This window comes from Meriones unguiculatus, chromosome 6 (assembly GCF_030254825.1).
Source record: "Meriones unguiculatus strain TT.TT164.6M chromosome 6, Bangor_MerUng_6.1, whole genome shotgun sequence".
Taxonomy (NCBI): domain Eukaryota; kingdom Metazoa; phylum Chordata; class Mammalia; order Rodentia; family Muridae; genus Meriones; species Meriones unguiculatus.
Window position 1 is genome coordinate 116,240,982 of NC_083354.1, and position 72,089 is coordinate 116,313,070.

At 41.4% G+C, this 72,089-nt stretch overlaps 1 protein-coding gene across 1 annotated transcript; it reads left to right on the top strand.

Moving 5' to 3' along the window:
• Positions 1-27,900: 27,900 nt before the first annotated feature.
• Positions 27,901-31,917, top strand: Npbwr1 (neuropeptides B and W receptor 1). The gene is made up of 2 exons (XM_060385911.1): positions 27,901-28,067; positions 28,366-31,917. The coding sequence occupies exon 2, from the start codon at positions 28,538-28,540 to the stop codon at positions 29,528-29,530; it is 993 nt and encodes a 330-aa protein (XP_060241894.1). The 5' UTR covers positions 27,901-28,067; positions 28,366-28,537; the 3' UTR covers positions 29,531-31,917.
• Positions 31,918-72,089: the final 40,172 nt, after the last annotated feature.

Consider the following 72,089-nt stretch of genomic DNA (forward strand, 5'->3'; position numbering starts at 1 on the left):
CTCTCAGGGTTGATATCAGGGTTGGAAATTACTTTTCTCTTTTAGAAGAATGCAGGTTACATTCTAGCACCATGAATATTGTTCGTCAGTAGATGTGAAGACTATAGATAGGCATCATCTCAACTTCTCCATGACCTATGAGCTGTGTAGGCATTGTCTTCAACAAATAGGGCTTTACTTAGCTGAAAGTTTTTATCATCAGCTCTAGGAGTTTCCTGGTAGAATTTTTAGTGCCATTTATGTATTCCATAATATCACATATCTGGAGATACTTTGATTTCTTCCCTTCCTATTTGTAGCCCACTGATATTTTTCAGTTGTCTTATTGCACTAGCTAAGACTATATAGGTAGAGTGATAGTGGACAACCTTGTCTCTTGTTTCTGATTTTAGTGGAAATGCCTTGAGTTTCTCTCCATTTAGGTTGATATTGGAGCTATGGGTCAGCTAGTAAATTGCCTTCATTATGTATAGGTGTATCTTTTTTTAAAAAAATTTCTTTATTAATTACACTTTATTCACTTTGTATCCCCCCTGTGGTTCCCTCCTTCCTCCCGTCCCAATCCCTTCCTTCCTCTACCCTCTGCATGCATGCCCCTCCCCAAGTCCACTGATATTGTGGTACATCTATCAGGTAATGGTGGGATCTGGAAAAGATCATCATGAGTGAGCTATCCCAGAAGCAGAAAGGTGTGTCCTTTTTATCCCTAATCTCTGCAGGATTTTTATCATGAAGGAGTGTTGGATTTTGCAAAGGCCTATTCTTTATTTAACAAATGATCATGTGGTTTCTGTCTTTTCATCTGTTTATATGTTGGAGTACATTTATCAGTTTACATGTGTTGAACTACCCCTGCATCTCTGGATTGAAGCATACTTGATCATGGCAGATGATCTTACTGATGTGGTTTTAGATTTGATTCGCAAATTTTTGCAAATATGTTTATAAAGGATATTGCTCTGTAATTCTCTTTCTTTGTTGGGTCTTTATGTGGTGCAGGTATCAGGGTAATTATGCCCTCAAATAATTCAGAATTCATAAGTGTTTCTTTTGTCTTTATTTTGTAGAATGATTTGAGAATTATTGGTATTATTTATTTATTTATTATATTAATACTTTTTTAGTTACTTTTTTATTTTTTATATTAATCACAAGTTATTTACTTTGTATCCCAGTTGTAACCCCCTCCCTAATTTCCTCCCAATCCCACTCTCCCTCCCTCGTCTTCTCCCTGCCCCTTTCCAAGTCCACTAACAGGGGAGGACCTCCTCCCCTCCATCTGACCCTAGCTTGTCAAGTCTCATCAGGATTGGCTGCAATGTCCTCTTCTGTGGCCTAGCCAGGCTGCTCTTCCCTCGTGGGAGGGAAGTGGAAGAGCTTGCTACTGAGTTCATGTCAGAAATAGTCCCTGTTCCCGTTATTAGAGAACCATTTGGACACTGAGCTACCATGGGCTATATCCGAACAGGGGTTCTAGGTTATATCTATACATGGTCCTTGGTTGGAGAAACAGTCTCATGAAAGACCCCTGTGCCCTGGTATATTTGGTCCTTGTGGAACTCCTGTACTCTCCAGGTCTTACTAACACCTCCTTCTTTCATATGATTCCCTGAACTCTGCCGATGGTTTGGTTATGAGTCTTAGTATCTGCTTTGATACACTGCTAGGTAGAGTCTTTCAGAGGCCATCTGTGGTAGGCTCCTGCCCTGTTATTTGTTTTCTCCTATTTCCAATGTCCATCCCATTTGTCTTTCTAAGTGAGGATTGGTCATCTTACCCCGAGTCCTCTTTCTTGTTTATCTTCTTTAGGTGTATAGATTTCAAATATTTTTTTATTTTTAAATAATTTTATACATTTACTTGTATCCCAGCTGTAGCCCACTCCCTCTTTCCCTCCCAATCCTCCGCTCCCTCCCTCATCTCCTCCCTGCCCCCTTCCCAGTCCACTGAGAGGGGTGTCCTCCTCTCCTTCTGTCTGGCTCTAGCTTATCAGGTATCTTCAGGATGGTTGCAGTGTCCTTATCTGTGGCCTAGCAAGGCTGCTCCTCCCTCAGGGAAGAGGGGAAGCTCATGAGTTCATGTCAGAAACAGTTCCCGTCCCCCCTACTAGAGAACCCACTTGGTTACTGAGCTACCATGGGCTATGTCTGAGCAGGGGTTATATCCACACATGGTCCTTGGTTGGATAAATAGTCTCATAGAAGACCCCTGTGCTCAGATATATTTGGACCTTGTGGGACTCCCTGTCCCCTCTAGGATATACTAATTCCTTCTTCCTTCATATGCATACACTCTGCCAAAGGCTTGGTTATGGGTCTCAGCATCTGCTTTGATACACTGCTAGGTAGAGTCTTTCAGGTGCCTTCTGTGGTAGGCTACTCTCCTGTTAGTTGTTTTCTCCTATTTCCAATGTCCATCCCCTTTGTCTTTCTAGATGAGGATTGATCATCTTACCCCTGTACCTCTTTCTTGTTTATCTTCTTTAGTTGTATATATTTTATTATATTTATCCTATCTTATAGGTCTATATAAGTGAGTATGTACCATGTGTGTCTTTCTGCTTTTGGGATACCTCACTCAGGATGATTTTTTCTAGATCCCACCATTTACCTGCAAAATTCATGATTTCCTTGTTTTTAATTGCTCAGTATTCCATTGCGTAAAAGTTATTTTTTTAAAATGACTGGTATATTTCTGGATTAAAACTATCTGGCCCTGGATCTCTTTTGGTTGGGAGACTTTTAATGTCTGCTTCTACATCACTAGGGGTTATAGGTCTGTTTAAACTCTGTATCTTATCTTTATTTAATTTTGACAGGTGCTATATAGCTATATGTAAATGTTATATTAGCTATTTGTTTTAGATTTTTTTCCAGTTTGGTAGAGTTTTTTTTTAAATTTCTATTTATTAATTATTTATGCAATTTATTCACTTTGTATCCCAGCAGTTACCCCCTCCCTTGTCTCCCCCCAGCCCCACCCTCCCCCTCTCTTCTTCCCCTATGCCTCTACCCTAGTCCACTGATAGGGGAGGTCCTCCTCTCCCACTATCTGACCCTAGCCTATCAGGTCACATCAGGACTGACTGCATTGTCTTCCTCTGTGGCCTGGCAAGGAAATAGAGGTTTTTAAAGCATGTCCTCATGATTCATTGGATTTCCTTGGTGTGTATGGTTATGTCCCATTCATCTCTTATTTTACTAATTTGGATTTTCTCTCTCTGACTTTTAGCTAATTTGACTAAGGTATTGTTGGTCTTATTAACTTAATCAGAGAACAACCATGTTGTTTAATTTATTTTTTTTGGAATGTATTTGTGTTTCTCTCTCTCTCTCTCTCTCTCTCTCTCTCTCTCTCTCTCTGTGTGTGTGTGTGTGTGTGTGTGTGTGTGTGTGTGTTATTGACATCAGCCCTGGATTTGCTTATTTCTTGCCACCTAATGCTTTTAGATGTTATCTTTTATCTTTTCTCGGGTTGTAGATATGTTACTAATATGAACTCTCCATTTTTTAAAATGTCAGTACTTAGTGCTAAGAGCTTGCCTCTAAGAACCACTTTCATTTTGACCTATACGTTTGGGATACTGTCTTTTTATTTTCATTCAATTCTAAAAAGTTTTTAACTTCTTACTTAACCTGTTTTTCATTCACTATTGAGTTGTTCTGTCTCCATGAATTTATGGACTTTCTATTGCTGTAGATCTGTGGTCATCAGGGAGGTTATTTCAGTTATGCAAGGTGTTGTTTTAATTTTATATTATCTATTGAAACCTTGTGCCCAAGTATGTGGTTAATTTAGAAGAAAATTTCGAGGTGATGAGAGGTGTATATTCTTTTGGTTTTGGGGGTGAAATGTTACTTTTTTCTGTTTGGTTTATGGCAACACTTAGCTCCAGTGTTTCTCTGTTCAGTTTTTGGCTGGATAATCCATCCATTGTTGAGAATGGAGTATTCAAGTCCCCCGTTATAAGTGTGTGATGGTGAATATTATCTAAACTACAGTAGTGTTTCTTTTATGAACTTGGTGTCCTTGTATTTGATGCATAGATTTTAAGAATCAGATATTCTTTGGTAGATTTTTTTCCCTTAATGTGTATGTATATCCTTCCTCATTTCTTCCGATTACTGTTGGTTTGAAATCTTTTTTTTTTGTCAGATGTTAAATGACTACCCTTGCTTACATCTTAGGACTACTTGCTTAGAACATCTGTATCCACCCTTTTACCCTAAGTAAAATATCCTTGCTATTAAGGTATGTTTCTTGGATACAGTAAAAGGATGGATACTGTTTCCATAGCCACTCTGTTAGTCTGTATCTTTTTATAGGCAAATTGATATTATTGATGTAGAGAGGTATCAGTAAGAAGTGTTTAGGTTGGTTAAGTTTTTTTTCTAGAGCCTTCCGTGGTTGGATTTGTAGATAGATATTTTTTGAATTTGATTTTGTCATGGAATTCCTTCTCAATCTATTGTGTTAAAAATTTTGTCAGGTATACTATCCTTGGCTGGCATTTGTGGTCTCTTAGAATCTGTAGCATATGCCCAAACCCTTCTGGCTTTTAGAGTCTCCACTGAATAATTAGGTGTTATTCTAATAGATCTGCTTTGATATGTTGTTTGGTCTTTTTCCCTTGCAGTTTTTAATATTCTTGCTTTGTTCTTTATGTCAAATGTTTTAATTATTATATGTCATGGGGAATTTATTTTCTGATCTAGTCTATTTGGTGTTCTGTATGCCTCTTGTATGTTGATAGGCATCTATTTAGGCTAGAGAGATTTTCTTCTATGATTTTGCTGAACATATATATATATAATTTTTGACCTAGGTTTCTTCTCCTTTCTCTGTTCTATTTATTTGTTAAGTTTGGTCTTTTCATAAAGTGTCTCAGATTTCCTGGATATTTTGAGTCTGTATTTATTTTTTTTAAATTTGACTGAGGTATCTATTTTTTTTTCTATCTTTTCTTCAATACCTGATATTCTCTCTCCAATCTCTTATGGTGATGCTTGCATCTGAGGTTCCTGTTTGACTTACTAAATTTTTCATTTCTAGTTCTTCGCTTTTACATCTTGGAGTGCTATCTTCATTTCAGCCCACTGTTTGTATTTTCATTAATCGATGTATTTGTGTCCTTTAAGGGCCTCCAACACATTCATAGAAGTATGAAGTCTTTACTGTGTGCATCCACTATTTTATGTATCTTAGATTCTACTGTAGTAAGGTTGCTGGGCCGTAGTGGAGACATATTGTCCTAGTTGTTATTGTGTTTTTACACTGGGTTCTGGGCATCTGGGTTTGGGATGATTGTAATTCTAGGTGTTGGTATCTGCCTTTGTTTTTGTTGGGTGGGTGTTGTATTGATTAGTTTCTGCTCTCCTTTCTGGTGGTGGAAAATGTGGTGGCTGTGCTTTGCTGGATGCTTCTGAGATCCTCCCAGATCTGGCCACTGTGGGTTCTGTGTTAAATGTGTTTCTAGCCCCAGGTCCCGCCTCTGAGAAAAAGGTATCGGACGGGTCTGATGCTCTTTGGGTGGATGACACCTAAATGAACATCTGTACAAAGTCCCAATTTATTTCTAATATCAGAGATCAGACCTCTACTCTTGCCTGATGCGTCTAAAACAAAAAGGGGGAACTGTGGAGAGCTGCGGAATGCTATGCCTTAAAGATGGAGCTGGTTTCCGCCTTCCACCTTCCCGATGGTGAGTGCTCTCTGTCACGAACAACTCCACATTTGGCTAAGGCCGAGGATCTGGCTTGCTTCCATGTATGTGGACCTATCTGCATTGCCCCCGTGGCACGCCTGGGTTGGCTACCCAGAGGCTATTTAAGCTGTGGGCTGGCTTTCCCCGGGGTCCGAGGATTGTTCAATGTTCCTGAATAAACTGCATTGAAAAAAATAAATAAATAAAAAAAAAATAAAACCAAAAAAAAAAAAAATGTGTTTCTAGGTACTGACGTTTAGGAGAGAGGGTGGGTAGAAGCGTGACTTAAGAAGAAAACATGTTCCACCAGAATCTACAGAGTCCCCAGGGAATGGGGGAAGGGGGAGGGGAAAAGATAGTCTGTTACAGAGCTGAGCATGAATCTGTGGGATTAGATTTGGAGGAGAGAAGAGAGCGTCAATATAGCCTACTTGTTTCCCTGGCTGGCAGACCTGTCAGGTTTCCAGGGATACCTGTAGGATTTGGCATCTGAGACAAATGGAGAAAGGCTGTAGGAGATCTGTGTGATCAGCTAAGACAGAAACAGAGAGTAGTGGGAGGCAGCTGCTGGTGGTCTGCTTCAGAGCTGAGGATGAGACTTGGAGATTGGACTTGGAGAGGAGAGAGACAGAATATTGCCTGTCTGCTTCCCTAGCTTGTGTCAAAGATCTAGTTTTTAAAGTAGAAGCATATGAAGAGGGCAGAAATAATAAATAATATTATGTAGTAAAACCAATCATGATAAAATGAAGCATAAAGCATAGTAGATTAAATATTTTCTCAGATGAATTATCTGATATTAATGTTTCAACCCCTGATTTGCCAACTAGTTTTTTAAAAGTAAATTTAGAAATTAAGTAAGGGAGGTATCAGAACCATACTTACAGACTGAATTACTGTACTACTCAACGTATTCTCCTGTTCATTTATGTAGCATGGAGCTTAAATCAGAAGAAACAATAGCCTATTTTTTATTTTGCACATCCTTTTTTCTTTTTTTTCTAAATTGTGTTTTAGATATTGTCCTTGTTACTTCTCATAGTTTACTCTTGGGAAAAGCAGAGAATTAGCTTAGTGATTTAGGTAGATAACACAAAATATTTTATATGTTTTTTTTTTCTTACATTTGCACCTAGGACTATCTCAATTTTGAGTTAGAATTATTTTAAAGCAAAAGAGAGAAAGGGAGGAAAAAGAATGGAAGATCTAAGAGAGTCTATTAATTTTTCTCAGTTAAGTCTTGAGTGGCTGCTCTTCACGAGGCTCTTGGAAATGCTGGAGAATAAAAAGCACACAGAGGCTCTTTTCAAGGTTTTCTGTTCCTTCTTTGAGATCTCAGTGTTCTCCTGCAGTAGTCTGTCTAGAACAACCAGACACTGACCTCCAGGGCCCTCACCCACAATCTTCTTTGCTGTGGTGGGCTTTCCTGGTTTTTCTGATAGAAACCAGCAGCAGGCCAGAGGATAGGATGCAAGTGGTGCTGTTTTCTCATGGGCTTGGTCCTGTGGAGCAGATCCAATGCAGCCCCTACCATAATATATGATCTTGCTTATTAGATAATGTTCACTCCTCCTGCTCTGAGGTTGATTCAGTGGAAGCATTTCTTTCTTTTTCTCTCCCTTCTTCCTTCCTTCTCTCTCTCTCTCCCTTTCTTTTCTTTCTTTCTTTCTTTCTTTCTTTCTTTCTTTCTTTCTTTCTTTCTTTCTTTCTTTCTTTCTTTTATAAACTAGTGATCTAGCTCAGGCTGTTCTGGAGCTCACAACATAAACCAGACTTTCCTCATAGAGATCTACCTGCCTCTGCCTCCTGAGTGCTGGGATCAAAGGTATGGGCCATTATGCCTGGATTATAGCGCATTCTTGCAATTTCTTTAGGTGTTACCTACCTCAGTGGTTTTAAAGATTCCTGAAGTACACAGTTTCAGGATACAATGTGGTTGTCATGGGATGGGAGATACTGTATAGTATTTCAACAAAATCTCTGACAGATGTTGAGTGCATCAGTTGATTAAATTTGAAGTTCAAAGGCCTACCTTCCTTAGTAACAAAGAGTAAGAGTTGACTACAAAGGGAAAATTCTAGTTCCTTAGAATTTTATCTTACTATAAATATATGTACTAGATTTTCTAATTAGTGGAAATAAGCACTTGTTACTGCAACTACCCAGTACCAGAATATCACTCAGTGTACTTACTAACAAATACTCTGCAAGAGTGTACACTGTAACTTAAAATAAAAATGTATTTATAATAGGAAAATCCTGAAAATTAAATTTCATTAGAGTCTTCTGCTCAAAGATTGTGTTATCCTTCTTTGGCCTGAAACTGAAAGAGGTGATTACAACATAGCCCATAGTCCCCTGTAAAGGCCCCTCCTGATATATATCACAAATGAACGTAAAGCAATGTGGAATCAAGAAGGTTAATATTGTAGCTGCCATTTTAGCAGCACCATCAACTGTTAGAACATTTCCAGCAACATTTGCCAGGGAGCTAGAAATGTTTGTGTCTGGAACAATGTTCGACAAACTGAATGATTTTATTGAGTCTAAATTTAATGCTTCATTTCATAATTCCAAGAATTTCCTCTTGTGGAGATTACATAAAGCATCTTTGGTGTCATACATTGTTCCTTGGTGTTTTATATAAATAACTCGAAGGAGCAGCAGCTCAGGGAGGAATTAGGAGGTGAGGGGCATTGCCATGCTCTATGGTCCCTTCTAGCCACTCCATGACCCCAGTCAAATGACCTATGTCTTTGCCTTCTGAGGATTTCATATGTTTGGGATCAATGAACCAATTCAGAGAGCCCCCGGCATTTCACAAGCATTCGATACATGTAAGTTTTCTTTCCTCAAACAGGGTTTTCTGGTGGGCTATCTCCAAGCATGCTCTATTTTCTCCTAAACATAACAGATGGTAAAAAGAAGTATTCAGTGGAGACATTTGCCAAGGATGTATGAAATTTTTTTTTTTTAGTTTTTAAGATTTTTAAAATTTATTATTTTTTTATATTAATCACAGGTTATTTACTTTGTATCCCAGCCATAGCCCCCTCCTTCATTCCCTCCCAATCCCACCCTCCCTCCCTCATCTTCTCCCTGCCCCTTTCTAAGTCCACTAATAGGGGAGGACCTCCTCCCCTTCCATCTGACCCTAGCTTATCAAGTCTCTTCAGGACTGGCTATATGTCCACTTCTGTGGCCTAGCAAGTCTGCTCCTCCATCGGGGGCGAGGGGGATGTCTATTTCTGACATGAACTTAACACATGTATGAATTTTTGACTATTTCTTTACCATTAAGTACTATTGAGATAAATCAGTCTTTGGAAAGAAAGAAGCCAAACAACTCTGACTCACATTCCTAGGATGACTATGGAGATGAAGGTGCTATAGTCCTCGGCTTGCAGGCTGTTTCTCTATTCAGCTCGCTGAGAAGTACTTTAGTTTCCCAGGATGTTCTTACATACTGCTAAGTTGGTATATCCTGTAAGTACCAGTGTTTACTTACTGAGCCAGGGTTATCTGATTATCACAGGGAATGTCATCTATCAGGGCTGGGTCAGATGGGTCACAGCAAGAAAGGAGCTGAGACAAGTTTATTGCAAACAATCAGACTTTTTGTTTTGTTTTTCTGCATGTTCTTTTTAATTATTTTTCTTCACAATTTATCATTTGTATGTCCCGATTGAAGCCCCTCCCTTAATTCCCCAGTCCCACACTTCCTCCTTCTTCCCCTCATCCCCTTCCCCTAGTCCACTGAAAGAGGGAGTTCTCCAGTATTGCCATCTGCCCATAGCTTAAATCTCACCAGGACTGCTTGGATTCTCTTCCTCTGTGGCCTGGCAAGGTTGCATCATCAGAGATGAGTGATCAGAGATCAGTCAACCGAGTTCATGATAGAGGCAGCTCCTGATCCCCTTACTCAGAGATCCGTATGGAGACTCAGATGGCAATCGCCACATCTGAGCAGGGGGTCTAGATCCTCTCCATTCGTGGTCCTCTATTTGTGCATCAGTCTCTGCAGGACCTCCTGGGCTCAGATCTTTAAGTTTTGTTGGTCTCCTTGTGGGGCTCCTGTCCCTTCCATGTCCCTCTAATCCCACCACAAGACTCCTTGCACTCTGCCCAAAGTTTGGCCCTGAGTCTCAGCATCTGCTTTGATCCCCTGATGGGTGACTTTTTTCAGAGGACACTCTTTAGTAGGCTCCCATCATGTTTCCTCTCTTCCATCGCTTCTGGTATCTATCCTTTTTGTCATTCTGAATGAGATTTAAGTATTCTCCCTAGGGTCCTCTTTAGTATTTAGCTTCTTTAGGTCTATAGATGGCTGTCCTAAATTATATAGCTAATATCTGCTTATTAGTGAGTGTTTATCATGTGTGTTTTTCTGTTTCTAGGTTATCTCACTCAGGATGATCTCTTCTAGTTCCATCCATTTGCCTGCAAATTTCATGATTTCCTTGTTTTTTAACAGATGAGTAGTATTCCATTGTGTAGATGTGTAGACTACAATTTCTGTATCTATTCCTCCACTGAGGGACAATTAGGTTGTTTCCAGATTTTAGCTGTTAAAAAGAAAGGTGTTATGAACATAGTTGAGCAAATGTCCTTGTTGTATGGTTCAATGTAATCCACCATATAAATAAACTGAAGGAGAAAAACTACATGATCATCTCCTTAGATGCTGAAAAAGCATTTGACAAAATCCAACATCCATTCATGTTTGAAGTCTTGGAGAGATCAGGGATAAAAGGTGCATACCTAAACATAGTAAAGACAATATACAGCAAGCCTATAGCCAACATCAAACTAAACAGAGAGAAACTTAAATCAATCCCACTGAAATCAGGGACAAGGCAAGGCTGCTCACTCTCTCCATATCTCTTCAACATAGTTCTTGATGTCCTTATTGCTAGAGCAATAAGACAATTAAAGGAGATTAATTAAAGGGGATTCAGTTTGGAAAGAAAGAAGTCAAAGTATCAATATTTTCAGATGATATGATAATATTTATAAACAACCTGAAAATTCTACCAGGGAACTCCTACAGTGATAAACACCTTCAGCAAAATGTCTGGATAAAAATTAACTAAAAAAAATCAGTTGCCCTCCTGTATATAAAAGACAAATGGGCTGAGAAAGAAATTAAGGAAACAATATCCTTCACAATAGCCATAAAAGACCTAAAGTACCTTGGTGTAACTCTAACCAAGCAAATCAAAGACTTGTATGAAAAAAACCTTCAAGTCTCTGAAGAAAGAAATAGAAGATATCAGAAGATGGAAATATCTTCCATGCTCATGGCTTAGCAGGATTAACATAGTAAAAATGATCATCTTACCAAAAGCAATCTACAGATTCAATGCAATTCCCATCAAATTACCAACATAATTCCTTACAGACCTTGAAAGAAAAATTCTCTCTCTCTCTTTTTTTTTAAAACTTCATATTGAACAACAAGAAACCCAGAATAACTAAAACAATCCTCTACAATAAAAGATCTTCTGGAGGTATCTCCATCCCTGCTCTCAAGCTGTATTATAGAGCAGCAGTAACAATCAGACTTTTTATATCCATATTGGAAACATAATATAATGGTGGTTGCCAGGAGGAATACAATTGTAGTTTCCAGGATACAATGACATTTGGAAGCCATACAGGGTATGCAAGATTAATGTCTAAGACTAATTATTCTGCCTGGCCTCTATGTGCTTCACTGACCTCCAAGGAATGCAGAGACACAGAGAGAACTTAGATGCTCCACTGCCTAAAGGAGTGCCCTCAGTTTCTCAGGACCTGAAAGAAACAGCTCAGGAGCCATGTACTCTAACCTGAAAAATCTATGATGCATGGCTCTCATAGCAGCTAGAGCAAGCCAACTCCGTGATTTTCTGCAATGTCTGAAGGTAGGTGCTCAATGCTCTACAGGTAGTAGCTAAAGTGCCCTGCATCAACCCCTCTCCTTTCTCCTTCCCTCCTTTCCTCCCTTCCCCAGACATGTACATGCTAAGCTGCTGTTCTGTCACTGAGCTGCATCCTGACTTGGTCTGGTTTCCAGATTCTGTGCAATACTCTGAAGGGCAAAGGTTATCTAAAGAGAGCCCACTCTGTGAGACAGCAGCAGAACTCTCCGACCGTAGCTGGAAGAGGAAATGTAGGCTAGAAAAATAAAATGTGAGTACAAAGCTGCCATGGAGATGCAGTGGTTATTATGCCACACACGGACTCCTCCTGTTCTCAGTAATGTATTCTAAGTATTGAATCTACAGGAATTATCAATAGTACCTCTATTTTGCCATAACAAAAAATGGATAAATGATAATAGCCTTTACTCTTTTATTAAAGCTTTGTGACCTTTAAGCTACAGAAACTTGGAGCATACATAAATTGCCAGCCAGGCGAGCTGACTTGGAGCCAGAGTTAAGCTGTAAAAATGGACAATTTTAAGGGCAACCACAAATGTGACTCAGCTGGTTAAGAAAGGTGATGGAGAAGCCATGAATAACGATGTGCCACTGAATGCTGACACCTCTCTGTGTGCACCCCACGAGCAGCATATAAACTGTGATTTAGGAGTAATCAGATGCAGCGTGGGCAGTAAATGCTTCTTCATTAGCAGGCCTGGACCTGGAAATGAACAGGTATTGTCTGGGATGAAACAATGCTGAAATTCTTCAAATGACAACTGTTCCCCATGACATCCTTTGATATGAGTTTGGGGCTTCTTTGATTATTAAATGCTGACTGAGTGTCTATGATGTGCCTGTCACTAAGAGCAGATAGGTGACATCTTCACTCTCTTCTTGCACCACTCAGTCAGCTTAGAATCAAGCATCAGATAGGACTAAGAAAGATTGTGTATATGAGACCAACTGTTGGGAAGATGTGTGAGGAGTTAACTGTGGTTGATTGGCTAAAGTATTTGCATTTGTTTTTTTCCCAAGTGATGCGATCAAGTGGATAGATTTTAATCAATGAGAAGTGTGGTTAAATTTCAGTTTGATAGTGAAAGTGATGAAAGTGATGAAAGTGCAAAAACAATGGCAGGAAGATCAAGGCAGCTGTTGTCTGGACTAGACGAGATAAGGGCCCGAGAAAAACTGCCTAGCCGGAATAAAAAGAAGGATGTGGGCTCAAAAGGGACTCAGAGATGACATTGAACAGTTGTGACTGGAAATGAGTGTCACAGGCAAGGCTTAAATCCATGTGTTCTGTGGATGTCAGTTACCCTTGCACAGTTTTATGGACTCAGAAGCAAAGTACCCTTAGGGCCTGCTTCCTGGCTGCAGGCAGGCATCCATATACATATGAGCAATCCTACATGGACTCAGCAAGTTGGACTTACATATACATATGTAAATATAAGAGACTTAATTAAGCATTGCATTTTAGAAGAAGTAGTGAGAGAGCAGGGAGCAGGTTGCAATGATAGAGACTGAAGGCCTGAGTAACTTTCAAGAGACCCCACTCATGCAAGCCCATGTCCAAGGACTTGAAGAACTCAGAGTATGATGATGTCCCATGCAAGCTGGTGCCATTTACAAAAAAATGTATGGCCAATTTGAAGGATGGGAAGAGTGGCAAGGAAAGATGAGTGAGGGATACTTGTATATGCAAAGGAAGGTATCAATGGGTACCTAGACAGAAGGACATGAACTATGAGGAGAGATCTGGGCTCCGCTGCAGTCATGGTGGAGATGCCATCAACACCAAGAGGCAGCTGTGCGAAATCTTGGAATCAAGATTTGCTTGGACTCAACATGGCCCAGACAGACCATAACAACTTCAGGGAAATACCAGGCTGTGTTTTGAGGAAAAGATGCAAGCAAGTTCTCCAGTGTTTAGTGAAACTGCTTTTCAGACTTTGTAGAAGTACTAGAGCTCTTAGAGATCAGCACTGTATTATAAGGCCCCACGTTGTCTTTACTATTACTCTAAGTAATTCTAATTTAAATATCCCATCAGAAAGGGATAACATATTCTCAGCAGCCAAAAGGGATCATGCTTCATCTACCTAATATGATTTGGAATAGAAACACCTTCTTTCTCTTCAAAACTATGGAACTACATGGTTAATTCGTAATGTTCCATTTTTATTCCTAGAGACACGTTTTTGTCTCTTATTCCTGCATTGTGACATGGTCAAAAAGTTTGTCAGGGGCCATTTTACAAAATTTTGTAAATTTATATGGTACATATATTGCCTTTTCAGTCATTTGTGCGTTTACTGAGTACAGTTCTCAAGCAAGATATACAACCAATCTGGCCTGAAAGCATGACTTATTTTTAATATTAAAGTTCACACTTTAAAGTTTAATTGACTATAACAAAGTCATGAGCCATAATGAGGGAAATAATATTTAAAGTATACTCAAATGAGAATGAAGTTTCTAACCATTTTTGTACTAAAATATTTATTTTGACATTCTAAGAGAGATGCTCCACGTTAAACCTTGAGATGACACTCTTATTCCAGAGCCAAACATGTGCTCTTTTTTTGTTTTTCTACAAAGGCAATGAATATCATGTCCCAGAAGGACTGCATGAAAGTGCCCTTTGACTGCACCCCCGAATTTAGAGGTGAGACCTTATTTGCTGTTTGTTGGGGCTTGTTCCCTCACACAGTTATCTTCTCAAGTGAAGACTGTGCTCATAAGGACAGGAAAGACGAAATAAAAGTGTAGCAGCTGAACATCACTGAGAAACAAAACCACGGAATAATAGAAGCCATGTCCAAAATCATCCTCTCCATACCTAGCCCTCCCTATTTCTATATACTTATTTGCAAAACTGTAGCTAGCATTTAACAAACCCTGAAGTTAAAAGCTAGTGCTCTTGTATGCATGCTGTATTAGTTACTTTTCTCATTGCTGTAATAATATGTGTAGCAAGGCAAAGGAAAATAGCAGGGCTTATTGTGGCTTATAGTTGAAGGCAGCCGGAGGTGGGGAAGGCCTAACGAATGGACCGTGAGACAGCTGGATGCACTGAGTCTGAAGGCAAGAAGCAGAGAGGGGATGTCTGTGCTCCAGTCAGGTTTTCCTTTTTGTTCGGTACAGGACCCCACCCATCAAATAGTGCCATCTGTAGTTAGTGTTGTTTTTCAACCTCAACACACTCAATGTAGAAACTCTCTCACAGCCACCTGGAGGTTTGTCTCCTAGGTGATTCTAGAGCCTGTCACGTTGACAGTTAATATTTACCATTACACATGAATAGTAGATGAACGCTGGTGTCTAAAGGAGCCCAGGATGTAGGTAAAGCATACTTCTGTGTGTCTGTGAAGCTATTTCTAAGGTGTGTGGGAAGCAAGCGGTAACAATCTGCCCCAAATGTGAAAAGCACCACCCACTTTGCTGTGTGCTCAGATAAAATGAAGAAGACGGAGGGGGAAGAAGAGGAGGAGGAGGAAGCGTGAAGAGAACGAAGAGGAGAAGGAAGAGGAGGAGGAAAAGAAGGAGGAAGAGAAGAAGAGAAACCTGATTTCTGTTCCCTCACTACCTCTTTTAAACTTGTTTAATTCATTCTCATATTTACACACACACACACACACACATAAGTCCAACTTGCTGATTCCATTTAGTATGTATATATACGTATGCTCATATGTACATGGATGTGAACAGCTAGCTAGCAGGACCATAAGCGTACTTTGCTTCTGGGTCTATAAAAATGTGCAAGGGCAACCGACACCCACAGAACACATTTATTTACCTGATTTCTGAGAACATACTCCGCAGGGGATGCTTGATGAAGCGTTCACACGAAATGTGATCACTTTGTTACCTTTCTTGTTCCAGTGGCAAAACAGCCAGATACAGCAATTCAAGAAAAGACCAGTTTCAGGGAATATATTGTGTTCTGGCAACCATGGCATGGTGTTCTTGGTAGCAGGAGCTATCAGCATGACTTGTTCACATCCCACTGGATCGGGATGAAGGGAGATGGAAGCAGGGCTAGCCTATAATCTGCGATGCTCCATATAGGCTCTACATCCCAGATGCTTCACAACTTTTCATAATAGTACCACCAGCTGGGAACCAAGTAGTCAAACACACAAGACTGTGAGGAAAACGGAAGAGTTTAAATCCAACCCTCCAGGGGGTATGGAGGACAGTATGCTAGGACTGATCACTCCTGATATCAGGTGTTCATGCTCCCCTTGACCGAGTCCTTGATCCATGAAACAAACCCATGCAAAGATGATGAAATGGTACTTTGGAGGTTCGCTGTATACCTCTCTTGCTTACAATCTCTCTTACTCTTCCTGCCTTCTTTTCTTGATAGAAGAAAGGGCTACCTGCCTGGGAATAATGGTCAATCACTGGTTAGTTGCCCACTAGTGACTAAAGTTACAGATTCAAAAACTAAACCTTTGAAAAACCAATTGAGTGAGCCTCAGAAATGATCCTGCCCTGGGAGATAGAACTTAGAAATGGACCCATCCTACACTTGAGGCCCAGACTGACACTATTTTTGTTGCTTTGTGAGTTCCTGAAACAGAAGGAGCCAGCCGAGCCATCACTGGCTTACCAATTTAAGCCACTCAGTTCTTGGTGATAATTATTAATAGTTATACAGAAGTAAGAAACTCACTTAGACAAAATGATCTTCATTATCTATGTCCATTTTGGAAAACATACACGCTTATCTCCTCACCTAATTTTCCTGTCACCCCTCTTCCAAGTCTTTTCTCATCTCTTAACTTTTGGTCAGCTACTATCCACAAATGAATGCAAATTAATCTATCCTAGGAAACTTCATCTTTTCTCTCTTTTTAAAAAATGTCACTTATAGGAGAAGATAAAGTCTTTTCTATCTTTTTAGAGATCCCTTCAAATTTCCAGTCTTGTTTCCAAGTTGGTCCTGAAAATTTTACCAAAAATTTCTTCATCACAAATTTAACAAGCCCAAAATATTTATTGACCTCTATGTTCTACATACTGCTACCTTCAGTTCTAGGCCTACAACTGAGCTCCATTGTTCATTTAAAATTTTCCTGTCATTGACAAACAGTGCCTCGTGCCCTTAGTCTTTAGAATAGAACTTTCAAAGGTAATGCTGCACAGCAGGGTGTGCTCTGCTCCCTTAGAGCAAGGCTTCATTTTTCTCATTTTCTTTGTCCCCCAGAGACTCGTTTCAATGCCACACCCATAATGACACCTTCCATAATTTTCTCCAATTGCCAAGAACAATTCCTTCTCGGGAGCTTCCAAAGACTCTTCTGAGCACTGGTTTGCCTTTGTAAAGGTGTTGTTTTCTGCATTACATTTTCTAAAGCATGTTCTGAGGCATATCAATTCCTACCAAGCACTGTTGTTAGGAAACAAGGCTTACAGAATTCTGCCTATTGTCATCTGTTTTGGACTATCCTGATTTACATGAACCTATGGAGGACTCCCATAGGATTTTTAATAAAGAGATTTTTCACCCCCTTAACTTACACTCTTTTACCATTTTCATGCATTATCTGCTATTGTGTTGCAGAACGCGTTTGTTCTGTATAATACCTATTTCTGAGCCCTATGTGTTTTGAATATGGCAGTTTCTTAGTGATTATTGGAAGTACTAAATGTTCAGGTGCACGTCAAATAACATCTTATTGATATTTCCTTTCGGGAAGCTCTGCCAAACTTCATCTGGACCACCATGAGCTAAAGAAAATAAATTATTGAACTACCCTCAGAAAAGATTGGTTGAGAGATTGGAATTGCTGGAGGACACTATCAGTGGGAGAAGTGAAGGAAATGAATAAACCACACCACAGGATTTGAGATGGAACAATTATAAACATTGGAAAATATTATCTCCGGCTTGTGGAAAGCCAAAATAAGAACGATCAGAAATTCGGTATTCAAATTAAATGTGACAGCTCCAATAAATCACATCTTTCAGAGACATACTCCGTATCTATGACAAATCCGATAATGCTACTGTTTATGATCCAGCTCGCTATTGGTGCATGTGGTCACTGTATGCTAAGAATTAAGTCTTCAGCTGCCTCAGTCAACATGCTGGTCATTTGCTTTCTAACATAGGGAAAGAGAGCTGTTCTCCGCTGGGGTTTGACTAATAGATGCAGTGACCACTGCTCTGTTCATTGTTTTCTGTGGCACATCTTTCAGGAGCACCATATGCAGAGAGTGGGAAGTACGGTTATCTGTTTAGCGCCATGAAAAGCATTTCATTTGAAATGGTAATAACCAGGCAGCACTAAGTGGCTTGATTGCAAACACTCAACACAGATGAACAGTGCGACTTACTTCATTACATGAAATGCTGTACAAGCATGTCTGAGCAAAACAGTGTGCATCCGCACTTTTGCTCTGTCACTGTGGGATGGCAGCCTGTCGGCCACATGGGTGGCGTTTTGACCATTCCTTCGTCGTATTCTTTTTCACCAATTATGTGTAAAAACGGAAACAAAACAAAACAAAAACCTAGCAGGAAACAAAACAAACAAATAAAACAGCTGCCACCAGAATGACTTTTTATCTGTTTTGGCCTCCAGCTTAAATTCTGTACTATAAGATGACTGATTGATTAGTAAAAAACAGTCTTTTACCACCTGAGACTAATTTCGTAGAAATAGAAAAAACAGAAGCCAATTTGGCACAGACCAGAAAAGGTCACGTTCTTACACCTGAACAAGTCTTTCGTCCTGAAGCCCTGGGTGAGGTGTTAATGGGTTTAAGCCTTGAAGAATAGATAAGATGTTTTGTTGCTCTTGTGCATTTCCAAGTGTCCTCCCAAAGCTTTGTCACTAGTCTGATTCGTTGGGGGTGATAGAACCTTCAAGAGATAGGACACGAAGGAAGGAAGTTAGGTCATTGGAGGATGACCTTGGAGGGATACAGGGACCCTCAGCCCCTTCTCTCTCTCAGATAAGGAAAATACTTACCCTAGAGGTGCCTCATTGAAACTACCAAGATTTATTTAGTATTTGAATCTGACTTAGCACTGAAATGCGTATAGTAAAGCACTTAGAAGGATTTGACTTTAAACATTCTTAATTCATAAGCAAGTGTAAAATTCAAACCTTCCAATTTGTGCCTTAGCTTAGAAATTCTAGGGTAGTAAAACCACAGAGATCTGACAACATAAACAGTTCAGGGTGTTTTCTTGTGTATCTAAATATAAATTCACAGTAGTGTAACAGCTCAGGAACTAATCGCACTCAGGTTTTTGAAAAGATCCTCCAAAGTTTAGAGAATTTTATTAGACTTTTATTTTTTAGATAAAGCTTAGGTTTAGGAAAAAATTGTGGGAGGTTCACTGGGGGAAAGCATTTCCTGTCAAGCCTATGCTCTGGGACCCATAAGGTAGAAGAGAACGGACTCCTACAGTTTGTGTCCTGGCCTTCATATACGCCTTTGCATGCATACGGAGACGTGTACACACACATATGCATGCACGCGCGCACACACACACACACACATACACACAAACACACACACATACACACACACACTGAACACACACACACACACACTGATCACAAAATATAAAGGATCATTTTAGGTTTTTATCCTAGAAGATATAGAGAATTATACTCCTCCTCTTTTTCTTTCTCCTCTTCTTCTCCCTCTTATTGTTGTTGTTTTTCCAAGACAGGATTTTTCTGTGTGCAGCTTTGGTTGTCCTGGAACTCACTCTGTAGACCAGGCTGGTCTCAAACTCAAAGAGATCCACCTGCCTCTGCCTCCTGAGCGCTGGGATTAAAGATGGGTACCAGCACCACTCAGTGATGCTCATACATATTATTAACTCGTGTGTAGATTATACTAAAATTGACTCTTTTTATTCTACAGACAAATGAAAGCTGCAGATTTCTTTATTATTATTATTATTATTATTATTATTATTATTATTATTATTTTGCCATTACCACCACCCATAAGTTCTGCCTTTTGTGGTAAAATGTGTGTACATTTTGTTACACTTCTAAATTTCCTCTTTCTGTTTGCATCTAAATTTTAAAGGAATCAAAAAGAAGGGACAGGTATGTCCCTAACAAGTCTAAAATCTAGTGTTATGAATAATATTAATATTTACGTATTGACAACAATTCTCCAGTTTGTTGCTTTGTTCCCTAGACCTACTAAAGCAAGGGGTGTCTTGCTTTCTGTTCCTGTGGTTTGTACGCCTCACCTTTCCCATCTTCGAAAGGTCTCACTTCTGTGTATTTCTAGCCTGAAAATCTCTATATTGATCAGGCTGACCTCAAACTCATGGTGATCCTCCTGCCTTACGGTACTGGGACGACACGCCTGGCTGGCTGTACCCACTCCTGTGGTAGCTCTGTGCTTGGGTTTTGCCTGTATCTCAAAGGCTGAAATCACACAGTGGTAGTTCTGCTGATCTGGGGTTTAGCTGGTACATTTCCATAATTCACTCAGATGGCTGCATGCTTGCTGGGTTGTACACTCTGGGTCTATGATGCAGACTTGGGTGACATGGGATGTTTAAAATGCAGTCTTCTGTGTACTTAGACAACAGTGCTGGTTTCTGCTCAGGTCAGTGGTTACTCTCCTTGTTAGATGGAATTGCTGTCTGCTCATGTTCTTTCTAGGACAAGCATTCTCATTCCTTTCAATATGGTTATGCCTTGACATTTTCCAAATTTTTAAGTTCTGTTACCTTCTTGATTAACTCTATCTTTGAGTCATTTCTTTCTTCCACACTTTTATAATCTGCAAACAAGAACTAAATGGTTCCTTAAACATTTTGCACTCATAGATATTTACTGAGCTCACAAGTTTTACCTGCCACAAGCACCAGGACATGCTCACATTGTTTACTACTTTATAATAAAGAACACTTTTTTTTTAAATCTAGTTTTTAACAATATGTTCTTTATTTCTTGCTTTTACTATTCCACCAACATTCTGTTTCTTATACTTAGGGGTTCCCCCAAATTGAAACTTTGTCTCCAGCTCTCCACTTTTCTTTCTGAGCCCCCACAGAATTCATGGCTCTCTAGGTTGTTTTTTTGTTTTTGTTTTTTGTTTTCTAGCAACCACTTCAAAAATTCTTCCTGCCATACTGTTACCCAGTCCCAAAGTCAAATTCTACAAATTTTAGGCATCTGTTACAGCAGCAGCCCATATCTTGATACCAATTTTCTCTTTCAGTTTCTTTGGGCTGATGAGACAAAATACCCTAAATCAATTTCTCTGACTTATGAGGTTTAGATGTTCAAGATCAAGGGGCCAGCGATATTGAACCGCAGTAAAGTTCTGCTTCCTGAACAACCATTGTTTTCACTACACATCACAATATAAAAGGGAAACAGAACTTCTCTGGGTCTTTAGATGAGAGCAATCATCTTATTATAGGAGCTGTACTATCATAACACAGTGACCTGTGAAGGGTACATACCATCACATCAGGGGATAGATTTTTAGTAAAGATTCTCTTCAGCTTAAGAAAGTTATATGCTCATGAAGACACTTTAATTGAACCATAAATCAAAGTGCATTTAATACATCTGATCTACTAACCATCATAGCTTGGCAGTCCTGTATATTATAGAGGACGAGTTGTTGATTGTATGGCTAATTTTGCTGTTACCCAGAAAAATTTCAACAAGAAAATTCCTAAATCCAAAACTCAAAACACAGTTTTTATTATATATATATATATATATATATATATATATTATAAAATTTAAAAATCAAACCAAAGATGGTAAATCAGCATCATCTATATTTGATGTTTGAGGGGTATATTACATACTTTCCCACTGCTGTGATAAAATGCCATGATGAAGGCAACTAACAGAAGAAAGTTTATTTGGGCTTATGGTTCCGGAGGATAAGAGTCTATGCTGGTGGAGAGAAAGCATGGTAGCAGGAGTAGCAAGATACCAAACTGAAAGCACAAAGCAGAGAGAGAGAGAGAGAAAACCACTATAAATGGTGTGAGTCTTTGAACTGTCAGGGAGCACCCCTAGTAACATACCTCATTCATTAAGGCCACCTCCTATACCTCCCAAAACAGTGTCACCAACTAGGGATCAGTATTCAAACGCTAGAGACTATCTGGAGCATTTAGCATTAAAATGGCTGCAAGGGAGACACAAACATTCAGACCATAGCTACCCTAACATCGGTCATAATTACATTAGACATATTGTGGACTAAGTTCTCTACTTACAAGGTAAATATTGAACTGGTCATGGTGTCACACGCTGGTAGCTTCGACGACTCTGGAAACTGTGGTGGGAGGACTGATGATCGCTTGAGCTCAAGAATTTTTGATCAGCCTAGGCAAAATAGTAGCTATCTTTAAAAAAAAAATCCAAGCAAATATCATGTAGCAATATTGGTGCACTAGATCAAATTACTTTATAATGTTTTCAAGGAGTACATTTTATATTTATTTATTTATGTATTGGTTGGTTGAAAAGTGTAAGGGAAACTTCATTCAAAAACAATAATACGGATCAGAAAGAAATATATCATGTGAGAGAAGTCACCACATAAATAAATGAGAAAGTACTCTGGGCACAGTCTGTGAATCTTTAGTCACATGAAGCTTGAATCTTCAGGTGATTCAGATTTTCAAAGATCAGATTAGAACAAGTAAAGGAAGGCATTTATCTTGCTGGTTCTGTAGGGGAGGCTCCGGGAGATTTTTCTCAGTACGTCAAATGCCGATTCCATTGGGAATCACAGCAGCTCTTTATCTGGGCCTTAGTGGCTTTAGTGGTTGAAAGTTTATTAAAGGCGTTGAATACAGGATTTTAATTTGTTGATCTCCCAAAGTGAAGGCAAGAAATGGAAGAAAGAATTGTAATGAACGAAATATTTCTCAAAGGAAAGGGTGGGGTGCCTTAGCCAATTTACTCACTGGAAAGAACCGGGACCTGGGAGACATTAGGGGCCAAGTCAGCAACCTGGCCTGCCTGGCAACCCCAGGCTCTCGGGCAGGCAGCTCTCATTAGGAGAGAATCAGGGCTGTTTGAAAAACCAGAAGGATGCTGAGCAACTTCCTGAGCCATTTCATGAAAGATGCGTTAAGGTAAGGGGCACTAAAGGCTTTCACAAGCAGTTTGTCTTTGCTAAGTCCTCACACGCGCTTTTAGAAAACATGCAGGCATACCACAGTTGTCAGTCACGGTGCGTCGCTAGTAATTTTCTAACATTTCAGGACTACAGTGTCGTAAAATGAGACATTTACATTTTAAAATCGCACTCACCTTTTCTTTTTGTGTACTAATGCGGTACGCATTTGATTTAAACCTGCAAACTCTCTAGTTCGTTTGGGACCTGTGGCTTAAAGGAACGGGGCAGAGCTTCACTTTTCCCTCCTCCAGACCCAGTCCCCCAGTCTCATTCCCAGCTCTGCAGCAGATCTTCTGCTGTGTCCTGTTCTCACTCTCTGCCACCCAGGGGATTAACTAAGCTGATTCTGGTGGGACACACTGCTTTCCCCCTTATCTGGAAGCACCTCCGCCCTCTCAGCCCATCCCCATTCCTAAGTCTCAGGTCCCAAATACACAGAAACACTTTTTATATAGAACCCCCAGTCCCCAGAGCTATCAGGATCTCAGAAGATTTTCCTACCGGGCCACAAACAGTTACCACACTCTCCTAGGGCCAAAGAAAAAATAAAAACCAAGGGACAAAACACCTACCCCCAAAAGACAAGGCCAGATATGAGCCCCTAGAATTACAGTCTTCCCCATCCTAGATGCCTGGACACTACTGTAAAACACAGGCAATAGAAGCCAGGACAATATGTGTCCACTAGAGCCCAGGCACAAACACTACCACAGCAGGTTGGATGTCCAACACAGCTGAAGAATAAAACAAAGACCTTAAAACTGCTTGTCTGAAAGGTGATGGAGGTGTTTAAAGAGAAAACAAATAAAGCTCTTAACTAAATCTATAAAACACAAACAAACGGTGGAAGAAAAGGAATAAAACAATTCAAGATCTAGAAGTGGAAATATAATCAATAAAGAAAACCTAAGCTAAGGGAAAACTGGCAATGAAAAATTCAGGAAAGCAGCCGGGAGCTACAGAGGGAAGCCTCACCAACAGACTACAGGGATGGAAGAATCTCTGACACTGAAGACACAATAGACAAACAAACAAAAAACAAACAAAAAATCCTGAGTCAAAACATCCAGGAAATCTGGAACTCTATCACTCTATGAAAAGACCAAATCCATGAATAATAAGAAAAGGTTAAGTAGAAGAAATCCAGGTCAAATGTACAGAAAATATTTTCAACAAAACCACAGAAGAAAATCCTTTTAACCTAAAGAAAGAGATGCTTGGCAAGGTACAAGCAATGCAGAACACCAAATGGACTGGACCAGAAAAAAAATTCCCTGTGACATATAATAATCAAAACACTGAACACAGAGAACAAAGAAAGAATATTAAAAATATTTTTATTTTTCTCTGCAGGAGAAAAAGGCCAAGTGATGTCAATGATAGACTGATATTTTACTTCAAGGTTAACGATTGGAAAAAGATATTCCAAACAAATAAACCTAGAAGACAAGCTGGTGTAGCCACTTTAATATCTGACAGAATAGATTTCAAACCAAAACTAATTAAAAGAGATAGGGGAGGAAATTAAATACTCATAAAAGAAAAACTCTACCAGGAGGACATTTTAATTTTTAACATCTATGAGTCAAATACAAGGGCATCCAAGTTTGTAAAAAAAAAAAAAAAAAAAAAAAAAAAAAAAAAAAAAACCAACCAACCAACCAAACAAACAAAAAAACCAAAACAAAATACTGTTACATCTTAAATCACATATTAACCCTCACACACTGACAGTGAAAGATTTCATTCAATACCTCATCCAGATAAAAACTAAACAGAGAAATGGTGGAGCTAACTGAATTTATAAACCAAATGAACCTGACAAATACAGAACATTTCACTCTCTTCAATCTCTGCTCTATCTTCATCACTGCACATCATGTAGGCAGGGTGAAATTTGTGTCAAAGTTTTTGTGGGTGGGTTGGTGTTCCCCTCCCTATACTAGGAGACTTGTCTAGTTAGAGGGTGTCCTCTTCAGTCTCTATGGCCTCTGCTATTAGGAGTTTCTGCTTGTGCCCCCCTCATGTCCTCCCAGGAGCCTACCCTGAGGTCACAGAGATGCCTCAACCCTCAGTTTCTCTTTTCTCTACAGGCCTCTGTTCTCTCACCCCCGGTCTCTCCAGGTGTGATCTCCAGCCTCATATTTCTCTGCGCGTACAGTCCTACTGTGTTCTCTCTCTTCTACCACTACTATTCTATCCCCCATTTGGACTGAGATTGATGCACCCTCCCTTGGATCCTCCTTATAACTTGTTTTCTTTGAGTCTGTGCCTTGCAGTTTATCCTGTACGATATGGGTAAAATCCACTTATAAGTAAGTACATACCAATCATGTCTTCCTGAGTTTGGGTTATCTCTCTCAGGATGATTTTTCTAGTTCCATCCATTTGCCTGCAAATTTCATGATTTCTTTGTTTTTAACAGCTAAGTAGTATTCCATTGTGTAAATGTACCACAGTTTCTTTATCCATTCTTCAGCTGAGGGACATCTGGGTTGTTTCCAGATTCTGGCTATGACAAATAAAGCTGCTATGAACATAGTTGAGCAAATGTCCTTATTTTTTGGGTGTGTACCCAGGAGTAGTATAGGAAACAACATCTTGCAAATAGTTTCAAGTAATATAAAATATCTTAGGGTAACTCAATGAAAGCAAGTAAGAGACGTGTAATGATAAAAATTTCAGGGAACTGAAGAAGATATAAGGAGATAAAAAGATCTCCCATGCTCACAGATCAGTCAGATTGACATAGAAAAAATGTCCATCTTACCAAAAGCAATCTACAGATTCAATGTAATCCCCATCAAAATTCCAACACAACTCTTAACAGATATTAAAAGAAAAATACTCAGCTTCATGTGGAAACACAGAAAATCAGGAAAGCGGAAACAATTCTGAATAATAAAAGAACTCCTGGAGGTATCACCATGCCTGATCTTAAACTACACATCTGTAGTAATAAAAACAGTATTGGGGGAAAAAACAGACACATTAATTAATGGAATCAAATTGAAGACCCAGACATAAATTCAAACACCCATGGACACTTGATTTTTTTAAAATTAAGAATCCAGAAATGCACACTGGGAAAAAGAAAATCCCTTCAACAAATGATGCTGGTAAAACTGGCTACATGTAGAAGAATGCAAATAGATTCATGGCTCTCAAAATGCAACTCCAAGTGGATCAAAAACCTCAACAGATATCTACATCTACTGAGCCTGATAGAAGAGAAAGTTGGAAATAACCTTGAACTCATTGGCACAGGAAAAGACTTTCTGCACAGACAACTGGTAGCACATATATTAAGATCAATAATTAATAAATGGATCTCATGAAACCGATAATCCTCTGCACAGCAAAGTACACCATCATTTGGACTGAGCAGTCACCTACAGAATGGGAAAATCTATTTATCAACTAGTATCCAAAATATATGAAGAAATCAAGAAAACAGACAATAAGAAAAACAACACAAGTTTTAAAAAAATGGGGTACAGATCTAAACAGAGAATTTTCAACAGAGGGAAATCCAAGGTTGAGAAGCACTTAAACAATGTTCAGTATCCTTTGCCTTCAGGCAAAGTCAAACCAAATATAGCTTGAGGTTTCATCTTACACCTGCCAGAATGACTAAGATCAACCAAACAAATGACAGCTCATGCTGTCGAGGATGTGGAGTGAGAGGAATGAACAGTCATTTGCTGGTGGAAGGAGTGCAAACTTTTGTAGCCACCGTGGAAACAGTGTGGTGGTTCCTCCGGAAAGAGGACTTGATCTACCTCAAGACCCAGCTATAGCAATCTTGAGCATATATGCAGAAGATGTTTCATTGTACCACAAAGACACGTGCCCAACCACATCTGTTTCCTGCTCTATTCATAACAGACAAAATTAAAAACAGCCCAGCTGTAGGATGAATAGATAAAGAAGATGTGGTATATTTACACGGTGGAGTATCCCTAACGCAGCTGTTTAAAATAACAAGATCATAAAATTCCCAGGTACACGTGTTAGGGGGACAAAAAACCACGTTGAATAAGAAATCTCGGAACCAGAAAGATAAATATGGTATATATTCACTTATAAGTCAATGATAACCATGCTACGACCCACAGAACCACAGAGGGTGGGATTAGAGGAAGGGACTAGAGAGAAGAGATATATCATGAAATCTGCAGGCAAACGGTGGGAGCTAGCAAAGATCATCCTGAATGAGGTATCCTAGAAGCAGAAAGACACACACGGTATATACTCACTTATAAGTGGATATTAGACATATAATATAGGATAATCACACTAAAATCTGTACACCTAAAGAAGCTAAGCAAGAAGGAGGACCCTGGGTAAGACGCTCAGACTTCAGAAAGGCAAACAGGGTGGACATAGGAATGATGTACTGTGCCCACACCACCAGGACAAGCTCTCCAGCACTGCCTCCTCACCCTCACCCTCAGCTCACCCAACGCTGCAGCCTGGAGAAAAATAGTTTTCTCTAATGGAGTGACTCTGAGTATATCAGCAACTCCAGAGAATGTCTCATGTTCAGGAGTAGTTGACAAACATATAATGAGCTTTGCATGGTGTGTGTATGTATGTGTGTGTGTGTGTGTGTGTGTGTGTGTGTGTGTGTGTGCACGCTTTTATTTGATTACAGTTTGGTGGGCTTTCTTTCAGTTTGGGTGCTGCTATTTTTGTTTTCTTGGGTTTGGGGTTTTGTTGTTTTGTGTTTTGTTTGTTTTGAGAAAGAACTTAAAGTTGGGTAGGTAGAGAGGGGGAGAGGATCTGGAAGACTCGGGGAAGGGGAAGAGTATGATCAAAATACATTTAAATTTAAAAATTATCTTCAACAAAATATATAATAATAAAAAAATAAAGCGTGGCATGGGAGCCGCGTCTCCAATTGTTCTTTAAAAATAGAACATCAACATTTTAACTTTGTTACTCTAAGATTCAATTGCTGACAGGAGGAGAGCTTTTCGTGATTCCAGATCAACTGAGCAAATTAAAACTCCAGGAAGGCAGCAAAAAAAGCCCTTTGGGGTTTGCTGTTTACTATTAGGCCAGGAGTGGAGTGGGCAGGGGTGTCAGGCTGACAGAGCACAGTCACTGTGGCTATGTGCCCTCTGCGCTTCAGGCTCTTGCGAGGACTCCTGAAGGCTCAGGAAGCAGCCTGTGGGCTGACACCAGGAGGCGGACCAGGAGGGCGGGCACGCTCTCGCATCCTCCTGCAAACAGTGGGACCCTTCCCTGAACTCCCCAGAAAACACAGATCTTTTTCTGGGACCAGCCAGGTAAGATAAAGATTGCTGCTGGACGTCTTATTATCTGCGGTGCGCGGAAACCTGCCTCCGTAGAATTCGGTGGGGTAACCCTGGTGCTCCAGAACAGGGTGTGGGGCGCATTTCCGTTTGCCTAGAGTCAAGAGGCTTCCGAATGCCACTTTGATGCCTTCAGTGGGCTGGGGTCAGATTTCCACAGGTGGAGGGAAGCGCTCGGGACGCTGCCCCCACCTCCAGCTCCGGACCCCGCTCCTCCCTAAGGCTGCACCTCGAGGAGGATTCTAACCTGGCTTTTCAATTCCGTTTCCAGCCGCGCGGCTGAGCAGCCGGCGGGGAACGCCCCCTCCGGTGCTGGGCTCGAGAGAGGCTGGGAGGCGCAGGCAGCTCCCGGGTGCTGATCCAAGAGGATTTAACAGACCTCGACCCCCGCGGGGCTACCCGGTGGAATCCGGGGAGTCTCCGGCTCTCCTGCCCTCGCCGAGATGCACAACTCGTCGCTCTTGGAGCCCGGCGTGGGCAATGCATCCTGCGGCGACTTGGTTCTGGGCTGTCCCAACGGGTCGAACCCGGAGCCTCTGCCGCTGCCTCAGCCGCTGGCGGTGGCAGTGCCCGTCGTCTACACGGTGATCTGCGTGGTGGGACTGGCGGGCAACTCGGCGGTGCTCTACGTGCTCCTGCGCTCGCCGCGCATGAAGACCGTCACCAACGTGTTCATCCTCAACCTGGCGATCGCCGACGAACTCTTCACCCTCGTGCTGCCCATCAACATCGCGGACTTCCTGCTGAGGCGCTGGCCCTTCGGGGAGGTCATGTGCAAGCTCATCGTGGCCGTGGACCAGTACAACACCTTCTCTAGCCTCTACTTCCTCGCCGTCATGAGCGCGGACCGCTACCTGGTAGTTCTGGCCACCGCCGAGTCCCGGCGAGTGTCTGGGCGCACGTACGGCGCCGCGCGTGCTGTCAGCCTGGCGGTGTGGGCGCTGGTGACCCTGGTGGTGCTGCCCTTTGCCGTCTTCGCTCAGCTGGATGAGGAGCAGGGCAGGCGCCAGTGCGTGCTGGTCTTCCCGGAGCCCGAGGCCTTCTGGTGGCGCGCCAGCCGTCTGTACACGCTGGTGCTGGGCTTCGCCATCCCGGTGTCCGCCATCTGCGCCCTCTACACCACCCTGCTGTGCCGGCTGCGTGCGATCCAGCTGGACAGCCACGCCAAGGCCCTGGACCGTGCCAAGAAGCGCGTGACCCTGCTGGTGGCGGCCATCCTGGCGGTGTGCCTCCTCTGCTGGACGCCTTACCACCTGAGCACCGTCGTGGCGCTCACCACCGACCTCCCGCAAACGCCCCTGGTCATCGGCATCTCTTACTTCATCACCAGCCTGAGCTATGCCAACAGCTGCCTCAACCCCTTCCTCTACGCCTTCCTGGACGACAGCTTCCGCAGGAGCCTCCGGCAGCTGGTGTCCTGCCGCGCCGCCGCCTGATACCCTCTCCAGCCGAGAGGGTGGAACCTTGTTCACGGGAACCCCGGGAGCAGCCCCCGACTTCGTGAGGCCCCCTTCCCGGCTTGCAGACCCGCAGGCCCTACCCAGAACTGATCTCGGAGTTGCCCAGTCCCGAGGTGGGGCCAGTGAATACCGAGCCGAGGACAGCGTGGGCCAGGACACCGCCCTGGCTTCCTCCTACAGCTGAGAGCAGGGCTTGACCCTTGACCTTAGGGTGAGTGGCAGGACAGTGTTGTTGAGAGTCTAACTCTTCCTGGGAGCAGGCTCCTAGATAGTCGCAGGCGCCCCCCGCCGGTGTTCCAGCGCTGGCCTGTGTGTTTTCCTTCTTTGCCTTCCGCGATGGATGCCAGTGTTTTTGATCACGCTGGTGAACAGCCAGACCCTGACCCTTCTTAGGTGCACTCTCACTGCCTGGGAACAAAGTCAAGGCCACGCCTGACTAGAGAGGGGTGTGTATGTGTGTGGTGGGTGATGGTGAAGGAGGCTAGACCCTAGCTATGACCAACAAGAATAGAAATAACCACCCACTCCGTCGGCTTCACAACCTTTCCTCTTTCCATCTCCCGATTTTACCCTAAAAAGACTGTCACAGAGGCTGCAAGAGCCAAGCGGCCAAGGAAATCGCCAGAGAGCGAGGTTCCGGCGCCCTCTAGAGGAGCCAGGGAACCAGAGAGTGTGTGAGAGCAGCTTTTGCAGTGGGGTCGCGGCTCTTTACATCTTGGTCTTATGTAGCTTCTGTAAAGTACTCCAAAGCCTCCCTCCTGCCTCGTGGCCATCACTGGCCTCTCGTACGTCTTGGATAATTCCCTTGTTGTGGTGTGTACACTTTTTCAGCACCAAGAACTCTGTAAATAATACATGTCTTCATCTCACAGGCTACTTCCTTAGAGGACTAAGAAATAAAAGACGTGACCTGTCCCGTCCTCGGTTTCCCTTCCCTGGATGTTCTTCCAGGACCCCCCTTTGGCGAGATCCCGCCATGGGAATCTCTAGGTTTTTCTCGGCTGGTCACTTGCCTCTGACAGCCTGAGCTTTGTTCAATTCTAGAGGGAAGCCTTTGAAAACCTGGGGAATATCTGTTTTTGATTTTCCACAAGGCTCTGCCAGCACCTACTTTTATCTCTGTCTGTGGTCGACCAACTTGGAGGAGTCTACAATCCACGCCTCAGACAAGAGGCCTGGGATGACCAGACTCCTCAGTGATTGCACTGTTTTAAACACTGTTTAGGATGATTCACGGGAAGGAATTACATGACTTTCAAGGTTTGTTTGTTTGTTTTCCTATGGGAAAGTTCGGTTTTATGTAACCAGAGTGTTGCCAGCAGATTTTGTTTACCTAGTTTGGGACCTCAGCCAATTTCTGAGTAATTTACATTCAAAGTATCCTTCAAGAGGGAGGCTAAATCCCTCTCAGGTTTTGATGTATGGGAATTGGTTTCTTGACTCTCATAACTGTGGAAAAATTGAGATAATTTTCAAGTATTAGTTGAGAAAGTTAATCTAGAGGCTGTGTGCCTTGGTTGCAAGTAACAGTGAATTATTTAAAAGAAGGTTTTCTGTCAGTCATGCATTTGAAACATAACCACCACAGCCTCAGAAAGGGGCCTCTGCTGTGGTCTTCAAAAGTGTCTGGAATGTGTTCATAGTCTTCAAATTTGTGGGAAGCATTCTATAGATATTTCTTTAAAACTTCACTTCTGTGTGTGTCCTCTGTAATTTTTCAAAATTAGGGTTTTAAAACTTGTGACTTGTAGTTTGTTCAGGGTGACGGATAAAGGATACAGTTGATATTTGGCCTCAGATGCAGCCAAACTCTGTCCCCTTAATTGGAAACTCAGTCTTCGTAAATGCAGGAACAACACAGATTAGCTGCTAGGAAAACATGGGGATGGACATTACTCTCTCCCTCAAAACCAAGTACAGACTGGCAGTCTAGTTTGCATGAAGAAGACCCAGTATCCGTGTTACTCTGTCTTTCTAAGCCCCTGATGATCACTGTATCACCTCCAAGCTGTCACCTTTTTGTGAGTATTCGAGGATTCAGACAATTTGTCGTATGCCTTACCTTTGCTGTATTAAACAATACATAGAATAAATAAGCAAACGAGCAATGCAGGAGTGAAATTTATAATTCCATGTTAATTCTTGCAGTCTCAGTGTAAACTATGTTGTTTGGCTTTACCACCTCTCATATCTAAAAGTGTGAATTTTGTTTTACTTAACTTAGTATAATTGTATAATGTGGGTTTTATGCTTTCTCGAGAAATGCAGGAATTTGCTCAATGATCGCAGAAGATTTCAGTTTAAAATAAAAGCTGAAACATTCAGTGTCACAAGTCTATACTGTGTTTTCAAAACACACCAGAGAGAAAATAAAACAAAGCAACTACTGCAACACCACCACCACCACCACCACCCCCTCCAAAAAAAAAACAAAACAAAACAACAACAACAAAAAAACAAACAAAATCCAACACAATGGGTCTGCGTCACATGAACAGAAAGTCAAAACAAACATGGCCAAGAGATAAGAGCGTGGAGAAAGAGTACATGCAGCAGGTGAGGAGAGCTTGAGAAATGATGCAAGGCCATGCTTTCACGAGCAAGGGGAAGTTAGAGGCTTTATTTGGAGAGCCTGTACATACTCCTATGAACAAGCACTTCAGGGTCAAGTGCATCTAAGCATGCTCAGTTAGATGTTACTGAGCATGTTCTGTTAAAGGTCAGAATGAAAGAGGGGAAATGGTGGGCCGGAATACATCTGGGCACTTTCAGCTTGCATGGTAACTACTTGGTGGGCAATACTCCTGGGTGTGCTCGGCTTGCGTTGTGGGTAGTGGGTGGTCACCCTCACCCCTGGACTGCAGGGCTGGGTCATAACTAAAAGCACAAGACATGCTCCCAGAAATCTCCTTTCCAAGCAGGTTTTAGCTATGGTCAAAGACATAGACATGTTGAAGGTGACTTAATGCAGGTGGTTTGATGCAAAAATTAATTGCTAGGTTTTGAAAATATTGCCTTTATGAAAAGGTCATAGAACAAATAAGCAAAGAAAAAAATTGATAAGAAATGGAGATTGAAATCTCCATATACATATTAAATTTTGATTCTTATGAAACTGATTGCAAAGCTTAGCCCAGGTTCCCTAGTAAGGGAGACAGGAATTGTTTCTGACATGAACTCATGAGCTTCCCTTCCCCCCTGAGGGAGGAGCAGCCTTGCTAGGCCACAGATAAGGACATTGCAACCATCTGAAGACACCTGACAGAAGGAGAGGAGGACACCCTGCTCAGTGGACTTGGAAGGGGGCGGGGAGGAGATGAGAGAGGGAGGGGAGGATTTGGAGGGAAAGAGGGAGAGGGCTACAGCTGGGATACAAGTGAATGTATACAATTATTTAAAAATAAAAAAATATTAATTAAAAAATAATAAATAAAATCCAAGACAGCAAGGAAAAAAACAAAACAAAACAAACAAACAAAAAAAAAGAGCTTAGCCCAGGATTCTAGAACTTAAATTGGCCATAGAAAAGATAATAAGCGTTTACCATACAACCACAAAAGTCTTTTCTTGGATATTTGAACAACTGCAGGGACTGTGAGAAGGAAAGAATTGCTAAGTTACTAGCACACATATGCCATTCTATTAGCAGCATACATAGACATGGCCCAAATACACATAAGGCAGAAAACCTCACTGAAACCCCTCCTTTCCCCAGCTACATGCCTTCATAAGGAGCCTTACTTTAACATGGACAGTGTTATAGACTGAAGGTCAAACATCCCCTATGGGCTTTTGGGTTTGAACAATTAGTCATCAGTTGGTGTTGATGTTTGGAAGGTGTTGGCAACCTTCGAGATAAGGATTCTGGGTGAGAGAAACAGGTCACTGGGGGTTATAGCATTATTTGCCCTGCTTCTGGTACTGTTCTCTGCTTCTTGCCTGCTGTGATGTAATAAGCCAGCTTGCTCCCATCAGCAGGGACTGACTGAACCACTCCCACTGTGCCTTCCTGACCACGATGGACTAAGATCCTTTGAAACCATGTGTCAAAATAAAACCTTCCTTCTTTAAGTGGCATTAGTTAGGCATTCCATACAGTGACAAGAAAACACCTATTCTTATTCTCTTTTGGCAAAGGCAGACTAGGTTTCAATGGTAATTTGCTGTTGTAATATTAACTATTAAGCTATAGGAAACATTGATGTATTTGAATTATTTATTAGATGGAAAAATGTCCACCTGTTATTTCGTCATGGAGGATGCTAACTGTAGCAGGCTACTGAACTCTAGCTACGTCATGTCAGGAAAGTATTCCTAAGAATGCTTAAAGTGCTAAAGCTATCTTGGGTAAAACTGGTCTCTGGAACAGCCCTAAATTCCTAAAATAAACTGGTCTCTGCATCAGTTCCCATACAATGTGACCCTGAGCTAAAGGTTAACCATCTGACCAATTTCTCTGCTTCTGTAAACAATACTTGCTTTCGGCACACATCACAATTGCGTTACAATCTTTTTTTTTTTTCTTCTGCCAGTAAAAACACAAACCAATGGGAGGCTGTGGCTGCTTCTCTCTGACCTGCTTGGGACAGGCCCTATTCAGGCCTCTCAGAAGTTCTTCTCTTCTGGTACCTTATAACAATAACAATAACAATAACAATAGCAATAATAATAAAGTTCAGTAATCAGACTTCAATGTTGAGGTGTGGTCCTGTGATAGCTTGCTCACCTAGGATCCATGAGACCCTGAGTTTGGTCCCAAACAGAGAAGGGAGGGAAAGGGAATATAAATAAAATGACAGTCCTAACAGCCTTGCAAAGCATATGGAGTTGTTCATGTAAAAAATAAAAGTACACCACCCAGAAAAAGCCCCTTGGTCCATCGCAAAGGCACCTCACACTATAGCCTCCCATGCCTGTGGAGGTCTGCTCCAGGACATGCTCTATAACAGAATGCTGGGCTGCTCTGTTTCATCTGGACATTTGTTCCTACCATATCTCGGGAGGTTACCTGGCAATATAACATCAGTCAGACGGACAATAGCAAAAGATGGGCAAAGGGGAAGAAAAGATAAAATGATGTGTTCCAGAAACTATCAGAATGGATGTTGTGTGTGCACACACAATGCAGGGCAGCCTCCTTCTTGTGACAAACGCTGTCCTGCAGCAAGAGCACATCACACTCTCTGGAGTGTTCTTGGGAACATGGCTGTACCCAGACTAGTGGGACACAGACAAAAGGTTATTCTGTGAAACCCAGGGCTAACAGAGAAGTGCCTGTGGCATCCTGTCTTCATTTGAAGAGGTAGGCCTTTGTCTGCCAGTGTAGAAAAGGCCAGCCATTTTCAGGGCAGGTGGTAAGAATGAAACAACCAAACTGCAAGGAACGTAAATACTTACACCTACAAAATGCCCAGTGGGTCATCTGCATGTTTAGTCGTCAGGTGGATTTGGTTGCAGTAACCCTGCTCCCCATTAAAAATTCCATCCGCATCCCTGTTTCTGAACCTGTTCTCTTGGCAAACACACACTGTTAAAATTACTGCTAAAAAGGATTTTTTTTCATATAATTTTTTAAAGCATAGTTAAGGTTTATTATTACATTTAGTTGATATGGTTAGGATAGTCCAGCATTAGAAAGATAAGTAAATGTAAAAACATTTAAAATGTGCAAAAGTGAGGGTTCTTGAACCTTTTCTTTCTTTCTTTCTTTTTTTTTTTGTGAAATTGAGGAATCTATGTAAAGATGGAAAAAGAGAATTGCCTCCAGATTCTTCCTTTGACCTCCACACTTGAGCCATGGTTTGTTTGTGCTTTCACATGATCACCATGAACACACACACACACACACAAACACACAGTAAGAAATTAATAGCCCATGCAGACTTATATGTAAAATATTTAAACCCAAGTCATGACTAAGATTTATAGTTTAAATAGTTTTTTTTTTTAATCCAAATAATACTCATACATGAGTTGAGCTTTTAGGACTGTCCTGGAATGCTTCATGGACCAGGCCTCCTTGTCTAGTCTTTTTAGACCTGAGTCTCTGTGAGGCTACTTCAGTTGTTTATTCTTGGGCTAAGCTCATACTTCACTATTTAACTCATTTGCAAACATGATTGGGAGGATTTGGGTGGGCTGTTGGCACTCCTGAATGATTGTCCTCTTTCAGACTTTGACTTCATCTCTTTTTCTTCTTGTTTCCCTGTGCCCATGAAAACTTTGAGGTAAAGTTCTTCATGTTGTGTCTTTTTCAGGAGGTTGGGTATCAGGGGCTGCCTGGTTGCCTATTCCTTATATAGTCTTTCAGCCTCCCTGTTTGTGACTCCTGAGCTCCTGAGCTCCCCCTCCAACTCAAGAGAGTTTTGTGCATCCTTCTAGAGACATTTCTCCTCTCGGTGGCTCGTTACTTCTGTTTATTGGCTCTAAAGAGCTGTCTATGAGAGTTTGCAGGCATAATCCAGACTAAGCCACAACATGGACAGGGAGCTGGGTACCATGAGTCCTGTGCCAATGTTCACCAGACCAAATGCCAATATGAAGAAGGGATCTGGGTACCAAGTTTCACCTTTAGACAGAAAGAGGATCCCCTGAGAAGCTGACCACCCTCCAGTGAAGACCACACATCCAAGGACTTTTAGGTAGCACAAAATGGCCTTCACGAGAAAAAGAAGAGGTCAGAAAGGTAGGAGGTAGGAAGGCAGAGATGGGTCCGTATAGAGTTGGAGAGGGAAGGTGAATATGATCAAAATACATTGTATAAAATTCTACAAGAACCACTAAACATTTATTGATACTTCTGTCATCTCTTACCCATTTCATTCTGTCCATTCAAAGCCCCTGTTTCTTTTTACCATTACCATTTTCTTTTTCAGAGAAAATAATAATGAATATTGTATGGATATCATCATTAACAATGCATGTGCAAATAGGTGTGCCTCTCTCTGTGTGCCAGTGTGGGTGCACACACTGTACATTTGCCAAAACCTTGGTGAGCCTAGAAAAGGCTAGGTAACTCACAAAGCAACCTGCCACTTAGAGGACATCTGCTGTGTAATTATCCAAGGCCCATGAAATGTCTGGAAGTGAAACAAACTTTAGCAGTCTGAAATGTTGGATTTCTCTGACATCAAGTGCTGCAGAGCTCACAGATACCTCCAGGTGACTGTCAAGACTTCATGGTTTACCTGAAGCAGAGAAGTATCACTGCATTGCCTCCTCAGCTCATCTCAGGCACAATAGACCAGACACATGCACCGTCCACAAGTGCCAAGCTGCCTTTGGATTCTGGGTGGCATTTGACATCAATGTGAGGTGCATTTGCAATTGACCAAGGGCCTTATCCTGGGTAGTGTACTTTTATTTTTGTATATAAACAACTCCATATGTTTTGCAAAGCTGTTAGAACTGTCATTTTATTTAATCTTACTAATCCATGAGCATGGGAGATCTTCCTAGCTTCTGATGTCTTCTTCAATTTCTTTCTTCAGGAACTTGAAGTTCTTCTCATACAGGTCTTTGACTTGCTTAGAGTTACACCAAGATACTTTATATTATTTGTGGTGGTTGTGAAGGGTGCTGTTTCCATAATTTCTTTCTTAGCCCATTTGTCATTTGTATGCTGGAGAGCTACTGATTTTTTTAAAAATTAGTTTTGTATCCAGCCACTTTGTTGAAGGTATTTATCAGCCATAGGAGTTCTCTAGTGGAACTTTTGGGGTCACTTATGTAATCTATCATATAGTCTGTGAATAGTGATCCCAGTGAAACCAGGGACAAGACAAGGCTGCCCATTCTGACTGTATCTCTTCAATATAGTACTTGAAGTCCTAGCCAGAGCAATAAGACAACTAAAGGAGATCAAGAGGATACAAATCAGAAAGGAAGAAGTCAAAGTATCGCTACTCACAGATGATATGATCCTACAAATAACTGAAAAGGTCATAAGGCACTTTGCTTAGCATGCACAGCTGAAAAGCCATCTCTGCATCAAACAGGGTTGCCTAGGGATGTCCTTTGCCAGGCCAAAAACCTTGGACCCTCCATAGGTACAGTGAAGACAAAAAATAAGAATAGTAATGTAATAATAAGAATAAGGTGTTGTCTTTCCTCCGACCCCACAGACATGAGCATAAGGATCATCACACCCACAGGTCTTCAGAAGAAATCACCAGTAGAATCGATAAATTAAAGTGGATCAAGTAGGAGCATGCGCATTGAAAATACCCACGAGTCAAGCACAGATGTGAGCGATTATTGTCTGAAGAGCTACACATTGCGTGTCTTAGTTAAGTTTCTATCGCTGTGAAGAGGCACATGACCACAGCAACTCTTATAAAGAAAAGCATTTAATTGGGGCTGGCTCACAGTTTAGAAGTTTAGTCCATCATGATGCAGGTAAACACGGGGACACGTGGTGCTGGAGGAGGTGCCAAGAAGTCTACATCTGGATCCACAGGCAACAGGAAGAGAGAATGACTCTAGGCCAGGCTTGAGCTTCTGAAACCACAATGCCCACCCCTCAGTGACACACTTTCTCCAACAACGCCACACCTCCTTGTAGTGCCACACCTTCTGAGCCTATTTCCATTCAAAACACCCCATCTTGTAAAGGCCCTGCTGTAAAAACGCTGCAAAGTGAATGCTATGGACGCACTAAGAAGCTTGCAAATGTAAAAAATAATAGTTAAGATACCTTTCCAATGGTGTGAAAATGATCTTCCATTCTTAATAATACCGGCATTGTGACATTATCATTAATACTTGCTAAATAAGTAATAAAGAGAAGTGAATAATTTAAAGAAGATTCTATTACTCAAATGTTAAATTGCCAGTTCTTCGTTCCTTCGTTCCTTTTTGACGGTGTATTTATTCATTGGCTCACTAGGTGGCGCCAAACGCTCATTCATGTAGCACTCAGATTTTTTTTTTTTTTTTTTTTCCCCTAGATGCTTCCAGGGGACAGGGACAACCCTGTGACAACCCCTATCCCCACTCCAACTTCCCCAAAGTGATGGCTTAGACAAGAAGCCACTGAGGAGAAAACTCTCTCTCTGAGTCTCTCTGTCTCTGCAGAATCCAGATTTTATTTTTTTTACTCTTCAATTTTTTAATTTAATTTTTATTTTTTTTACAATTTGTTCATTTAATATCCCAAATGTAGGCCCCTCTCTAATCTCCTCCCTGTCCCACTCTCCCTCCTTCTTCTCTCCTATCCCCTTCCCCTAGTCCATTGAAAGGGAGAGTTCTCCTCCCCTAGCTTATCAAGTCTCATCCGGACTGCCTGGATCCTCTCTTCCTCTGTGGCCTGGCAAGACCTCATCGCCAGGTAGAAGTGATCAAAGAGCAGGCAACCTTAAAAGAGTGATGGTGAAGTGCAGCTCTCCACAGTAGATGTTTTCTGGAGAGGTTCTGGGAGGGGAGGGGGACTCAGTTCTATTTAAGGGGTGGGCCACTGAGAGTTTGACAAGAAAAAATAATCTTATTTTTGTTTTTACTTTTTTGTTCTGTTGATGGAGGGCAGACATAGAAGGACGGACTGGGAGGTGAGTGTGAGCGACATGCATGGTGTGCAAGTCCAAAAGAATCAATAAAAATGCTAAAAAAACAAACAGGAAAGTGTTGGGGGCTACATAGATTAGAAGATGCTTATCTAACACGCGTATTGGCTTCGGTGCTGGGTGTGATTTTTCAATTACAGCCTCTATCATAATATATAAAATATCTCTGTCCAAATCATGAAATTTAAGAGGGCATCAAGAGGGCCAGGCAGATGGCTCAGCTAGGAAAGCTGCCAACCTGGTTTGGATCCATAGGACTCACGTGATGGAGAAAGAGAACCAACCTGTCCTCTGAGTTCCGCACGCGTACTGATGTGCACGCAGTCGCGAGACATACAAAAAAGTAGATAAATAGGTGAATTGACAAAAACCTTTGAGCACATAATGTCCCTATTAAGGGACATTTAGCAATCGGTTCATGAAAATGTGATGACAGATTAAATTTCCAAGTTCTGGCTATGAAGAGAACTCAGAACAGAGGTTAAGAGCATGTATTGATTTTGCAGAAGTCTGGGTTTCAGTTCCCCAGACTCATGTTGGGAAACTCAAAAACTGCCTGTAAGGTAACTCCAGATCCAGGGGACATAATAATAACGGCCTTCATGGAGACATAGACACATAGTTTAGAGATGAAACCCCCCAAAATATTTTATTTTTATTTCTATTAGATCTTTACAAAATTAAACATTTTATTTCTCATTTTCTTTAGTTCTTTGGTACTTTAGAAGATGTTTAGATCCTATCTTTCCCCTCCCCCAACTCCTCTCAGATCCAGCCCTGCTTTCTCTACCCACCAAACTTTGTGTTAAAAAAAAAAAAATTATCAGCCAGGCCTGGTGGTGCACACCTGTAATCCCAGCACCCGGGAAGGCAGAGGCAGGTGGATTTTTGTGAGTATGAGGCCAGCCTGGCCTGCAAAGCGAGTCCCAGTCAGCCAAGGCTACACAGAGAAACCCTGTCTCGAAACAAACAAACAAACAAACAAACAACACAAAATAATTTATCAAGTCCGGTTTATGCTGCCAACATATTATTGGATGCGTAGCCTTCCGTGGAAGCACGGTTCTCTTACCAGAGGCTACACTCCACAGGAGACTCTCTCTCTCAGCTTCATTGGGTAGGAGTTGGACTTCACATCCATCTCTCTTCTCTAGTTTGTGATTCTGTTTGGCTTGAACTTGCACGGGTCTGGTGCGTTTCAGCACAGCTGCTGTGAGTTCACGTGTGGGACTTCCTTGCTCCATCCAGGAAGCACTGTTTCCTTGCATTCATCCTCCATCCCTAGCTCTCAGCATCTTTCTGCTCCCTCTAGTGTAATGACCCCCGAGGCTTGGAAGGGAGTATGAGAGAGATACCCTGTTTAGTGTTGATCATTAAATGCTCTGCTCTTCTCTGTGCTTTGACCAGTTGTGACGTCTCTACGCTAATAACCACTTATTTTAAATAGACGCTTCTCTGAAGAAGGCTGAGGGATGTATTAATCTATGGTTATAATGACAAATCATTAAGATTCAGTTTAATACTACATCCATTAGTATTATGTTACCCCCTGGGAGCTATGACCCTCGGGGCCACAGATTTGTGGCCCACAATGGTGCTTGATACGAGTTTCGTTTTCTGGAGTCTGACTTCAATCTAGTCATAAAGTAGTTGATTCTTTCCATGATGATCATGTACCAGTGGGCGCGCCTTGCTAGGACAGTCATTATTCCAAGTCTTACAATGATCAACTTTTACTTTAAAAGTAAAAAGTACTTTTGTTACATTTTTGAAAAAAATATTTCTTTAAAGACCCTGTCACATGTTCAAATTTCAAATGCTTTTCACATTTATATATTTGTGTGTGTGTGCGCACACACACCATTACATGTTCATGGAGGTCAGAGGAAAACTTGTGGGTGTTTTTCTCTTTCTACCACAGGTGTTACAGTGATTGAATTTAGGCTGTCATGCTTGGCAGCAAGTACCTTTTTCTGTTGGGTTATCTCACCAGCCCATGTTCACACTAAAAAAATTATTTGTGTTGTTTAATTTTTTCATACATGCATGCGAGTAAAATGTGTCTTGAGCAAATCCACCATCAGTTTCTCCCCACCGATTTCTCTCCTACTTTTCCACTTTCCCCTACCAACTTCATGTGCGTTGTTTTTAAACCAGCTGAGTTCATCTAGTGCTACCTGTTTGGACATGGGTATAGGTCTATTGTTGGAGCATGGCTGATCTCTTCAAGGTCACATCCTTGAAGAAAAGTGCCTCTTACTCTACCAAACAACTGTCATTTGCTAATAACTTCTCAGCTGGGGTAGGAGGCCTTATACATAAAAGGAACCAGACTCAATTTGGAAGGTCACGAGAGTGTTTCTCAGAGGTTTTTTTTTTTTTGTTTGTTTGTTTTTGTTTTTTTGTTTTTTTTTTTTATAAATACAATGTCATTAGATTGATGGCACTGTTTGATTTCTGCATTAACTGCATCACCACTAACCTAAAATTGCAACCCACTATCAGACTAACTTGTTTCTTTAACTGAAAAAATAAATACAGTTTGGCTATGAGTCTCAGTATCTGGTTTGATAGTCAAACTTTGGGCAGAGTGCAGGGAATCTTATGAAAGAAGGGGGAGATAGAAAGACCTAGAGGGGATTTGAGCTCCACAAGGAGAGCAACAGAACCGAAAAATCTGGGCCCAGGGGTCTTTTCTGAGACTGATACTCCAACCAAGGACCATGCATGGAGATTACCTAGAACACCTGCACAGATGTACCCTATGGCAGCTCAGTCCACTGATAGGGGAGAACCTCCTCCCCTTCCATCTGACCCTAGCCTATCAGGTCTCATCAGGACTGGCTGCATGACAGATACTGATTTGTTTTTCAATCCCATCACTTATTTGAGTGAGTTCTGTAATCACAGATTAATAATAATAATTATACTAGATATTACACAAAATTTTGGTTTTAACTGATTTAACAGATGTAATATAGTTCTTTGAACATAATAAAATATTAAAAAGGTTTTGGTTTTTTAGTTTTTAATTTTGTGAATATGTGTCTGCTTGTGTTTGGATATGGCCATGTGAGTGCAGCACTCTTAGAGGCCAGAAGAAGGTGTCAGTTCCTCTGGATGTTGGGAAGACAGGTGACTCTGAGCTGCCCACTGTTATGGGTGCTGGCAATTGAACTCAGCTTCTCTGGAAGAATAGTATGTGTTCTTAACTGTAAGGAAGTTCATTAAGCAGAATGGTTCCCCAGAGTCATACCTTGGTTTGTCACTGGGATGTTAGGAGGAGTGGTAAAAGTTGCTAATGTCCCTCATGGGAAAATTTTTTTTTAACAACAGCAGGAGTTTTTGGTGTGCTTTGGTCTGAATACTCATTCCCCATTGCCCAGCCAAGATACTGAAAACTATTTCTGAAGTGATGATAATGAGATGTGAGGCTCACATTCTAAATGTTTGGTCCCCAGCGGGTGGTATGATTGTGAGAAGTTCTGGAAACTTTATGATGCGGGGTCTAGCTAAAGGATGTAGTTCACTGAAGATGGACGCTTCAGAACACCTTGTCTTTGGGCCCCTCCTAGCTCTCACTTGGCTTCCTAGCTATTCTAAGGTTGAATAACAGCCTCTTCCATGTGCTCCTCTAACCATGATGTTCCTCCCCAATCCATGAAGCCCGGCAGCACTCTTTGTGGGCTGAAACAAATCCTTCCAACACTAAGCTGTTCTGGTCGGGTGTTTTGGTTACAGCTCACAGCTGCGCTGAAGTAATTGATACAGGAATGCCCTGCTTTTGTGAGTGAGATTTTAATCTTTTTCCTAAAAGGTCTGCAGGAGCTTGTTTTTTACCCTAGCCATGCGAGAACACATGGAAGGTACTACTTACGTGAAAACAGTTTCTTATGAGCTATCAAATCTTCTGACATTTTGATCTCGGATTTCTCAGACTTCAGAGTGATCAATAGTGAGTTTTGATTGTCTGAGGTTTCTTTTTTTTCAAACTATCTTGAATGATTAAGATACTTGGGCTTTCTGTGGTGCAGGCCCTTCTTTTACTTTGATGTATAAAATTAGAGGTGTTATTAACTGCCACCACTAAATTTGTAGTAAACACTGATGCACTGTTTTTTGTTTTTTTTTTTTTTTACAAGAACTTGACAGACATGCTGTCTGAAATTTGGAAACTGGCGAAAGTGGTTGTTGGCTGATCTTTCCATGCAGTGCTGGCCTTCATATTATAGTCTGGACAATCAACCTCTATGGAAGCACAGGTTAGCTTGCAGACTGTCTAAAAGATTTCTTATTATTTATTATTTTGTGTGTGTGTGTGTGTGTGTGTGTGTGTGTGTGTGTGTGATTGTAGAGGCTAGAAGAGGGAGTTGGGCCACGCATGTCTGGAATTACAGGCATTTGTGAGTGGCTGTAGGAGAGCGCTGGAACTGAGCTTGGGTCTTCTGCAAGAGAAGCAAGTGCTCTTCATTGAGGAGCCATTTCTTCAACCTCAACTTCTAGATTGTTTTCAGTGGACAGAGCCATGATTTCTGTTATTAATCAGGGAACCCAAAGATAGTGGTGAATGACCCCATTAAACAGAAACCAATTTTGTACCTATTACAACAATATTTCAACATTTTCCCCTTAAATATTTTGTAGATGCATAAATTCTTAAGTGATTTTTAACTTAGTTTATCTTATTGGTTCTTTCACTGAGTAGTAGGTTAAATTATTTTTGCACATATTAATTTTAAATATGCATGAGTGTAACAGGTTTCAATTAGTATAAAAGTCAATCCCAAATTGATCAAGTACCTAAATATACAATCTGAACCTCTAAACCTATTAGAAGAAAACAAGGGAGATACTTTAAAACATTGGTGTACGGTAATGAGTTTCTGAAGAGGAACAGAAAGCACAGGAAACAAAAGCAAAACTTGATGAACAGGAGTATGGAAACCTTAAAAGTTTCTGCACAGCAAATGAATCTATCAGCATCATCAAGAGGTGACCTATAGAATGCAAGAAAATATTTGCTAACTATTTATTTGACAGAGGGGGTAATACTTATAATATATAAGGAGCTAATAATAAAGTAACAACAAAAAGAAGCCCAATTCATAATAGGGAAAACACCTGAATACTTTTCAAAATAAGAAATATGTGCTTCCCATCAATAGCTCAGCTGGTAGAACAGAGGACTGTAGTAAACATACTAAAATCTATAGTCTTAAAGAAGCTAAACAACAAGGAGGACCCTAAGAAAGATGCTTAATCCCCATTCAGAAGGGCAAGCAGGATGGGTATCAAAAGTTGGAGAAGACGGGGAACAGGATAGGAGCCTACCACACAGGGCCTCTGAAAGACTGTACCAGCATGGTATTGAAGCAGATACTGAGACCCATAGCCAAACTTTGGGCAGAGTGCAGGGACTCTTATAGAAGAGGGAGATTGAAAGACCTGGAGGAGACAGGAGTGCCACAAGGAGACCAATAGAGACAAAAAAAAAAAAAAATTCTGGGCCCAGGGCAACCTGCAGAGACTGATGAATCAACCAAGGACCATACATGGAGAGAGAGACCTAGATTCCCTGCTCAAATGTAGCCCATGGGCAGCTTAGTCTCTATGTAGGTTACCTAGTAAGGGGAGCAGGGGCAGTCACTGGCATTAATTTGGTTGCCTGTTCTTTTATCACCTTCCCCTGGTGAGGTGGCCTTACTAGGCCACAGAGATAGAGGATCCAGGCAGTGCTGATGAGACCTGATAGGCTAAGGTCAGATAGTAGGAGAATAGGAGCTCCCCTATCAGTGGACTAGGGGAGGGGCAAAGGGGAGAAGAGGGAGGGAGGGTTTGACTGGGAGGAGATGAGGAAGGCTGCTACAAGCAGGATGCAAAGTGAATAAATTGTAAAAAATAATAATGATGATATCATAAAGAAAAAATCAGTATTAAATGAGAAAGTGAAAGAAAGAAAAATGTGTAATTCAGATAATTCAATTCCTCTTTAATAAAAAATTATTGTAAATAGAAAGAAAGAAATACACATCATTATCAAATATAGGAAACACATAATATTATTAAGACATTTATGGAATGGTAAATCAAAATTATAATAAGATATAATTTTACCTCAGTTAAAACAGCTATTATTAACAAGCATGGATACAAAAACAAAACAACAACAAAAATACCAATGTGGAGGTTCCTAAAGAATGAAAATGTATATCTACCTTGTGATATATCTACTCCACTTTCAGCTGTGTGTCTGTCTGTGTGTATGTGTGTGTGTGTGTGTGTGTGTGTGTGTGTAAAATCAGTGCAATGAAGGGATACAGAAGATCACCTGAGATACCCATCTTTGCAGAGTGAGAAACTACCAGATTCTTGGACATTCCATTCATAGCCAGCCATTGTTGGGTTAGCTAGACCACAGCTGTGAGTCATTCTAATAAATCCCCTTGATAGATAGATAGATAGATAGATAGATAGATAGATAGATAGATTAATTGACAGATAGATATTCCATAAGTTTTGTTATTCTACAGAACCCTGACTATTACAAGTAGACTATAGATAATGGCTAGATTTTACACACACACACATACACACACACGATAGATAGATAGATAGATAGATAGATAGATAGATAGATAGATAGATAGATAGAGATAGACTGGGACATGAAAGTAGAAGGCAAAGTACTTGGAAAGAAGCAGTAGTAGAAGCACATATGTGCATGCGAGCACATGTATGTATATCAGTATAATAAAGGAATTCTTCCTGAATGTGTTTATTTTAGTACTAGTAACAATATCAGAGATATAAAATCAGCCTTGGTGCCTATCAACCAATAAATGAAAGGTGTGTGTTTACACAATGACATATTATTGATCCAGAAAAAGTAAAATCCTATCAAATACAGAAAAATAGAACTTTAGGATATTATGCTAAATGAAACAGGACAAACACGGGAACAAGTTCTGTGTTTTTTCACATGTGGAAGTTATCTCTCCTTGTCTCTCTTGTTCTCTCTTTTTTGAGACAGAGTCTCTTCTTGTAGCCTTGGCTCTCCTGGACTTGCTTTGTAGACCAGGCTGTCCTTGAATTCATAGAGATCTGCCTGCCTCTGTCTCCCTGAGTGTTGGGATTAAAGGAGTGCACTACCACACCAGGCCACATGTGAAAGTTAAAAAAAAGTTGACTTGAAAGTATAAATCATGATTACTGAAGATTGAGAAGCTTCCATAGTAAAAGCTTCCATCTTATCAGTCTCTGCTGTATTTAGATTTGGAAATGTAACACTGAACCCCATTAACATACAAAATAAATACGTGTTAGTAAAACAATTAAAAACACATATGGTACACTTTAAAATCCAATAAGACAGACTTGACAGGTCTCTATGTAGAGGATGCCATTCTCATATTTGTGTGTTCTGTTTTCTTTTCTTTTATAACTTATCTTTAATGCTGTAAGTTCAATGGCGGATGCCAATCTATGTTAATATTCATGAACTCCTAATGGCATATAGAAAAAAAAGTAACAACAAATTCAAATCAAAACTACCCTGAGATTTCACCTTGCACCCATCAGAATGGCTAAGGTAAAAAACTCAAGTGACAATACATGCTGGAGAGGATATGGAGAAAGGGGAACCCTCGCCCATTGCTGGTGGGAATGTAAACTTGTACAACCACTTCGGAAATCAATCTGGTGCTTTCTCAGACAATTACAAACAGTGCTTCCTCAAGACCCAGCTATACCACTCTTAGGCATATATCCAAAAGATGCTTAACTACACACAAGGACATTTGCTGAACCATATTCCTAGCAGCTTTATTCGTAACAGCCAGAATCAGGAAACAACCCAGATGTCCCTCAACTGAGGAATAGATACAGAAATTGTGGTACATTCACACAATGGAATGCTACTCAGCAATTAAAAACAAGAAAATCATGAAATTTGCAGGGAAATGGTGAAATTTAGAAAAGATGGTCCTGAGTGAGGAATCCCAGAAGCAGAAAGACACTCATGGTATATACTCACTTATAAGTGGATATTAGACATATAATATAGGATAAACATGCTAAAGTCTGTATACCTAAAGAAGCCAAGTATGAAGGAGGCCTCTGGGTAAGATGATCAACCCTCACTCAGAAAGGCAAATGGGATGGATATTGGAAAAGGGAGAAAGCAGCAAACAGGACAGGAGCCTACCACAGAGAGCCTCTGAAAGGCTCTACCTAGCAGTATATCAAAGCAGATGCTGAGAGTTATAACCAAACTTTGGGCAGAGTGCAGGAGATCTTATGAAAGGACGGGGAGATAGAAAGACCTGGAGGAGACTGGAGCTCCACAAAGAGAGCAACAGAACCCCAAAAATAATCTGTGCCCAGGGGTCTTTTCTGAGATTGATACTCCAACCAAGTACCATGCATGGAGATAACCTAGAACCTCTGCACAGATGTAGCCCATGGCAGCTCAGTCTCCAAGTGGGTACTCTAATAAGGGGAACAAGAGCTGTCTCTGACATGAACTCAGTGGCTGGCTCTTTGTTCACCTACCTTTGAGGGGGCAGCAGCCTTACCAGGTCACAGAGGAAGACAATGCAGCCAGTTCTGATGAGACCTGATAGGCTAGGGTCAGATGGATGGGGAAGAGGTCCTCCCCTCTTAGTGGACTTGAAGAGGGGCATGGGAGGAGAAGAGGGAGAGAGGGTGGGATTGGAAGGGAATGAGGGAGGGGGATACAGCTGGGATACAAATGAATAAACTGTAATTGATATAAAAATTAAAATTAAAAAGTAACAACAATTTCACCTTACGCCCATGAGAATGGCCAAGATCAAAAACTCAAGTGACAACACATGCTGGAGAGGTTGTGGAGAAAGGGGAACCCTTCTCCACTGCTGGTGGGAATGTAAACTTGTACAACCACTCTGGAAATCAATCTGGGGCTTTCTCAGACAACTAGGAATAGCGCTTCCTCAAGATCCAGCCATACCACTTCTGGGCATATATCCAAAAGAGGCTCAAGTACACAAAAAGGACATTTGCTCAACCATGTTTGTAGCAGCTTTATTTGTAATAGCCAGAAGCTGGAAACAACCCAGATGCCCCTCAACTGAAGAATGGATGCAGAAATTGTGGTACATCTACACAATGGAATATTACTCAGCAATGAAAAATAAGGAAATCATGAAATTTGCAGGTAAATGGTGGGATCTGGAAAGGATCATCCTGAGTGAGTTGTCCCAGGAGCAAAAAGACACACATGGTATATACTCACTCATATAGACATACAACATAGGACAAACCTGTGCATCTAAAGAAACTAAGCAAGAGAGAGGACCCTAACTAAAATGTCCAGTCCCCATCCGGAAAGGCAAAGAGGATGGACATCAGCAGAAGAAGAGAACAGGAAACAACCTAGGAACCTACCACAGAGGGCCTCTGAAAGCCTCTGCCCTTCAGACTATCAAAGCAGATGCTGAGCCTGATGGGCAACTGTTGGGCAGAGTGAATGGAATTTTAGGTAAGAACTGGGAAATAGTAAGAGCTGGAGAGAACAGGGTCTCCACAAGGAGAGCAACAGAACAAGAAAATTTGAACACAGGCAACTTCCCAGAGACTCATACTCCAACCAAGGACTATTCATAGAGATAACCCAGAATCCCTGCACAGATGTAGCCCAGGGCAGTTCAGAGTCCAATTGGGTTACATAGTAATGTGAAGAGGGACTGCCTCTGACATAATCTGATTGGCCTGCTCTTTGATCACCTCCCCCTGGGGGGGAGCAGCCTTACCAGGCCATAGTACAGGACAATGCAGCCCTTTTGATGTGAACTGATAGACTAAGTTCAGAAAGAAGAGGAGAACCTCCCCTATCAGTGGACTTGGGGAGTGGCATGCATGCAGAGGGAGGAGGGAAGGTGGGATCGGGAGGGGAGGAGGGAGAGGCTTATGGGGGGGATGCAGAATGAATAAAGTGTAATTGATGAAAAATTAAAAAAAAATAAAAAAGTAACAAAGTGTTATGACATCTTTGCCACATTAAGGAAGCAATGATGACAGACAAATTATAGGTTAAACTATTCAAGATGGTTCCTAGAAAAGGAGGAGAAGTTGCAGCATTCCTTTTAGTAACATTTTTATTACCATATATTCCTTATATAAAGTGATGAGTCTCATTATGGCCACCATAGTAAGATATAACAAGTATTTGGGCATGTTCACCCTCCATTAGCCTTTTCCACCCCACTCCTGCTTCTTACTACTCTACTGCTTCCTCCCAAGTACTTCTACTTTCATGTGCTGGTATGTTTATCTGTTTATCTGTCTATCTATCTATCTATCTATCTATCTATCTATCTATCTATCTATCTATAGGAATCCAGTAGTTTCTCGGTCCACAAAGCTGAACGTCTCAGCTGGTCTTCAGTATACACTGGAATTTCAAAGATGTAGGTGTAATACCAAAGAAGAAATGTGTATGCTCTCAAGGCAAGTGCAAGCAGGCAAATAACAAAGGCTCTCTTCTTCTGTGTCCTTATACAGGCTTCCAGCAGAAGGTGTGGTCCAGATTAGAGATAGGTTTTCCCAAATCAAATGATCTGAGTTAAAGATATGTCTTTTCAAGGCTGGAGAGATGATTCAGTGGTTAAGTGCACTGGCAGCGCTTTAAGATACACCCTAGTTTAATTCCCAGCACACACACGGCAGCTCACAACTGTCTGTAACTCCAATTCCAGAGGATCTTACAACCTCACTGAGATACACACACAGGCAACACACCAATGCACGTAAAAATAAATGAATCATTAAAAAAAAAAAAAAGGCTTGTCTTTTCTCAGTTCTAAAGATCAAGATTAAAGGTGTGTCTTTCTACTCCAAAGATCTAGGTCAGAAGTAGACCTTCCTACTTAAAATTAGGCAAAAATCCCTCACAAATATGTTCTTCATTTTTAGGGTTTTAGTTATTTTTCAATGTAGTCTCCTGACAACCAAAAATAGTCATCAAAATACCGACCTCTATCATCTATGTCTATTATCTAGATTCTGCATCTGAGAGATAATATTATTAGTTAACATATTCTTGTTTGATTCAGTTGACAGTTCTAACAATGGTGCTTTTTGGAAGCAGTTTCTGAAGTTTCCTTTGTTTGATTTCAACTTTAAATCTTCTATCCAAACATGTAAGACAGTAACTAAACTAAGCTTGCTGTTGGCAAAGGAAAAAAAAATCAAAGAAACCTCTCTGGAAAGTCTCCATAAAGCAAGTTGAGAACCCAGAAGCTCTCATCAAAGAAAACTCAGTGTCCAAGTGGGTAACTCTAGTAAGGGAACAGGGACTGTCTCTGACATGAACTCAGTGACAGGCTCTTTGATCACCTCCCTCTGATGGGGGAGCAGCTTCACCAGGCCACAGAGGAAGAGAACGCAGATAGTCTTGATGAGACCTGATGGGCTAGGGTCAGATGGAAGGGGAGGAGGACCACTCCTATCAGTGGACTAGGGGGGAGCATGGGAAGAGAAGAGGGAGGAAGAGTGGGATTGGGAGGGGATTATTGAGGGGGCTACAGCTGGGATACAAAGTGAATAAACTATAATTAATAAAAAATAAATTAATAAAAATGAAACCTGCATTTTCTGAGGCTCACAACATTCTCGGCAAAGTGGAAGATCTCTTGTCGTTCTAAACATTTTAGCATTTATCACACAGCGGCTAATTTTCTTTATATGTGTACACTGGCATTACCAACTGTCAGAACACGCTAGCTGGTTTGGGGACAGCTGTCATGGGGAATGTGGCAGGGAAAAAGAGCAGATTCTTTTGTCATTATTAGTAATAATTCTTGCTGAAAAAAATATGTATCACGTCTAACTCCTTTTCTTCCCTTAATTTTATGAGAAATTTAGCATTTGCTATGATCACAGCTGGATATTTCAATCCAAGTATTAACGTGCAAAAGTCTTCTCAAGTAGAATCAAGAATGTTAGAAACCTCTGCAATAGGAAGTGTTCTGCCTATGTGCTTTTAAGGAATGACCTATAGACATATATATGCTGATATCTTTCTTTCCATGTGTATACACTAGTTCATACTCTGTACTCACATTTTCCAATGTCTCAAGCTGTGTTCCATGTTTGTGTACATAGTATTACTTTATTGTAATTTTAGTGTTTTGCTTATTGATAAAATATAGCTGCAGACATATCTGCTAAGTACATTTTTAATGATTAGAAACCCCAAAAGCATACTTTAAATAGCTTGGAAGACTCTACTATCCTCTTTTTCTTGCTTCTTCAAAGCAGAAAGAACATTGCTTTTCTAGTGTTTTGTACAGTATGTGAACATTTCTGGCCAAAAGAAAATTACTGCGGAGTCATGAAAGCAGGCCACAGCTACCCCACGACACAAAGTTCTGAGTGGCAATCACAAATAGTAATTTCAGTGGCTTCCCAGAGTACAAGGGCTTTTCAGCTGAAAAAGGACAGCAAGAAAGCTACAGGCACTCAGCTGATTCACCCAGCAAAGAACAGTTCTTCCCTGTGGGTGAATAAGATTAGAAGCTCCACTTTTTTTTTTGTTTTATTCCACAAGAAGTTAACAAATAAAGTTCATAAAGCGAATGACTATCCCTCACTACATAAGCATTCAGTGAATCTATTAAACAGACATTTCTGATTCTTATCAAATGTCTAGGTTTAGCAATGTATGGATACACTGTTCCAGCAGCCACTGAGCTTTACTAAGTTTTGGAGATCCTAATGTGGAGGTGTTCCCCCAGTCTTTACAGCGGGAAGGGAAAATGATTAGGGTGAGGGAAAAATGAAGTTCATCAGCTCAATTTTGGTAAACAGTGGTGGGCAAAGACTTCTTGGAGTCTGACATCAGCCCATAAAAATTTGCCATATTTAATCATAACAGAATGCTAGAAAAAGTTTTCAGACAACAATTAACTCTGTCCCTTGAGCACCACAAAGCTCCAGGCATGCTTACATTGAAGCTTTTTATAAAGTATATTTGGCTTTGTCTATAAGAAGGACAGTGCTCAAGAAACAGTGCTCAAGGTAAGGGTCTAGGAAGAATGACCCAGGTAAATATAATGCCTGACTCCATCTTAAGGATAGGAGGCATTTTGTGATAAGGTCAGAATATGTTCATTTCCGTTTGCTGCAAAATTTAAGTTGACCATGATTTAACTTGTTTCTGGAATTTGACATGCTACCCACCCCTTGGGGTTTGACAAACACCTTGAATGTATGGTGATAAGATAAGATGCAGGGAATAGGACAAGAGCCTACCACAGAAGGCCTCTGGAAGACTCTACCCAGCACTGTATCAAAGCAGGGGCAGAGGCTCATAGCCAAACTGGGCGGAGTGCAGGGAAACTTATGAAAGAAGGGGGAGATAGAAAGACCTGGAGGACACAGGAGCTCCACAAGGAGAGCAACAGAACCAAGAATTCTGGGCACAGGGGTCTTTGCAAAGGCTGAGGATGATGCATGGAGATATCCTAGAACCTTGCACAGATGTAGCCCATGGCAGCTCAGTGTTCAAGAGGGTTGCTTAGTAATGGGAACAGGGACAGTCTCTTACATAAACTCAGGGGTGGGCTCTTTGATTACCTCTACCTGAGGGGGGAGCAGAGACAGTCCACAGAGAAAGACAATAAAGCCAGTCCTGATGAGACCTGATAGACTAGGATCAGATGGAAGGGGAAGAGGACCTCCCCTATCAGTGGACTGGGGGAGGGGCATAGAAGAAGAAGAAAAGAAGAAGAAGAAGAAGAAGAAGAAGAAGAAGAAGAAGAAGAAGAAGAAGAAGAAGAAGAAGAAGAAGAAGAAGAGGGAGGGTGGGATTGGGAAAGGACGAGGAAGGGGGCTACAGCTGGGATACAAAGTGAATAAACTGTAATTAATAAAAATAAAATAAAATTAAAAAAATATTCTGCCAAATACTTTGAAATGCTCATCCAAATCCCTATATATCCAAAATGTCCCTGGAACACCCCCCCCCCCCTTGGAAACATCTTTGTCTTGCAGTTTTTTTTTTTTTTGGACTACATAAACCCACCTTTTCCTGTGTTTAATGCTGTTTTGTTTTTGTTTTTGTTTTTGTTTTTTTTTTTCCAACCCAGGATAAGGAGATAGCACTGTCTGGCAGAAAATAAAGCTTGCTTTATTGACCAAAGAGTTTACTCTCATTTGGTTAGATTAATACCTGGCCCTAAGATAACATAGAAGCCACTAATCTACTGTAAATGTACAAATAACATCTCTCACAAGGATGAGTTTTGTGGCCTAAAAGTAACGCTCAAGGTTTTGAGGGAAAAAGATGTGGGATAAGAAAAAATATAAATTTTGGGAGATAAAGGCTGAGCCTGGCTCACCGGACAGAACAGAATCACCGGCTTGTAAAACCACATCTATTCCCAGCATTCCAGGGAGACCAACTAAGCACATCATTCCACTGGAGAGGAAAGTTTCACTTCCCAGGCTTCTACCCTGCTTATCTGTGTGCGCAAGGTCTTTTAAGCTCTCTACCTTCTAACACTGGCATTGGGATGAAAGTGGCTGAATATTTGTATCTTTTAAATAACTCATCCATTCATCCATCGATCCATCCATTCATTCACTCAGCAAATCCATATTGGAAGTATTATTTTGGAGCATGGTCTGAATTTTATATTGAGAGCTGTGTTAGGAATGCATTGCAGCTGCTATCGTAGATCACAGATGGAGGTCATGGCCACTGACTGACTATTTTCTTCCTGTCTGCACTGTGCTCACCACTGGAGCTACAAACATAAGTGAAGTTTCACACTTCAGGACCTGGTGTTCTAGAAGCAGAGGTAAACACACCCATGGCCAGCTGTTGAGCAAAGCATGAGGTACTATGTGAATGTGTAAGAAATACACCTACGGAAATGTTTCATCCACCAGTTGTCACAAAACATTCTAGGCACCAAAGGGAAAATAGTTTTTAGTGTATGGGTGTGCATACAGGTGCATACCTGTGCATACAGATGTGTGTATGAATGTCTGGAGACCAGAAATGACTGTGAATGGCTTCCTTAACCACTCTCCACTTCATTTACTGAAGCCCAATCTCCTGCTGAACCCAGAACTCCATGATTTGGCGAGACTAGTTAACCAAATTAACCCAGGGATCCTGTCTCTGCCTTTGGAGTCCTAGATTACTGGTGGGCTGCTCTGCCTGCCTGGATTTTAAATGGATTCTGGTGATCCACAATCCAAACAGCAAGTATTTATCCACTGAGCCATCTCTCCATCCCTGGCTGGAAGATTTTTACCGGTCCATTGCTGGTAGACCATATCAACCACTCCATTTGGAGAAAAGAACTTGTCACTGGGATCTTTTGAGCCTCTGTATTAACTAAACAGCTACAGAGAAATTAAAAAGGCAGAATAAGCAGTGGTACATTATGAGATGGTATGTTCTTCACTGTGACTTTGTCCTTACAAACAAGAATCTGAGGTACAAACCATGATCCTGTTTTGAAGTCTCTGTGAACCTTAAGACTGGTTTTCCATGCAGTCTCACCAGACACCAGAGGGACCTACCTCAACATTTGACTACCCACCTCTTCTTTAGCAGTTCTTCTTGAAGGAAATCATGTGACTAATGTGGGGGAATAGACTGCCAATAATGTAAGCCCACTATTATTTACCTCTGGACTGACTATCCAGTTCTTATCTCCAGTTTCACTTAAGCTATGCCTAAGACTGCTTCAGTTTTCAGGAAACAGAACCCTTAGCTACCACAACTAAGTTTCATGTTAAACCCCAGTAGAGACTTATTTAGATCGAGCAGGCGCCTGTTCTGTGCAGCCATCCTTGAGTGCCAGGAACTCAAGCCCTCTGTCTCTGTTTCACTTAACGTTTTCTTCTCACGGTTCTCTGTCAACCACAGACTGGGTTTCCACACTTTACTTGTGGATAATTCCTAAAGCTATCTCAGGTCATCATAAATTAGCATTTTCAAGATCTGGTTAGAACAAATGCTGATAAAGCAGCTTTTGTGTTTTGAGATGGAAAAGAGCCCATGTCATATTCAGTGGGATGGAGAACTATTCTCTACAGTTTCCAGCTTTGTTAAACGAGGGAGAAAAGTAAAATGGTCTTGGCAACTGAGAGGCTTAATTTAGACAAGTGGATTGGTTAGTCTGCCCAATTGCATTTTAGTCTCAGGTAAATGCACCGAAACTAACTATCAAAAAATAGGTCTGTTTTTTAAGAAGCTATTTTAATAAATAGTCCATATTATCTGCAACATTTATTCTGTTTAATAAAGAAAAATTCTAATACACCCTACACTTGATTACAAAGGCTGGAGGATGAAGAGATGAAGAGACAGGTACGGTTTACTGGTCAACAGCTTCTAAAATTCCTGACTGCATCCTTAAAACATGGCTCCCATTCCATCATGACCCCTGAGGTACTCCTGCATCTTGTTTCAAACCTCACCAAATACAGAGCAGTGAGTATTGCCAAGAATAGCTGCCTACCTTGTTTATGAATGAAGTTTCCATGTAAGGAATGCCTTCCTCCTCCACATTTTGATTATAAAACGCTACCATGGGCATTTCTCCAGTTACTGTCTAGCCCTGTCACTGAAAGCTGAGGAGACTTCTTCCTGGACTTGGTTCTTTTCTGGCTGACAGTTGCCTCTGATGGCTGGATAGACCCTTTTATTGCCGAGATACTCCAGACAGTGTTTGAACAACACTGTCATTCAAAGTACGTAATAACTGAGTCACAGTTGGTTTCTTTTTTTTTTTTTATTTATTTTTTTATCAGTTACATTTTATTAACTCTGTATCCCAGCCGTGTCCCAATCCCTCATTCCCTCCCAGTCCCTCCCTCCCTCCCTCATCTCCACCGTGCCCCTTTCCAAGTCCACTGATAGGGGGGACCTCCTCCCCATTCATCTGATCCTGTTTTATCAGGTATCTTCAGGACTGGCTGCAAAGCCCTCCTCTGTGGCCTAACAGGACTGCTCCTCCCTTTGGGGGTGGGGAGACCAAAGAGCCAGTCATTGAGTTCCTGTTAGAAATAGTCCCTGTTCCCCTCACTTTGGGAAACCAATTGGTTACTGAGCTACCACAGGCTACATCTGAGTGGAGGTTCTAGGTTATATCCATACATGGTCCTTGGTTGAATGTCAGTCTCAGAAAAGACCCTGTGCCCAGATATATTTGGTCCTTGTGGAGCTCCTATCCTTTCCCCATCACAGTTGGTTTCTTAAAAATTTTGAAATTCACATAATTTATCCCAAGCCATTTAAAAATAAGTACTTCAGTGACCTTTATTATATTTACAAAATTGTGCAACCACGGCCTCTAAGTTTCAGTCATTTTGTCACTGCAAATAAACCTGTCCTCATAACAGCCTTCTTCTCTGGCAACCAGCAGTTTAGCTTCTGTGTCTGGACTTGGCTTGATTTTGAATTTCAAGTGAATGAAAACATAAAACAGTGATCAGCTATGCCTCCCCCCACTTTTTTAACTTAACATAGTTTTCATTCATATTACAGCAGCAAGAGGAAAAACCTTTTCCTTTAACAATCCAAGTCACTGAAAGTGGCCTATAAATTTAGGAGTGTGCTGCCTAATTTTATGTCAACTTGACCCAAGCTAGAGTCACTGGAGAGGAGGGAGCCTCGATTTAAAAATTGTCTCCATAAGATTCAGCTGTAGGCAAGCAAGCCTGTGGGGCATTTTCTTAACAAGTGATTTATGGGGGAGGGCTCAGCCCATTGGGGGTGGTGCCAGGCCTGGGCGTGCCGAGCCTGGGCTGGTGGTCCTGGGTTTTATTAGAAAGTAGACTGAGCAAGCTATGGGAGCAAGTCAGTAAGCAGCACTCCTCCATGTCTTCTGCGTCAGCTCCTGCCTCCAGGTTCCTGCCCTGCTTGAGCTCCTGTCCTGACTTCTGTTGCTGTGGAACTGTGATGTGGAAGCTCATGCAAAGTAAAGCTTTTCCTCCCAGCTCGCTTTGGTCATGGTGTTTCATCCCAGCAATGGAAACCCTAACTAAGAGAAGCAGAATCTGTCTCTCCTAGCATTATCATCCAGAATAAACTCCTTGCTTAAACTGTGTTCTGAAAAAAAAAAAAAAAAAAAAAAAAAACACCAACACATTCACCTATTTGTATGTGTGAATGTATAAAAGAATATCCCTCTGAACAGTTAAAGTTTGTACCCTACCTTTAATGGGATAAGAAGATAAGAAAGGGTTTTTATGGGTAGATCAAACAGTTTCTTTAGGGAAAACATATAGAGTTATTATTTTTTTTGTGACAAATGTATTATAAAATATGTGATAATGTTTGTTCAAGCCATGTTCATTTTTCTCTTGAATATAAAACTTCTCTAGAGAAGACAGTTTATGGTAGTGTTAGTCATATTTCCTCTTGTTCTACTTTGTTTTTCAATTGTTGTGATAAAACACCATGACCAAGAGAAACTTAAGTGGGGAGGTTTATGGCTTCCATGTCTTGATCATACTTCATTATTGAGAGAATCTGAGTCAGGAACTCATGGTAGGAGCCTGGAGGCAAGAACGAAAATCAGAGACCACGGAGAAGTGTCACTTACTGGCTTAACTGGTTTCTTCCCTTCCTTCCTTCCTTCCTTCCTTCCTTCCTTCCTTCCTTCCTTCCTTCCTTCCTTCCTTCCTTCTTTCCCTAATCTTCCTCTTTCTTTCTCTTTCTTTCTTTCTTTCTTTCTTTCTTTCTTTCTTTCTTTCTTTCTTTCTTTCTTTCTTTCTTTCTTGTTTTGATTGAGACATGGTGTTTCAACATAGCCATGACTGGCCTCAAACTCATTATGTACACCAGGCTGGTTTCAAATTCACACAGAGATCTGCATGCTTTGCCTCCAGAATGCTGGGATTAAAAGCGCACCACCATGCCCAGCCCTCCAGCTTGCCTTTTTAGCCAACCCTAACCCACCTTCTCACAGAGAGGTGGGCCCTTCTACATAAATCACTAATTAAGAAAATGTGCTGTAGGTGTGACTGCCTACAAACAAATCTGACAGAGGCATTTTCTCAATTTAGGTCCCCTCTTCTCAGGCAACCTTTGTTTGTGTCTTAGAGTTTCTATTCCTGTGATAAAACACCATGAGACAATCAACTTGGGGAGGAAAGAATTTATTTCATCTCAGAAATTGGATCCTGACATCCAGCGGGTCAGGTGAGGAGCTCAAGCCAGGAATCTTGAGGCAGGAACTGTAGCAGAGGCAATGGAGAAATACTGGTGACTGGCTTGTTCCACATAGCTTGCTCAGTCTGCTTTCTTTTATAACATCCAGGAACCACCTACAGTGGGCTGGACATTCCCACATCAACTTTCAATCAAGATAATACCCCTACAGACTTGATTGTGCAGAAGTATTTTCTCAATTAAGATTCCTTTTTCTCAAAGGACTCTAGCTTGTGTCAAGTTGACATAAAACTAAGAATCATGCTTCTCTACCACAATGGATTGTACTCTCAAACCCTGGATTTAAATAAGTTCTTCCTTAAGTTATTCTTGTCAGATGTCCAAACACAGGGAGAGAAGTAACAATTACAAGGTTCTGTCAATGGCACTGTCAGCGGGACTATACCACCTCCACTGGCCTAATCCTCTAAATGCTGCATCTAGAGATGAAGCCTTCAATCCATGGGCCTTTGAGACTCCAGCTATAGCCATGCAAGAATGACTCCCCAATATTTTGCTTCTATTGTGAATGATAAGTTAACCAGGTGCTTCTTTCAGCATCTGCTGAGGATTAACTGTCTCCAGTTTAAACTAATCTTTCTACCAACTCAGAGAACCCAAGGGGCCTGTCCTTGAACTTCATTACTTTATGTTAGATTTCTGAGGCAGATTAAAGAGACAAAAGGGAGAGAGAGACCAGTCTGACCTTAGCACATGGGACTGTTTATTTCAAAACAGTAAGAGGGGTCAACACTCTCCCACTGGGAATGTCTGAGAAAGGGGAAAGAGCTTTATAGGATATTTGGGAACGAGAAGCTGAATGGAGCTGAAGGGTGCTATATTCAAACATGCAATTTCTCCCTCCATAAATTGCTTGTCCAGCTAAGGCTATTTTATCTTTAGAAACTGCCTTGTCCCAGCTATCAGGATGCAGGCTTAGTGGGTGACTGAGTTGGGCAATGACAGTTTGGGGGAAGGAGCCAAAGTCTCAGCAGAGAACCTTCGTTAGAGTATGTCAGAATTTATTTATTCTGAAATAAAGGTTTATTCCAACATCTTTCTATGACCGAGAGGTGTTCCATTTTATTATGGTACATTCACCTGCTCATAAGTTCATGGTTATTGACTACAATTGGAATGTGTCTTCCAAGTTTCATGTGTTGAAAACAATCCTTAAAATCAGATATTAATGGAAGTTGTTAAGTGAGACATTTGTGAGGGGACTGGGTCATGACAGATCATTCCATGGGGATGGATTATCCATTAATTGACTAAGTGATTAATAAATGGACTATTGAGGGAATATATTGGAAATGTGCTTTCCTTGGCATCCTGTCTTGGTGTCACTGAGCAACACCCTATACATACTTTGATTCAGTAAGAAATCCATTACTGGATGACAGCACCAGCTTCTTGAATTTATCCATCTTCAGATCTAATGCCAAATAATCATCTATTTGAAACAATTTACTTGGCCTTTTTTTTTTGGCTCAGTATTGTTTCAATGCCTTAAAAACATGCATTGAGCCCTTAGTACGTTTTTTTAATTTTTTTATTTTGTCTACTGTATTTACTACACTGAACAAACAAGAGAAGCCTTTTTGTTGTTGTTTTTAAAGGGTAAGATTTTCTGAGAACTTGCCACTCATCTTAAGTAGCATTATTTACTTCAATATGCAAACATTTTCCGCCTAAGGGGTGAAGTAGGATTGTTATGCTTATTATCAACAGAATATTTTTCAGAATTGCACACTTTATATATTTTCTTAGAAACTTTCCCATAGCAAATAGAAAAATCTTACTAAAGGATGAACGCTAGAAGAGATTCTTCTAAAATATTTTAGTACATGGTAGGGGTACAGTTTCAAGTGTCATGTATGTGAAATCTTTGACATGGGTCAACCATTTAATTCTCTCCATGGTTAAGTTTTTGTGTTCATTAGCCTAAGTGATACCTAGAGAGAAGGTTTTTTTTTCTCTTTATTTCTCAATGTATTCATAAGGGTGGTTCTGGAAGAGATTTGTACTAAACTCGATAAACTGTCATTAATGTGGGTGAATGCTATGCTGTTGTGTGGGAGCCAGAATAAAACAAAAAGGAGAGGAAGGGTATCAAGGGAGTAAAGCAGTCCGCAGTACTACCAGACTGTGATGCCAAGAAACACAAGAGCCAGCATGGCAAAAAAATTCCCCAAAGGTGTAATAGTGGCCTGTATCTCTTGGGAATAACCAGTAACTGTTTAATAAGACTTTAGAACTATTCAGTAGGTGAAGATTGCTTGTAAACCTAGCCAGCCACTCACAGCTGGTGAGCCTATGCAATCCAGAAGAGAACAAACTACTGTAACCACCAAAACCATTACAATTTCTGACTGCACTCTCCAAATGTCCTTATGCTCACAAATAAGAATAGCTCTCACCTTTCACCATAAAAAAATGGTTTTGATTGTGCAGTAGGAGAAGGCCATTATAGAAAACCACGACTAGTGAAAATGCAGAGAACAGCCTCGGCAACACCAACCCTACACCTAAGGCTGATGGAACATTGTAGAAGAAGAGGCAGATCAATTGTAAGAGCCAGAGGTCCAGGATGTGTGATGCAAATTTTGTTTTCTGTATGTGACAGAAAAGCTAGGCCCTGAAATCTCAGTGACATGACTGATTGGACAACACTTGAACAATGATAAACACTAGTTGCTGTGCTTATATATATGGGAGAAATCTCATAAGGCCTCATGCATAGATGAAAAGCTGTAGGCAACTAAAGATTACTTCTCCAGTGATGAGCATCCAAATATATTATTCAAAACTTTGTGGTCCTTAAACTTAAATGACTTTCAAAAGTGGAGGAAAACATGGAGTTAGTCAATTGGCATGGAGCACGTCTCGCCCCTGGGGGCAATGGTCTCCTGAACCTACTCAGACCTCGGACACCACTACTGCTAGTTCTAGAACTGACGCAGGATGTTCCAACGAGGGGTTAAGGCTTCTCATAATATTTCCTATAAGCCCACACCTGTTTGTCTATATCCCCCATTTTTATTCATTATTAGCCAGATAGAGCCAAGTAATTGTGGTAATGATACTTGCTTTTTTGCCCAATGCTGGAATGCTAGTAAATTTAGGTATGCCCTGGTTACTCGCATGCCTCACTGGGTGCCTGTGCCCATTGATGCCCCTCACGCTATGACTCTCTTCAGACAGAAAAGGGATCTTGGAACTACAGCCACCATTGTTACTACCATCTCATTGACGGCTGTTGGAGCTACCACCAGGGCATTAGCCATGAGTCATACTGGGCAGACTGCTCAGACCCTGAATATTCATTTAGCCAATGTAGCTCATGCCTTAGTTGTACATAAAGGAATTAATGCTCAACTAAAAGGAAGCTTGATGGTGTTCAATCAGAGGATTGACCTCTTGCAGGAGCAAATTGATACCCTATGGCAAATCGCTCAACCTGGCTGTCAATAAAAGTATGCTGGACTTTGTGTCACTAGCATACAACATGAGAATTTTTCCTGTGCTGCAAATCTGTCTAAAAATTGTCGAGCTATATTTTAGGTAATTGGACTGGAGAATTCGATACTACGATGGAGCAGCTGAGAGTGGCCATTGTCACAGTAAATTCTACCGGAGTGGACGCAGGACTAGCCACAGGATTATCAACATGGATTGGTTGCAGCCATGAATCATCTGAAGGAATGGGCGGGCATGGGAGTGTTAGCAGGCCTTCTGGTGTTGGTCTCCTTGGTTTGCCTGTGGTATATATGCAAGATTAGAGTCTCACAACAGTGTGATGCAGCCATGATCATTCAGGCCTTTACAGCCATTGAAGCAGGACATTCTCCCCAAGCATGGTTGGATACCATAAAAAGCTAAAATGATACGCTCAGGATGCGAGGCTAAGCACTGCACTCAGGGTCAGCCGCTTTGGTCCCAGAGAAGAGCATGTCTGATTGCATGCGGGTTGATGCCCCAGGTCCCGCCTCTGAGAAAAAGGTATCGGACGGTCTGATGCTCTTTGGGTGGATGACACCTAAATGAACATCCGTACAAAGTCCCAATTTATTTCTAATATCAGAGATCAGACCTCTACTCTTGCCTGATGCGTCTAAAACAAAAAGGGGGAACTGTAGAGAGCTGCGGAATGCTATGCCTTAAAGATGGAGCTGGTTTCCGCCTTCCACCTTCCCGATGGTGAGTGCTCTCTGTCACGAACAACTCCACATTTGGCTAAGGCCGAGGATCTGGCTTGCTTCCATGTATGTGGATCTATCTGCATTGCCCCCGTGGCACGCCTGGGTTGGCTACCCAGAGGCTATTTAAGCTGTGGGCTGGCTTTCCCCGGGGTCCGAGGATTGTTCAATGTTCCTGAATAAACTGCATTGAAAAAAAAACAAAAAACAAAAAAACAAAAAAAAAACTTTGTGGTCAGACATATATACACACACATTTAAAACCAATACTATCTGCTTCTGGGATAGCTTACTCAGGATGATCTTTTCCAGTTCTCACCATTTACCTACAAATTTCATGATTTCCTTGTGTTTTTTTTTTATTTTTTATTGCTGAGTAATATTCCATTGTGTAGATGTATGACAATTTCTGTATCCATTCCTCAACTGAGGGGTATCTGGGCTGTTTCCAGTTTCTGGCTATTACAAATAAAGATGCTACAAAAATGGTTGAGCAGATGTCCTTGTTGTATAATTGAGTGTCTTTTGGATATATGCCTAGGAGTGGTATAGGTGGATCTTGAGGAAACACTCTTCCTAATTGTCTGAGAAAGCACCAGATTGATTTCCAAAGTGATTGTACAACTTTACATTCCCACCAGCAGTGGAGGAGGGTTCCCCTTTCTCCACATCCTCTCCAGCATGTGTTGCCACTTGAGTTATTCATCTTAGCCATTCTGATGGGTGTAAGGTGAAATCTCAGAGTGAGGTATCCAAGAAGCAGAAAGGCACACAGGGTATATACTCACTCATAGGTGGATATTAGACATATAATATAGGTTAAACATACTAAAATCTGTACACCTAAGGAAGCTAATCAAGAAAGAGGAGGACTCTGGCTAAGATGTTCAATCTTCATTCAGAAAGGCAAAGAGGATGGACATGGAAGGAGGGAGAAAACAGGGAACAGGACAGGAGCCTACCAGAGGCTCTGAAAGGTTCTATCTTGCAGGGTATTGAGGCAGATGCTGAGACTCATAGCCAAACTGTGGGCAGAGTGCAGGGAATCTTATGAAAGAAGTGTGAGATAGTAAGAACTGGAGAGAACAGGAATTCCACAAGGAGAGCAACAGATCCAAAAAGTCTGGGCACAGCGTTTTTTTTTTTTTTTTTTTTTTTTTTCTTCTGAGACTGATACTCCAATCAAGGACCACTCACAGAGATGGCCTGGAACCCCTGTACAGAGGGAGCCCATGGCAGTTCAGTGTCCAAGTGGATTCCATAGTAATGGGGACAGGGACTGTCTCTGACAAGAACTGATTGGCCTGCTCTTTGATCATCTCCCTCTGAGGGTGAGCAGCTTTACCAGGCCACAGAAGAAGACAATGCAGCCAGTCCTGATGAGACCTGATAGACTAGAATCAGAAGGAAGGGGAGAAGGACCTCCCTTTTCAGTGGACTGGGGAAGGGGCATGGGGGGGGGGGGAAGAGGGAGGGAAGGATTGGGAGGGGAGGAGGGAGGGAAGTACAGGGGGATACAAAGTGAATAAACTGTAATTTAATTATTTTTACTGTAAAAGTAAAAATAATTAAAAAATAAAACCAACACTAAATAAACTCAAGAGGTTATAGGTAATAATTAAAGAAAAAGAGACCATGAATTTGAAAGGGAGTTGTGGGGTACAGGAGGAGTTGGAAGGAGGAAAGGAAGAGAGGAAATGATGTAAATACAGTACACATATATGAAATTAAAAATTACAATGTGCAAATATATGAGAAAAGAGAGTCTCAGTGCTGGGAAAACTAGATTTCACAAGTAGAAGAATGAAATTACATTGATATATCTCATGCTAACCGAAGTCAGTTAAAAAATGTACCAAAGGTCTTAAGATCCTTAACTATAAAGCTGCTGGAGAAAGGCATAAGGCAAACACTTTGAAAACTGGTGTAGACCAAGGGTTTCTGGAACAGACTCTGATACTTCAGGCTATAAGCCCAAGAACTAACAAATGGACTTCCATGAAATGAAACAGCTTCTGCAGAACAAAGCAAATCATCACCAGGGTGAACTCAGTCTACAGAGGGGACAAGATCTCTGACAATTAAAACCAGACAGACATAAAGAACTTGAAAAACTAAACTTCAAGAGGCCAAATTACCTAGTTAATAAGTATGCTAATAAACTTCGTAGACGTTTTCAAAGGAATAAATATAAGTGGCCCATTAAATACTTAAATAAAAGTGCTCAGATTTTTTTAACTATCAGAGAAATGCAAATTAACGTTACTTTAAAAATTCTATTTTTTATCCAGAATGGCTCTCATCAAAATAAATAAATAAATAAATAAATAAATAAATAAATAAATGCTGCAAAATTCTTATTTGCTCCTGGTGGGCTATAAATTTGTAAAACAACCATGGAAAGCAGTATGTATACTTTGAAGAAATAAAGAAAGGAAAATACCATATGACCAAGATAAAATATTTTCTGGTCTATACTTGAAAATTACACACACACACACACACACACACACACACACACATTATTCATCCATAAATAAAAATTAAATCATAAAAAATAAAAAATAAAAGGGCTGGAGAGGTGGCTCAGTAGTTAAAGCTTTGCAAAGGACTTGAATTCAGTACCTAGTCACCGGACCTGGTGTCTCACAACTGCCTGTAACTCTAGCTCCAGAGGATCCAGCATTCCCTGGCTGCAATGGGGTGCACACATGGGCACAAACACAAGTGCAATTGCAGAGTGAAATAAAAATAAAACAATAATTAAAAAAGTTAAAGCAGAGCCGGATAGATGACTCAGTGACTGGAAATCATTGTGTTAACTTAAATAGTTCCAAAGCAGAAAGACAAACACTTCCTGATTTTCGTCATATTCAGAAAATAGACTTAAGATTCCACATAACTAGGCTGAGAAGACCAGTTCTTGTTCAGTTGGCAACATGCTTGCAGCACAGGCATGAGCAACCTGGTTTAGAACCTAGCACACATGTAAGAGCTGGCAGTGGTGGTGTGTGCTTGTAACCCTAGCATTGCCAGACGAGGCACAAACAGGTGAGTCACCAAGAATTTACTGTTCTCCAGTCTAAGCACATAAAAACTAGTAAGGACATCATGGGAGGGGAAAGGCATCCTAATGGTGGAGGAACAAAGGGTAAAGGATTATTTGTGATGTGCAACAACAGTTGGCTGTTACAGCCAGAGGGGAGCCAGGGAGTACAAGAGAGGACAGTGGAGGCAAAACAGCAAATTAGAACAAAGTATAAGGAGTTGCATGTATAAAAATGAGGTTGTCACAGAAGCCTTCTATGTCATTCTCAACTGTGAATCTGCAGTTATTGATAACACTGCAAAAGAAGCTTCCTTGACATTTCCAGGTAGTGGCAGCATGGATCACATGGACTTCCACATGGTTTCTGGTGACAGCATGGACCACAGACGTCAGCATGGACTCCAGAGGCAGTACAGACCAAGTACACCATGGCTCTCATTGGTAGCACGAGCCAGGGACAATATGGCCCCAGGCAGCAGCATAGTCTCATGGCCTTTGATGATAACACAGGCCATGACATTCACAGGGCCCCTGGCCACAGCATGACCACAAGCACCAATATGGCCCTTGGCAGCAGCATGAACCATAGACCTCATGACCTCAGGCTATAACACAGGACACACACATCCCCCTGTCCTCCAGCAATAGACTGGGTCACAGACATGGAAATGGCCTCAGGGGGCAGTATAGAGCACAGATATCCACTAACCTGACCTGCAGTGTCAAAGACTATCAGTACCTAGTAACCGGACCTGGTGTCTCATAACTGCCTGTAACTCTAGCTCTAGAGGATCCAGCATTCCCTGGCTGCAATGGGGTGCACCCATGGGCACAAACACAAGTGCAATTGCACACATGGGCACAATCACAAGTGCAATTGCACACTTGGGCACAAACACAATCATGTTCCCCCGCTCTAGCATGGATCACAGATACCAACACGGCCTCTGGTTTCAGCATGGACCTGAGAGATCTTTTGAGGATTCTCAATCCAGAAAATGAACTGTTCTCCATCTTGAACATTGTCATTGCTCACAGCCAGAGCAATTGTGAGTCTAGGCAGTATGTTGAGGGGCAGAGGCTTTGTGAGCTCCAGGCTGCTCCACAGCACCTTGCCCCACTTGGCAACTCCACATGCGCCATCCCCGAAGAGTTCTCCCACACCTGTCACGGACATTGCTTCTCTAGTTCCTCCATGTGCCACTCTGTTCCTCCTTCTTTCCTGTCTCTCCATCTCATATTTGTTTGTCAAACCACAGTGTGTCACATGGCATTTTTTTTTTATTTAAATTTTGCCCAAACAGCTTTATATGCAAATACTCATTGCAAAGAATCGTCGGTCTGGTTAAAGGTTTCTGAAGTACTATAAACACTGGACCTTCTCGGATATCCTGCTGTGGCCAGAGTCAGGGTGGTCTTATGGCTAGGCAAGGCATGGAGGGGAGTAGGCTGAGGCAGGATCTACACAAGCTCTAGGCTTCTGCACACTGCTCTGCCCTCAGTGCCTGCTCACCCCTCACTACTGTTGTGCTTGAAGCCTGTGGGCGGTGCCACAGCCTCATGCTCCTCCATGGCAGCCACAGGGCTGAAGGCAAGGGAAGAAAGGGGCATCAGCTTGGTGGTGGCCCTGTTCATTTTTGCTCCCAGCTTTGCAAGACCACTGCAGATCGCCAGCTGTGGCCTGATGCCAGATATCTGGACCTAGGGGTGCAGCAAAGATTGTGTTCCACCTCTGCCTCTAGCCCACCACAGGAGCCATGCACCCCATGGCCATCTTGGCACTGCCTTGTAATAACCTCTCCTCCCCATCCCCACCCCAAGGGACAGGGGAGAAATAATCCAGACAGAAAGCCATTGAAGAGAATTCTTACAATTGTGATAGGGACTGTGAAGTGTCCCTCTTCAGAGCTGGTGGCTTCCAGCAGTGTGGGGTTGAGGTGGGAGAAGGACTCAGTTTATAAGGGGATGGCTACTGGGTGTTTGACCATGTTCTAGCGAATATATGGCCAACACAAATTGGACTTGGCAATTTAAAACGTTTTTCTTCTTTTCTCTCTATTTTTTTGCATGTGTGTGGGGATGTCATAAGGGTTGGAAGGGTGGACCTGGGAAGACTGGGCAGGGAATGTGATGGGGTGCATTGTGTGAAACTCCCCCAAATAATAAGAAATTATGTTGGAAAAAATGTCATAATAAAACCCACTATTTCTTATGCTATGTTAATTAGTGCCAGGGCTGGTGAGGCAGCTCTGTAGGTGAAAGTATTTACTGCAGAGCCTGACAGCCTTAGTTCAGTTCCTGGGATGGCTGTGAGAAGGAGAGAACTGGAGGACTGGGCACATCCTTTCCTGCAGAGGCCAGACAAGGCAGCCCAGGGATCCAAAGGGAGGCATCAGAGTCAGAGAGGGACCCTGCTTCAGTTGTTGGGGCATCCGCATGAAGACCAAGCTGTGAGTCCGGTACATATGTGTAGGGGGACTGAGACCACTCCGTGCTTGCGCTTTGATTGGTGGTTCTGTCTCTGTGAGCCCCCATGGGCCCAGGTTAGTTGACTCTGAAGGTCTTCTTGTGGTGTCCTTGGCCTCTGACTCCCTCAATTGTTCCTCTAACTCTTTCATAGGACTCCCTGAACTCTGTCTAATGTTTGACTGTGGGTCTCTGCATCTATTTCCATCAGCTGCTGGGTGAAGCCTCTCAGAGGAGTGATGCTAGGCTCCTATCTACAAGCATAGCACAGTGACATTAATAGTGTCAGGACTGGTTCTCTCCCATGGATGGGTCTCCTGTAGGGCCAGTCTTTGGTTGACCATCCCCTCAAACTTTGCTCTATCTTTGACCCTACACATCTTGTAGGCAGAACAAATTTTGGGTTGAAGGTTTTCTGGGTGGATTGGTGACCTTCTCACTCCAATGAAGTCCTGCCTGGCTACAGGGGGTGGCCACTTCAGGCTCCATATCTCCTGCTGCTGGAAGTCTCAGATACAGTGACCACCATAGACTTTCTGGAGCCTCCCCTATGTCAGCTTTCTGGCAAGTCTAAGTGATGCTCCCAAGTTCTGATTTCCATTCTATCATCAGGCCCTCTCTCCCTTACTCTCCCTATTCCTAAACTCCACCTCTGCTTCCCTCTCCTCCCCTCTCCAGTTCTTTTTCTCCATCCATCTCCAATGCCCATTTTATTTCCCCTTTTGAGTAAGATTTAAGCATCCTCCCTTGTGACTTAGCTTCTTTGGGTCTGTGGATTGTAGCATGTTTATCCTGTACTTTATGGCTAATGTCCACTTATAAGTGAGCACATACCAAGCATGTCATTTTGAGTTTGGTTGCTCACTCAGGATGATATATTCTAGTTCCATCCATCTTCTTGCAAATTTCAAGGTGTCCTTGTTTTTAGTACTCTGTAATATTTCATTATGTAAATGTATCATATTTTCTTTATCCATTGTTTCTTTGAGGCACATCTACGTTGTTTCCAAACTGTTTTCTCTTGCCCATTCTACTTTCTTCTCTCTGAAACATATATGTAAATTTGCCATGAGTACAGTAATGTTTCTAAATAATAACCTGTCATCTATCTATCTATGTGTCTATCTATCTTATCTATTTGTCTATCATCTGTCAATTTATCATACATCTACGCATTTATCATCAACCTACCTACCAACTTGCCATTTTTCCTTTTTCTGTATTACTCAGTTTTATCATCACTGTAACCAGACACAATCACTATTTAAGGAGAAACTACTAACTTTCTCTCCTGTTTCCATCTAGTATCCTTGACTCCTGCGATGCTGGTAGGCAGAACATCAAAGCTGCTGGATCATGTCATAGAGGCTACTCATCTCACCGTGGCCAGAAAGCAGAGAGGAGGATACCTTCACTCTATGGCTTTCTCGACCCCTTTTATTGATTTCTGTCTCCCACCTTCTAGGATGGTACCACCCACATTCTTGATGGGCACCCACCAGTTAATTCTCTCAGGAAGCAGACTCCCACATACATTATTTATGAAGAAAAAAAGTTTTGTTTAGCTCAGTATTAGTGGGTAGTAGTCACAGGTCAGGTAGTTTTATCTGTTCAGAATTCATTAAGAGTCTTTACTGACGTGCCACAGCATATCACAAGAACAGAAAGGTAACAGCTCTTTGTGGAAGATAATGGCCATATGAGTGACCTTGAATTGTAGCTACGAACTCATAAGAACAGCTTTAAGCCCTTCCAATGGCTGACTAGCCAACTTCCTAGTTATCACTCACAGGTCCCACCTCTTACTTTTGGGTGTGTGAGCGTGTGCACACACATGCAGGGGCACTTGTGTGTTTGGAGTTGTCCAGGCTGACTCACAATCCTTCCACTTTTGCCTCCCCAGGGATGAAAGTATAAGCATTGTGCCTCAATTCCCATCTAGGGCTTTATCTCTTAAAGATCCAAGTACCTTTCAATATTACCCTACTAATGGTCAAGCTTATAGCATATGAACCCACAGAGAACAGACAATTGACAAGCTACAATTCTACAGCAATTGACAAGCTGTAGAAAATGGGTCCAATAAACAGTATTACTTAAAGTCTTTGACACATGTATAAAATAGTTCACCTTTTCTATGTGATAACACTTCAAGTTTCACAATAATATTAAAACAACTGAAATAAATATAAATATCACTGGCAGAATTTTCCATACTCCCTGCCACTTTGCCACACACCCTCTGCTAGACTTTGTGGGGACAGCACTAAGAGACAGACAGGAAAGCACAGAGCAGACTGATGGAACCTGTGGGCTCCACTTCGTTTCTTAGCTGTGCTCCCAAGTTGAGCATCAGTGTCATCTGAATTCTCCACTTCTTTCCTGTCTTATAAGGACCAGGGCACTCCTGATTTGTAAATCCACCTTTGATGATCCTTGAGTGAATCCGAACCTGAGTTTCCATCCTCCTTTAGGTTGAAGAAGCTGGTTCTCTCTATTTCCTACTCAAAAGGAAATAGAGTGGTGTTCCCTAAACATGTAACCCTAGCAGAGAACCAAAATACTCTTTGTTTAAATTTCATTTTTATTATTTTTGATTGTGTATCTCTCTCTCTCTCTCTCTCTCTCTCTCTCTCTCTCTCTCTCTCTCTCTCTCTCTCTGAGTGTGTGTGTGTGTGTGTGTGTGCCAGAGGTTAGGTACCAGATCTTCTGGAGCTGGGGTTACCAGTAGTTGTGTGCTGCTTAATGTGGGTGCTGGAGATTGAACTCAGGTCCTCTGGAAGAACAGTATATGTTCTAAATCACTGAGACATCACTCCAGCCCCAAGGACAAAAATATTCAAATTCGTAGGAGCAGCTACACTAAAGGGATGTCTTAGAATGTCTCTCTCACTGATGACATTGATTCTATGGGGGAAATCCCTCTCAAGTTTGAGCCATTCAGGCCAAATGTCACTTTTGAGTGTGAGCTGCATTTGAGCTGGAAATATTCCTATAGTCATAGATCCCATTATGTATGATCTCATGAGGCTTGTCCTCCTTCTCCCTTCTTTTCTTTTCTCTTTTTCCTCTTTCCATTCTCATTTTTATTTTCCTCCTTCTCTCTTTTTCTTCATCCAGTGGTTCATTTCCACCACAAGGCAGGCAGCATGAAAAGCCATAAGCTCACAAAGTGTCACCTTGTACTCTTGTGGGTGCTAAGACTTCAATGTTGGCAGGAGCATAGCATTGACACTTCCTGACCATAAGTCCTCAGAACGAGTTTTACCCAGCTCCAAGGCTTGGTCTTCTATCACAAGAGTCCAACAATGTATTTTAAGAGTAAAGGCTTTAGGTATAAAGTTGTCTGGTCCAACTTGATTATGACATACATTTTGGATTTAAGAACCTATATATGAGATGTTTGAGAGTGAGATTTGATTTTATAACAATATTGAGCAGGCTTAGATTAGTCACAGTTCCTGAATTTGTGTCTTTATGCAGAGCAGAAATAGAATATGAATAGTTCAACCTCTAGACCTAGAAAGTTAGTACTTAATTAGGCTAACAGAGTCTAACCAATGCTTGACTGCCAACACTGGGAAAAAGCTTGAGTCTCCTGCCTGGTGAATAATTGGTTTCCCATGGCTTGTTATAAAGAAGTTAAGCTAAAGGTCACCTTGAAAGACAAATACTTCATAGCTTGTCAAATCTTGGATTGAGTTGGCATAGAAATATATCATTAAAATGCCAAGGAGCAAGTAAGTTTTTATTTTAGCTTCTTTTCTTATATGGATTTAAGATTGATACTGTCTGAAACTTGTACTATCAGATCTTAGGGTTATTTAAGTAGGAAAAATTATGGTCAGCATTTTTTCTTAAATACACACACACACACACACACACACACACACACACACACACCTAATTATGTTACATTTTACCTTAAGAAATAACGAAAGGATATTTAGAAAAAGACTGTGATGGAAGTCACAGAATTAGTGAGAAAGGGGTATGGAGTCTCTGCTACTGAGGATCCCTTCTTGGAACTTTTCAAAGTTTGGCC

Coding starts and splice junctions, on each gene's coding strand:
- Npbwr1 (XM_060385911.1), top strand. CDS start 28,538: ATGCACAACTCGTCGCTCTTGGAGCCCGGCGTGGGCAATGCATCCTGC.